We start from the raw sequence: 60,987 nt of genomic DNA, 5'->3' as shown, positions 1-60,987 counted from the left end.
GACACACACACACACACACACACACACACACACACACACACACACACACACACAAAGCCCTCAGGCTGGGTGCGGTATTCACCGCAGCAGCTTGCCAGCATCGCAGCAGTACAAGATTGTACCTAACATAGTTCACAGGTTGCTCATGGCTGTATTACACCTTAAATCAGTAAATGATTGAGCACCGAGTTTAGTTTCATGTCATTTTAAAATCTGATAGCTCTTAAATCTACACAAGATTTGTCTTTTTTTTCCTTTCACACAATACTGCCTTGTCCTGAGCTGATAATCTCACCTGCTTGGTATAATTTAATCTATTAGTGGATCAAACAACATTCCCCCCTCTCTCTTAGATAAAAACTCAGGATATTTACCCACATTGACCTGTGGTGTCATAAATACACACACACACACACACACACACACACACACACACACACACACAAAGATACATTACACACATGACATTTATTACCTTGGCAGTGTTGAGGCGATGGGTGTGGTGGGAAAATGTCACCTGCAGAAGCTTCGCCAAAACAATCCGGTTATGCAGAGAACATGTGCTTGTATTGTCTCCTTTTTCTCCGTCTCTCTATTCTCCCCTGCTCTCCTTCATCTCGTCCATTCCTGTCCTCCTCACTCTCTGATTCTTCCCTCTTTTTGACTCTCTTCTCAAGCTGAGATGCTCACTCATGCTCTGACTGGTCTCACCTCTGTCCTCAATGATTTGTCTAAATGTAAATCAGATAGTAAAATTTACTCTTGCCCAGAGGCTGTTCTGAAAAAAAACAACAAACAAACAACAAAAAAACAGAAAAATGTTGTACTGCACACAGGTTGACCAATTTTAGGTCAGTAATTATGGATTTAAGGGAAGAAAACTAGTTGGTCACACCCAGCTTGTAACACATTATTATAATTTCAAACCAAAAAATTTTCATTACGTCATGGTCAGCGGAGATATCGGATGATTAACTTAGTTACACTTCTTCCTGAAGCCATCATAATATTGAAAAAGGTCTCATTAATATGCTGGTGCTGTCTGAATTTCTAATTTGTTTTAAGGCGACAAATAAATGTCAGTGTTTAGTAATACTTTTTTAATCTTGGCAACAAACAAAAATCAAAATATTTTGCAATATAAGAATTTAAGCAAAATGTCAAGGGGTAAATACCTATGTTTATTTGGCATGCTGTAACATGTGATGTTTCTTGTAATATGCCATTTTCACAGACCACATTTTGACATGTTGCAGCAGGAAAACCACATGTGTAAACAATCTTAATAATGAAGGCTGACGTCCATTTAGCCTCGATTTCAGTAGCATTCTCAAACCGTCACGGTGTCCTGGGAGAGTAAATGCTTTGAAAGAGGATATCTGATCTTACCAAATTAAATGACTAATTGAATAATGATAATGAACCAAAAGAAACTGCATGTGTGTGAGGCAGTGGAACAAAAAAAATTAGATTCTACATATGAAATAATCACATACTTTGTAGCCTATATACTGAATTTCAAATATAAATAAAAAATTACCATTGTCAACTTTTTTATTGTCAACACTCTAATAAAATTACTTTCAAAATTACACTTACAGGTCCAGAGGGGTTTAGGGGATGTATTGACAGAAATGGAATACAGCATAATAAGTGTGTTTTCTTTAGTTTATGATCAACTAAAAATAAGAATCATTGTGTGTTACCTTAGATTGACATGTATATGCAGGACTTTCACATTTCACTTTTTTATTTTGCAAATTTGTTTCATTTCTTCCAAAAAACATGGGGAGAAGGCAATAAGTAACTTAAGACATTACCAAAAAATGAGCAAAAAAAAAAAAGGTTTAAAAAATCCCCTGAAAGCAACAACAACAACAACAACAACAACAACAACAACAAAAACAAAAAACCCCCCCCCCCCCTCCTTAAAAAGTTCAGAAAAGTTTCTGTCACATTATATATATAATTGATTATTTTCTAATAATCATTATCTTTAAATATTCTACCCTCGTTTTTTAAATAACCTATTAAAAAAGAAAAAATACAAAATTGTATTTTGAAGGACATTTCTTGTCGTTGCCTTTTTCCCATGTTTTTTTTTTTTTTTTTTTTTGAGAAATCAAACCAGGTTTCAATGGTCAAATAGCTTATCAAAGGCGTCTAAACGCAGCACATGAAAACTGATAATAATCCAGGTTTCAATGAGTTAAGGATGTAAATACTTCCTCCGCCACTGAATATTAGCTCTTTAAAAAAAACGTACTTGTGCTATGCTTCTCTCGCGCCTCGGTTGTGCAGATTTGTACTGCATGCGTGTGCGTCTCGGCCTCTCCCTTCACTCCGCACCTGCGTGTGAACTTTCTCTGGTCCCACCTCGCCGGGGCGCGGTCATGAGGGTGGAGCTCACCGCCGCTTCTCTGGGTACATTTAGCCTGCCTACACAGTTGGCTCTGTCCGCCGCTCTGCTCGAGACAAATCGCACTCCTCCTCCGGGTACGCACTTTATTTGAAAACTGGTTTGATAACCGCACCATTCACGCGAAGGGCGCCGTGTTGGGAAGATGATGGCTCCGCTGCGTACAGCGATGACAGTCGGCAGCGTGGATGACACGTCGCTCGCGGTGCCCTCCGACGACAATCTGCGCTCGGGACAGCAGCGCGTGCTGACTCAAGTGCACACCATTAAGAGGTGCAAGTCCAAACAGGGGAAGAGCGGCCAACTGTCGCCCTCACCAACAAGTATGGGAAATATGTTTTACACATTGTTAAGTGTGATATTATATCTTTTATTTGGATAGTGCTGTTGTCGTTTCGGGCGTTTTCCACCTGTTAGTCAATATTAGACTTTTTTTTTTTTTAACTGGAAATGATTCGTCACAGTTTCTCCAGACGTTGCATCCTGCAGCCGCAGCTACTCGTCCAAACAGGCTGAATGTGGGGTTTACTGTGTTGCGGTTTGGCCAACTACTTGATTTTTTTTTTTTTAATAGGAAAAGGTGGGGATAAACTGTTTGAGGTACTTCTCTGTAAGAAAAAAGATTTTTTCTGTAAGGCGATACTTGGCTGCTGTTTAACTCGAAAGTGAATTTTGTTATGTGAGCTCTGAGAAACTGTCAGAGACACATCCTACTTATCCTGAGCGTGCCACAGCGCTTTCTCTCCGTTTGTGAGGAATGCTGCCCACACACACACACACACACGCACAGAAAATTACATTTTAGTCTTTCAAAACAACCCTGGAATTTGGCTTTTGCTGCAAGAGACATTATAAAGATCCACCAGAAATTGAGACACAACATATTTTTTATATTGTGAAATGTGTGCGGTCTGCTGAGTTGAGATGAAGTGCATTGGAATATCTCTGAAGAATTTGTTATCTGTTAGATGGGCCATGCTGTTGATTTGCTATTTTACTATTGAACCCACACATTCAATGTTTACAGTGATTTTGAAATGTGTGGTGCGCATGATAAGGATACATTTAGCCTGTTTAAAACAGGCCTTCATTAAATGATTGTAATTCCCAGTACACATTGAAAAATACAGCCCGTATGAGAGACATACAGCACAACTAGGGTTGAAGCGACATACCGGTTTTAAGGGTTACTGTGATGTATATATTTGCTTATCTACAGTCTTTAAAAAAATACAACTTGACATAGAATCTCACCTTTATTTTAGTTATTTTCAAAATGGAAACTTTTTACATATACTTCCATTAAAAAAAATGGTTTCAAGTCTTTATTGTAGTGATACATTTGTTCTAAGCCTTCTGTTTTCATTCATTTAAAGGTCATTCTGACTAATAAAAATAATAATTCTGTAATGTTGTGAAACCGCAACATTTTAAGACTGTTATCATACTGTAAAAATATACCATTGCGACCGTTAGCACAGCACATACAAAATAAATGTTTTATCATCTGTGGTCAACATATTTAAGTGCTTCCCTGTCTTTATTTGTTTCAGAGAACCTCAGTGACCTAAAAATGAAGCTAAGCCTAAAGAAACTAAGAGATCTGACACGGAATATTTGCTCGGGGCAAATGTCAACCTTACACATATCAGCAGTCAAACACTGAATATTAAGGAAAATAACCACACAGTCAGAGCTGCATATACGCCTGAGGCTGACATTTTTATAGAAAGTTAAGCAGAGTTCATGAGTCACATACGGGAGAAAGGCTGTTTAACTTTTAGTGCTGGAGTGGCAAAGATCGCGATGTCTGATTTTTGTTAAACTGTTATCAGCCAGACCAATTCTGTTCTGTTGTTTTTAAAGGTGCTGTGTCAGAGCATTGATATGAAGTCTTGTTCCTTCTGCGTGTGTTGAAATCCAAACTTGTGCTCAGTGGTGTGTGCATGTTAGTGCATGTGAGTCCCTGTGTATGTGTATCCCACTGGCTAGCTAATTGTACGCAGATGCCGGAGACTTGTATGGTAGCCTCGGCCACCAGTGTATGAATTTAGTGTGAATGAGTGACTGTGGCATGTAGTGTAAAACAGACTCAAGAGGTGCTATACAAATTCAGGTCCATCCTTTTACCCTGTTTAGTTTTTTCGTGCCCTAACACCTCTGCTGCTGCACCAACGCAATTTTGTTTGTGGTGCTCACAGAATTAAAAGTTTAGGGAAAAAAAATGTTGCCAACATGTAACCAGTGGTCATCCAAAGAAGTGTTAGTTCATCCAAATTGAACTGCTCTTATTGATGTATTATGTTTCAGTGTTCAGCAAAACATATACAATCAGGCTATGCCTCCTTCAGTTTGCACAACAGTTGTATTGTTGTTGCATGGCAGCAGAAGTTTTAGAGGCAGATATCATAAAACCTCAGCACATTAAATTAAAACAATATGCTTGGCTAGATAAAACCAGGATCATCTGCTGATAGGTGCTGAAGTCATTTTAGGAGAATTTTTCCTTTCCCGTACAGACATCATGTATGATATGATATGTTATGACAACCATAATCCTTTAATAGTGAAGTCACATCCTTCCATTTGGCACAATATGGCAGCGAAACTCACGTTCCCAGACAGACAAAGGTACTAAGACACGTTGGCTGTGTTTAACGGCTGGATTTCCCTAAGCTTACATTCAAATTGTTATGTGAAGTCTGATGTTATGTCATGTCTGTCTCGCTTGCTGTCTGACTGAGTGACTGACAGTTATGCACGTTGAGTTTTAAACACGTAATGTGTGTGTGTGAAAGCTTTTCTCAGCTGTTTTTGATAACACAAAACTGAAAAAACAAAAGGACTACTTGCCATTAACCACTGATAATGGACAAGTAATGAAATACTCTTCAAAATATTAATCAATCCAAATTGATTATTATTATTGAGTATAAATGAAAATCCAAAAAGAAACGTCATGAAAAGAAAAGTCATGCATATGATTAGATTAAGGGACACATTTGAGTATATTTAGTAATATTTTGCAAAAACAAATTAAAAACATATATTATAAATGAATATAGAGAACTAAATGCTTTATTGAGTGTTGTAGCTGTTTTCCCAAATATTTTAATTTTGGAAATAAATATTTTAAATGATTGTAATATTGCAACTTATCCCTATAGAACAGTTCATATGATACCCTGTGAAGAAGCGGCCCACATTAAGTTACGTTCTTAATGTACAGTTACATGGTTGACATCGTTACTTTGGTTAGGTTCAGGAAAAGAAACATAGAGAGAATGTATCTTAAAATGGCTCACAGTTCGCTCGAAGTTCACATGGTTCTCAAAATGCGTCTCCATGTGAAAGTCTGTGGTTTTGTGACGTAATTACCACCATAATTTGGGATTGCTTCCTTGTTTACTCCAGTCAGTGCATTGGTCGCATGATCACAGCCCTCCAAAATACATGGTTTATGCATTAATTACTGGCTCATGATAATGTGGGATATATACAAATTTGAGTGCATTATTTTTTGTAGGAAAATGTACAAACAGTTTATTAGAATGACCTGAATATTGCTTAAAACATTGTTTGTATATCCTTGTAAAAAAATTTGATTTATGTATTTGTGCACTACTTGTTTGTGAAGTCTATAAATCCTTCTTTTAATTGTCCACTTGACTGTCAATAAATTAATTGCTTTTATTCATTTATTTTTTAAATGGAAGGCTGTCTTTGTCCACCAGAAAACTGTGGATGTATATTTTGCATGATTCTAAAACACAACAAGTAAAAGTAAGTGCAAGTGAAACACAGATTGCAATACTAGAGCCCATATAAAGAGAAATCGTCCCCTATCATGAATATAGTGCAGTATGTAGTTCAAATTCTCAGTAGTTAATTTCATCCACTATATAGTACACTATAAAACACATTACACACTACATAGTGAAGAGTTAGTGAGTGAATGAGGAAATGGTTTCGAACATAGCTAAGGTTTTTATCAACACCCTCATGCAGTTGTGCTGGTGTTTTTGATGCTCAGTGGAGGTCTTATCACCATGACAACATTAACCTGTTTAGGTGTGTTTCAGATTTCTTTCTTTCTATTTGTCATAATGTCCAGAGTAACATCTTGAGGGAAAAAAAAGTCTGACTGCCTGTCACTGCCTCTTCTTTTGAGTCTCCGTGTCTCCCTGTTGCTCATTTCCATTCTCGTCTCCTCTTTTAACAGCCACGAGTCCCCAGACAGTGCTATCACCTGAGTTTGGATCGTTCAAGTTTTCTCCATCCAATGGCACCTTCAGCCGCACCAACTCCTCCATGTCAACAGGCTTCAGCAAAATGGTAATTATTTCTCTCATGTAACAGACTCAACATTAAAGGGTCAAATCAGTATTTTTTTATTGAAGAGATTATATTAAAAAGTGGAATATAAACTTGAAAATAAAAGTGTAATTCCAAAATAGCGTTACAATTTTCCACAGATGTATGAAAATGTAATAATTACATTTTTCATTTTCACATAAGTCTTTGAAAATGAAATTTCAGTTGCTGTTTGCATTTTCAAATGGTTAGATAACTGCATTTCAGTTTTAATTGTGGCTTAAATAATGCCTGCACAAAGTTAAAATCCGGCTACATTCTTTCTAGTTTGATTTAACAACAATTTAATGTTTCAGATGTTGCCACTGTACAGCAGACTAAATCTTTGACATATCAATTGCCATTTTCATTTTCATTTTGTTCTGCTTGATTATTGTATTTTTTATTTTAATTTTTACTCAAATAATGCATACATACGTGAAATGAATAGAGTGGAATTACATTTTCATTTTCAAGTTTACATTACAATTTCTTATCAAGTCCGCTATAGGCATCCAAAAAATTACTCCAGTCACAAATATTTGAGAGTACATTACTGCTGATCAGTCTTAGTGTTTTAGGTAGTATGTTCTTCTACCTTCCATTTTTTTCAGTTAATTCTTTAATATCAGATGAACATTTTTTTAAAAAGCTAAACATACACAAATGCTGATGTGGTCCTTTAAAGATGCACCCCCTGCCCTTCAAATTCAGTTTAAGACGAGATGACACAATCCCTTGTTATTGTACAGAGTGGGAGAATTTGGTTAAGATTGGATAAATAGAATCCCTCATAGGGCCTACAACTCATCTCTGAGAGGTTTGATCTTTGACGATAAGCAATAACAGAATCTGGGTGGGTATCTATAAGTCAGTGTTAACACCAAATGGGCGTTACCTCTCAGTCACAATTAATTTATGACGTTATTTGATATATTATGCCATACTTGAGCTGGTTAATCTCGTGGTGCAGCCACACTGTGAGTGTGTGAGGTGCACACTGAATGGTACTGAAATGAAAAGTTAACAGAACATACTTTTTTTTTTTTAATTTAGCAGCCAGGCGTGAGTTATTTCCAGATTCTGGAAATGGACAGATATTGTTTTTTGAATGTCATTTTCAATTTAAGTCTTGTCACTTAGATTTCAAATCATTTGCAATGCTCGACTAATCCAAATTTCACAGAGGAGTAATACTGACTTCATCAGTGTGGTTCTGAGTGTGTGTCTGTGTGTGTGAAGACGTATCAGCTCAGGGCTGGCCTGACCTGACCTACTGACAGTGAGTTGAGGCATGTCTGGGTGTGGTGTGGTGAGTGTGGTCACACTGATGAGGACTCATTATCACTAATCTCGCTCTGTCAAGTTGTGGTTGTATTTGTGCGTTTGAGTCACTTGTCACCTTAGGTCAAATTACTACCTAAGTCTACTTTCTACTTTCTGGTCTTGACCATATCACGTTAAATTATCCCGTCATACAGTAGAGCATGTATTAATACTGCAGTATTCAATGGAAGCATTAACTGTGGAGCAATTTTATTTCAAAGTGAAGGAACAAATAGAGATTTATGGTAACAAACCGAGCATGAACAGCAACCCAACCCAACATAATTGACATATTAAAATGTGACAGAGAAATATAATGTGAAAGTAAAGGTATGTCTCATATTTCTTGACTTTTGCTATTGACAGTGACATCTTTCCCCACTTTTATATTTCGAAATTGATACACTGTTCACAGTTGAATTTACCATATTACTGTAAATTTAGAAGAAATCCAGTTGTGAAACTAGAGAAGATAACAAAATGGGAATGTGTGTCAGTTTGATACATGAAAAAAATCTAACTTGGTATAAACAATATAGGAAAATCTTTGATGGTTCACTAAGTACTGTCATCTGTCAGCTTGTGGTATTTTGCCGCCTATTTTCATAATGCTAAACATCTCCATGAGAGGCGGAAACTCTCTGTTTGCTTGGGTTGACTTAAAGTAGTTCATCATCAATAAAATAACCATTTGTACATCAGCTCATACAGTAATACTTCAGCATTACACATGATCCCCAATCAATTCATAAATCAATATATTCACCCTTTTCCACAGAGGCATGCAAGAAAAAGGTTTTCCTTATCAATTCAAGGTAACACAGCATGTCCATTTAATATACAAATGGTCATTTTTTTGTATCAAGTATTTCTTTTATTTCCCAGTTCAGTTTATCCAACCAATGCAGCAGGCAAATCAAACCGCTCAAAATAGAAACTGTCAGGAAAAAAAGTCAGAAGCACAATGGAAACCCAGTGATCCAGCAGTTTTGGTTTACTGACATTGCTTAAAACTTGATCATACATTAATTTGTTCCTTTATCTAGACTAAAACATGTTCCAGGATGGATGCCTTGACAATATTTTTTTAAACCATATTCATGGCTGCCATGTGCCGTCAGAGTGCTTCCTTTTTTTTGCAACACCATCACCTCAATAATTATTAATCATTAGCTCAATTATGATTTCTACATCAGTGATGGTTGAACTGCTTTTGGTTATTTTACATGTTAACACAGTTACATAGTAAGCAGAGTTTTGAAAAATCTGCATCTCAGAATACATTTCAAAAAATGTGTGGACGAGAAGCCAAAACATAGAGGAAAATATCAACTTTCAAATATATTTGTTTATGTGTAGGTGGGGCCTTAATGAGGTATGTTCTCAAATAAGACCTCCTGCTGGTGTTGTATGCTGCTTCTGTTTGCTCTGCTGCATTTCTATCCATCTCTGCTATCCAGCTTCTGATGTTTGGAAAGCCCCGGTGGTTCAGTCAGGCTGTAACCAAATAAAGGGAGAAGGCAGCTCTCTGAGAGTAAACACACTGTCAGTTCTTATCAAGCACATTGTTGACAGATGTGTCCTCCATTATGCTTTCGCTGCTAGGTAGCAAAGCTGACCAGTAACTGAGCAACCAGTCCAGTTTGAAAAAGGAAAGAGTGTTTGTACATAACCTACAGTGCTTGTGTGTGTGTGTGTGTGTGTGTGTGTGTGTGTGTGTGTGTGTGTGTGTGTGTGTGTGTGTGTGTGTCTGTGTGTGTGTGTGTGCGTGTGTGTGTGTGTGTTTGCGTGTCACCTGCTTCCCCATTAGACAACATCCATTTCTAATAAATTTCACAAGTTGAAACATCAACATGTCAGCTGCAGCGATAAATTGTGAGAAATCTGTTGTGAGTTCTGAAGCTGTGATGTTTATGATATTTGAGTGATCATCAGTGCAGACTTTCTTCCTTAACAATGTTCAGTGTGTTCCAAGACTGGTGAGATTTTTTTTTCCTTTGTCAGACTTGTGATGTGACTGTATTTTTTTTTTTAAATAAGCCAATAGGAGACCAAGGTTTGGTTGCGAGAATGACTAATCGTTAAAGCATTAGCTAGACATGTTCTGTCATTTTGCTCAAGCTATGCCAAGCTTCTCTCTTGGCATAGCTGCTTTGTGGAAAAACATGAAAAGTGTTCTTTGTACACACACAAACACAAGCACACACGCAGACAAAGCCAAAAAAGCAAAGTCAGAATAAGTTGATACACAGATGAGGTGTAATTATGTGAGATTAAGCTCATTAAATGACTTTGGGATTGTGAAGACTGGTTTAACGAATGCTGTGTCTGACACACAAAGATCCTCTGTGAGAAACTGCTCGACTGTATCAGCGGCCCTCTAACTGCTTGTGTTGGTCTCCAATGACAGTCATTATGTTACTTTGGTTTGTGTGATTGTTGGGTTCATTCTGTTGCTTTCAGCATAAACTAAGGAGCAGAAAAAGGTATGCAGGCTTTGTGTCAAGTCAGATTCCTCTGTCTCGGTTTACAGTGAACGTCTTTAAAAACTGTTCCAGTGGAGAGTGGGTTACCTACTGTGTGACCTGGATTGTTGCTACAGAAAAACATTAAAGAGAAACGAAGGTCTTTTTCAACCTGGGCCCTGTGTTTCCACACTTTTGTGTCTAAGTGACAAAATGGGATCACAGTTTTTGAAATTGGTCCAGTATTGACAGAGGCAATTGTGCACTGTCAATTTAAGTCCATTAATAGTGCTTTTTTTGGCACTGACAGGCTCAGATTGTTATTAGAAGTATTTGATGACATCACGGGAAATACCGTACAGAGAAATTAGTTTGTTGTAGAGACCAAGTCTGCGAGAGTTGGAAAGAGGAGTACTGGAAAGAGTTTGTTGTTTTGTACTACAGAAAACATAGCTTAGTGTTATATAGTTTGTTTTGAATGTCATGGCTGAATATTTAGCTGATTTTGACAGGTAGTGCATTATTCATATTCCCCAAATACATCCAGGTTTCTTTCCAAGCACTCCAGCTAGCATGTTCGGGTTTCTCATAAGTTGAGCTGATGTGAACATGCTCAAACACATAAACAAGATACTCCAAAAACCTGATGATAAACTTGTCATTCATGTCCTTGTAAATGCACTGTGTGGAAAAGTGGAAAAGAGACTTCTCCTTGAGCGAGACTTGGTTACACACCAAACAAACAGACTGGATCATGGAAAAGTGAAGAAAAATGTTTCATTTATTGGTGGTAAAATAAGTTCTTTTATTGGACAAAATTAATAGTGTGCAATTAGTTGTTGCATTGCAACCTGTTTCACTGCTGTGTCTGCAGTGAATTTGCTCAGTACTGGACCAGTGTTGTCTCCATTTGTCACTGAGAAACAAAAATATGGAAAACTGGATCCAGGCTTAAAACCACAAAAGTTAGGAGTTATGTTTAATCTAATCCGAATAAAATTTTGTGTATGCCCAAAATTTTAAAATGGAGTGTTTTATCTGAAAACCTCCTGACATTTCTTCTTTTTAGATTAACTCTCAGAAGAGTCGCACTCTGTCCGCTAAAACCATAACAGGAGGAAATTTCAGCAGCTCTGGCAATTGGGAACAGCAGATCGGCTCCAACAATTGGTCCCAGCGTCAAAATGGGCTGAAAACCGCTCGCAGTGACCCTGCTTTGGCTCATACTTTCTATGGTGTTCATCCAAACCCATCTTTTATGGTAATGAGTTTCAGTTTTTTGTTGCAACTACAGTCACTTAAGTATCTTCATCTATCTTAAGTGTTTTCATGTTAATAGGCAACTAATTCTTCAACAATATTTCACAAAAACTTTGATTACTCCACAGCACTGTACTGTATCAGCATTGTAAACTGCTCTTTTTGTAGAGAGTCAAAGGGCAGAGCCAGCAGACCCTCCGAACTCGACAAAACAGACACAGCACCTATTCCATGAACAACGGCACTCAGATCACCAGCAGCCAGTCACGCATCACCCAGCTGCCATTTGCACTGTCTCGCACCGAGGGCAAGATGGGTACCATGAAAATTTCCAAGAAAGTGCAGGAATCAGTGTGAGTTCTCTTGGTTATCTGAATTTCATGGAGAATTGAGGTCCCTCCTCTTCTTTTGTACACCAGGGGACCTTATTTTGGAAGAAATGTGTATGGTAGAGACAAATATGTTTTCTGTGCAATGGATTACTCGTGAAGTTTATCAAGGTTTGTCATAGGTTTGTCACAGTACCATTTACTTTTGTGTGAAACTTCTCAGTGAGCTACATCTGTCGTCTTGCTCGATATACGTCACAGACACCTGTTAGATCACGAGCTTGGTAACTTAGCTTTTCCGCATCCAATTCTTATGTTACCTGATGTGTTTTATGCAACAACTTCCGCTTCTTTTTTTTTATTTCTGAGAAAGCAAAAGAGTGAACAATAGTCACTTGTGTGAATACACCCCGAATGTCACATACGTGACTTTTGACTGTGCAGTTTCTGTAATTAGGTATTTCCACAGTCTTATTCTTCAACAGTTTTACAACAAACTATGACTTTCTGGAAATGCAACATCAACTTTTATTTCACAAACATTATGTTTTAATTACGGCACAATTCAATTCAACTAAAACACAAGACTTTGTACTCCAGTAAAGGATAAGCACTCAATTAGGATCCTAGGGTCACTGATCAGCAATTATGATTTAAATATGAATGCCAGAGAGGAGTAATAGAAAAAAAAAAAGGGGAAAGAGGAAGAAGAAGCAGAGCCAAGGTGGCAGGTCTGAACAGACTCAAAACCACCCCTGGCAGGTCGGGCCAAAAGCTCCCCCTCCTCCCCGTCACACGGACGGGAATTTCAACTGATCACAAGAAACTTGTGCTCCAGGAATATACACACTAAAGAAACTAGGGTCACCAATCAGCTATTATGGCTTAAATATAAAGGACAGAGAGCAGTGAAGACTAACACATATTTGGGGTCATCAGGTGGGAATCTCCTTTCATCAGTGTTTCACCTAGTTGGTCCCACAACACCTCCAGGAGGCTAGGCAGTGAACTCTGGCGTCCCATAGCCACTCCCCTAGTGCCAGCCCTACTGCTCCTATGCAGCCCAAACAGCCCTGCCACCTTCAACAGACCCAGGCTCCATTTATGCGAGCTCCAGGTAGTGGCAGTACCATCTGGCTATCACAGATACAAGGCTAAGCTAAACTGCTCTCACAGATGCAAGCTAAACTGCTACAAAGCTACCACAGTTACAAGGCTAAGCTACACTATAACATGGCTATCACAGATACAAGGCTAAGGCTAAGCTATGCTAGCCACGCTAGCTAGGCTAGTTATCACATGGCTATCACAGCCTACAGACAGATACCAAAGGCTACCACAGATACAAAGCTAAGCTAAGCTAACACATGGCTATCCCCCAGGAGGCTAAACTGAGCTAGCTAGGCTGGCTATCACATGGCAATTACAGGCCAAACAGCAATACCACCTTCAACAGACCCAGGCTCTATTTATGCAGACTCCAGGTAGTGACTGTGCTGATGCTACCTTCCCTAGCACACACATCACCAATATACTACAACTGACATTATACTCACATATTTCCAAAAACGAAGTCCTGTGGTGGTCCACTGGAAGTCAAGGGACTTCGCCTTTCTGTTGATAATTTTAGGCAACAAGAGGGGGTTGACATTGGTAACATTATACTTGTACAGGATAAGAGTCTGTCAGTGATGCATGAAATGGGTTACATTTTATTATTAGAATTAATATTTGCTAGTATTCACATATTTATCATATCTCAGTCTTAAGGTAAAGGTCAGTTTCTCCTTATTTTTTAAAACAGTTGCAGCCCAGTCATCCTTTGTTGGAGGGAATGGCTGTCGCTATTTTCATGCTCCATATTTCTTGCAATTAAAATTAAAAATCATCCTGAGCCATAATTTGTCTAAGATTTGACCATGGTATTATGTGACAAAAGTGCAGTAAGCTCATTTTCTTTTGAATGCATCAAAAACTATTTTCTACTGTTGAATTTCGAACTCTCTCATCTATTGCTTTGCCTGTTACTGCAGGGTGGACAGCGGAATTAAAGTGTCAGACATGACCCTGAAGAAGGCCGTAGAGTTCCTGTCTCACCCTGACGAGAACTACCAGCAGTATGGAGCCACCTTCATCCACCACACCACCTACAATGAGGAGAGCGCCAAACTGCAGGTTTGAGCACTTGGACACAAATATACTGTACTTACACACCCTCCAAACCTGCAAATACGGTCTATTTTCACATCACGTTTGAGTGAGGGTTGTCTGGTTGTGTTGATATGATCATTGCAAATACTCTGCAAAGACCTTTGTGTAACCTGCCTTGAGGGAAAGGGAGGAGAAAGCGTTCATCAGCATACTTGGCTGCTGGTTCTGTTTGTAACACATAGTTTTGGGAATTTGTGCCACGCCTTTAAATCGCACATTTTCAACACACATTCCCTCCACATTTTTGTTTTACAGGTGCGCGAACTAGGAGGTATCCCCGGTCTGGTGAGCCTGCTGCGGAGCCCCAACACTGAGGTGAGCCAGGGTGCTGCTGGGGCTCTGAGGAACCTGGTTTTCATGGACCGGGAGAACAAGCTGGAGGTTCAGAACTGTGGTGGCATAGGGAAGGCCCTGCAACTGCTCAAGGAGACTGATTCTACTGATACTCAGAAACAGATCGCTGGTAGGACATTTTTATTGGGGCAGGACCTTAACTTATTGGGTAGTAGGGTGGCTTAGTGGGCATTTACTAAAAAAGCATATGCCTTATGCCTAAATATTACACAGACTGAGCTAGAAAATGTGCTTTACAATATAATGCTTTGTTTTTCTGCATGTACGTCAACAGTAACTGGGGCCATAGGCATTAAATTTTCTTGCTGTCCGTCCCATTCTCATGAGCGCAATATCTCAAGAATGCCTGAAGGAATTTCTCCAAATTTGGCACAAACTTGCCCTAAACGATGACAATTTGGTGGTCATAGGTCAAAGATCACTGTGACCTTGTCTGTCTCATTCTGGTGAATGTGATATCTCAAGAAAGCATTAAGGGAGGTTCCTCAAATTTAGTACAAACACTCAAACTGTCTGCCTTAATTCAAGAAGTCATATGCTAATTATGACAATTTCCCCCAATATGTCTAATGGGATAAAATGATGAAGTGATGATATTTAATATTTTATATTTTGGCACTAATCTTGAAAAATAATTAAATAAAGAATATAAATAAATGAAATGAAAGAAATGAACAATAGAAAACATAGATCATTGTAATAATGATACATGTGTGCATTGAAATTAACAACAATGATATTCTAATTCTCCTTTTTATTATTATTATTATTATTATAATTATTATTATTATTATTATTATTATTGACTCACTCATTAGTTACGTCCAGTAATAAAAATAATAATAATAATAATAATTGTAATAAGGAGTACTTTTCTCCATATTATACATTTCTTTCACAGTCCCCCCACAGTCCACTCAACTTTTCTTAGAACATCCATTTCTTAGTCCAACATTATTTTAAGAATAAACACAACCTCAAAGAGCAGCAACATGCATGGATGAAATACTTACATCAGGAATCCTCAGATTTTTAACTCTATGTTTCTTATCACACAAAGGCCTGCTATGGAACCTGTCCTCTGATGATAAACTGAAGGAAGAGCTCATAGCCACAGCTCTGCCCGCCCTGACTGAGAACGTGGTGGTGCCATATACCTGCTGGTCAGACAACAGCGCCAATAACAACATACATCCTGATGTCTTCCACAGCGCCACAGGGTGCCTGCGGTAAGAACATTTAAATAATCAATACCCCTGATGAATGATATTTAAGTTTTTTAGGGCAGATAGTTCCCAAACTTTTTCTTTTAATACAATAGTTTTAACATCACAAACACCTTTGGCAAGGCTTTGCGTTATCAACAATTAGATGATTAATCCAATAATAGCTACCCATAAAGTTATTAAATGATGTAAGTAATTTTTAAGCTAAAATGTCTTCCTCAGTATGAGGAATTGCTGCTTTTCTTTGATTTATAGTACTGGAAACCGAATATTTTGGGGTTATTGACTGTTGTTTAAATAAAACAGGGAATTAGGAGATAACACAAAGGGCTGTGGAAAATATGAAAAATATTTTCCAATATTTTCTGACATTTTATGGATAAAACAGTTAATTGATTAATCGAAAACTTATTGGCAGATTCCTTGACAATGAAAATAGTTGTTAGTTGCAGCCATAGTCCAAACAGTGCTTTGCCTTTCTGCAGCACCAGCAGCAGCAGCAGCACCTGTTAAAGTGTGTCACATGATGCATAATGTATGCAAAACGCACCCATACATCTACCTGAACTGAAGAAGAATTTGAATTCTAATCGAGATCAGACCCCTGTTTGACAGTCATATAGTGTAAATGTCTATTAAACAATAGTTTTTATTGTAACTTAATACTGGCACTGCTTTGGAAACCTCATCTCTATGATCATGTTTGGGCTGTGATGGTGCAACTTACACGTTGAGACACTCACAGTTTTGTGTCTTATTGTATTCCTGACATGTTAGTGTTTCCTTTTTGATTTAAATGAATGGTGGTTGAAATGTGTCTAGGAATCTGAGCTGCGCATCGAAGAAGGAGAGGCAGGCAATGAGAGATTGCCGCGGCCTCATTGACTCACTCTTGAGTTACGTCCAGTCCTGTGTGGCCGAGGAAAACCCTGATGACCAGGTAAGCTCTCTCATCTCTATCAACAGGAATTTTCTCTATTGTATTCACAGTACTTAAAATTTAAAGGCTCTGTACACAGACTGAATCAGAGTTGGTCGGTAGACTAATTTTTTTGCTATGCACATTTTGCCGTCCTCTTATTGTTGGCCAGTGCAAACAAACATTTTAAATTAGTTTTGTGAGAATACTAATACATCAGGAATTATTTTATGCTCTAGTATTTTTAAACTCATCTACTCCCCTCTACACCACCACCATCATTACTTTGGGAAAAACTGATGGTGTCAAAAACAGCTGAAACAATGAATCGATTAATCAATTAGCTCATCTTCAGTAATTTAATAAGCAACTATTTTGATCATTGTGTAAATCTCTCTTTTTTGTTTGTTTGTTTTTGTTGTTGTTTTTCTGTTTTCTGGTAAACTGACTTTCTGTGGGGTTTGGACAAACAAAAATAATTAAATGACATTGTCTTGGGCTTAAGGGGTTTTAGCAGAGAGCAGTTAACTAAATTACAGTGTTTTTTTGTCGCTATAGTGCTAATAGAGAGACTTGAAGATTAAAACATTTGTGCCCACAACGGAAATTTAGAATTTCATTTGGTGGTGCTATATTTTCGTAAAAAAAAACAGTGGTCCCATCTGGAAAAAGATTAAATATAATGTAATAAGAAAATGGCTGTATCTTTTTTTTTTAATCAGTGAACTCTCAACAAGTATCCAAGATATGTCCACATATGCAGTGTAAAATAATATTTATATGTATAACATTCAACAAACATGATATAAGCATTTTTCCTCATTCTGAAAATCCTGAATAATGATAAAAGGATAGATTTTCATGTAGTCATGTAATAAAGTCAATTGTACTGTGAGATTGATCAAAGTGCATGGGTTCCACTTTAAACCACAACAAATGTTAATGTTAATGTTAATGTCATTTTTTGCTTATCATTCCAAATATCTACTCTATATCTGTGTTTAGGCACAGTTTGAAAGCTGAAACTTTGATATTTAAACAGTTTGCTTCACTGGCCTTATAATCTAGGATTATTTGTCTGTTTATCAGGCCACATGTTTTTTTTTCCACTTTGTGTTGCTAACAATAAGCTTTGGATCAGTGAGCAGGCAAGTGCTTGGATTCATGTCTGGTGACGTATGTTTAATTCAGTTCCTGTGGCACAGGTCTTGTGTCTCTCACAGAAAGTGTTCAGTGCAGAAACTTTTGATATTTCCTGAAGCACATGTACAAACACATGCCGTACAACTACATTACACACTTACATGTATAAGCAGGTAAATAGCACGTGGAGTCAGCATGTGTCGTACATTTAGCATTTCTGGAGGTTTTGGGTGTGGATCTGTGCCTAATTCTATGCGTTTTAGCACTCTGTTTACGCAGGCTTCTTATAATGAAGTAGTGGAGTGTGAGTGGTGCTGTCTGTGTGAGAGGCAGAGAAAGAATATGTTTCGTGTCAGCTCAGTAAAGTTTTCTTCTTGTAGTAAACTAACTGTGGTTGTTGCTGCGCTTTATGCATGTTGATTCCTAAATTTCCTAAATTTGTATAAAGACTGTATAGATGTAGCTTAAACTCTATGTCTTCATCATTTGATTGTGTTTCAGTAACCTTTTTATTAATATAATTTTACTGATCTTAGTATTATTATTATGTACCCTCATAAAGAAATCCCACTGACTTCACTAATTCTCATTTAGTATGAATGAATGGACAGGTTTCAGACTGATTTTGCATTTCCGAATTGGTCTGACAATGGCAGACTTGAAGAATTCATCCTTTTCTAGTTAAATAAACCTACAAACTGAAACTTTCTTAAGAGCTTGATGGGTGTTTGCTTAATAAATAGGGAATGTGAAATTAAATGTAAAAGAAAGTATGAGTTACCTTAGTGGGCTGGACAAATAGACATAATGGAAATTCCAGTTTTTGTCAATTTTGGTGTTACTCTTGTAGTACTCTTGTTATTTATGTCCACTGATTGCATTTCACTCGCTGCTTCAATTGTAAAGATTTAGGATACCACTACACTGTTGAGATTTTAAAATAATTTTGAGCCCTAGGTTTGAGTTCGACTGAAATTAATCTCAGAGAATAGTTCCAATGGGATCCAGATGTAGAGCAGGTAATCATAAATGGGGTCTTCCTGTATTGTTTAGTGGCTGTGAATGATGTGAAGTGCATGGTGTCACATTGTTTTTGCAAATGGGAAACTTGCAAATAAGAATCATACCATCCTGTCATGTAACTTGATACAATTTCTTTGGAAACACACTAGCAAATGTGTATAATATGACAGACAGTTCAGAAAAGAGACTGCTGTGCTATTTTATGACATGTAGTAAGAAATCTCTTCTCTCCTCTAGTCTGTGGAGAACTGTGCATGCATCCTCCACAACTTGACCTACCAACTGGAGGAGGAGTCCCCTCAGTGTTTCAGCAAGTTCCAGTCTCTGGTGGACAGTGAATTTGATAGAAGGAGAAGCCCCACGATTGGATGCTTCAGCCCCAAGAGTGGCAAGGCTCAAAGGGAGGTAGGCATCAACCACAACACTTCCACCTCATGTTTGTTGGATAAACATGACGACCCCTCAGTCCAAGCCCCTTCTCATTCTCCTTTCCTTCTTGTCTTTTCTCCTCAGTTTTCATTTGACAAAATGCCAGACGATATCATCCCATCAGGTGCGAAGCGGTTGTGCCATCCCAGTACCATGCAGACCTACCTGTCTCTGATGGGCTCATCCAAGAAAGACTCCACCCTGGAGGCCTGCTGCGGCGCCCTGCAGAACCTCACTGCCAGCAGTGGACTGGTGAGTATGAAGAAGATAATTATCAGGTTTGCTGTCTGTGTGAGGTGTTGATGGAAACTCTGGATTATCTCAGATTTATTTAACAACCAAGAGAAGCAACAGAAAGACAGAGATGTGGGGAAATAGTGACACAACTGCACAACTGGCTGGTTTTATGAGAAAAGGTGAAGTTTTGTCTCCAGTGATTCAGAGATTATAAAAAGAAAGTTAGAACAAAAGAAAGTAAGATGCAAATATCAAATGCAGTGGAAACCACTCACCATTGGTATAATGCAATTAAGTAATAATACCTTGTTACAGTTCTTAAGTATTTTTTGGGTGTATCTGTACTTTTCTTGAGGTTTTATGTTTCTGTCTGCCGCTTTCCCTCTACTACATTTCATAAATGAAATGTATATTTTCACTCTATTACATTTCCCTTAAACGTTTTAGTTACTTAGGACAAAAAAGGGAAGGAAGGGAGTGGAGGGAATGAAAGAATTTCATTTTTTTCATTCATTTTTTTTTTTTTATTATTCCATTAAGTTGTTAAACAGCCAAGTTTTTCTTCAGCTATAATGTGAGCTCCATTTTTAGGGTGGTTTATGTTATGAGGAAATAAATTTGATAATTCTCAAAATTCTGACACTTTATTTCTTTTACCAGCATTTACTTGTACTTTAACAATTACATTTAATATATTACAGTTGTTTTTCATACTAAAGTACAGTAAATATCAGGTACTTTTACTCAAGAAATATTCTAATAGGTGACTATAACTTAAACCAAAGTCATTTCCTGGTAAGATATCTGTACTTTTACTGAAGTTTGGCTTTCAGGGACTTCATCCACCACTGCCACTTATATTGATCACAGTTAGAGTGATGAACTGCTTCTATGCATGAAAAAGCTTGGGACAGAATCATTCCCATGCAAATTCTGTTTAAATACCGGCAATTTGCTTATAGTCATCAAGTGGCTTACAGTGCTCATGTTGGATCTTTTAATACATGACAAAATATGGAAAAACACTTTAAGACTGCAGTATTTTTTTTCTTTTACTTTACTCCCACGACACTTTGCCTCACATTTATTGTCTGCTTTAGGTTTCCTACCTAAGGCTGGTTCTGCATGCACATTGAAATCATGATGGGAAAGGGAAAGTGAATATCTCTCAGTAAATCACTCCTCAAAGCTCATGATAAACCACCAAAAACAGCTAAAAAGATACAGCAGCCAAACTTAGTGTTCTCCAGGCTACTTTGTGTTTGTTGACTCATATGTTTAGAAACAGTCATGGTTGCTAATGATGAAGACAGAAAACAAATTTGCACAGGGAAACTACCTGTGGTTGGAGTATCCCTCATCAGGTGGATTGATCAGTCACATAATGCCCTCTTTAGCAGGTCCTCAGTGAGGGAAATTTTAAGCTTTACATACAGTACTGTTGTATTGTAGTGTATATGAATTCTGTAGCGTACAGTAACCGAATTTAATTTGTACACTACTTTAAAAAAGTGTTTCAAATAGCTGTGGGCCTCCTTTAACTTTGAGAGAGTCAGTACAATTCAGTCAGTTTTCAGTCAGTTTGATGGTAATCTGCGTGAGGATAAAAAAAAAACCAGTTTTAGTCATCTTCAGTTTATAGCAATCATAAGTTTGATCTGGACTTACATGGTCACTGTAAGAGGATTTCACTGTATTAACAAAGTCAGCTTGATTTTATCACAAGGCAAATATGAGCAGCTGCATTGGAGCTAATGTGTTTTCCTCCTTCTGTCTTGTGTTTACTTCTCGTCAGGGCTCCAGTGCCATGAGCCAGATTCTGGTTCAAAAGCTGGGGGCTCTGCTGCACATGTCCCCTCTGTTAAAGTCTAGTAACCGGAGCCTGCAGAAGACTGCCCTGTCCCTGCTGGGTAACATGTATCGGACCAGTGGTTCGCAGACTTCCGTGAGCAAGGAAATGGGTAAGTGCTGATGTTTGTTTTGAAGGCAGCAGATACATGAACGTGAAATTTGTCAACATAAAAACGGATTCACTGTGTGTTTCCTTTGCCTTCTGTATAGCAAAACAGATTCTGCCTGAGCTCACCAGCATCCTCTCCTCGGGCCCCCGAGAGATGGGAAACTCAGATGATTCGATAGCAACAGCTTGTAGCACAGTACTAAGTCTTATGATGACAGACACAGAGGTCACCAAGAAGGTCATCAGTAGTGAACTGGTGTCATCAGTGGCCGACCTCAGTGAGAACACGTGAGTTTTTGTTTATTCATCTCTGTGGGGGGAGAGTCAGCTTTCATAGCTGTGGCTCAGAGGTAGAGCGGGTCGTCCTCTAATCAGAAGATTAGCGGTTCAATTACCGGCTCCCCCAGGCAACATGTCGAGGTATCCTGATACTGAACCCCAAATTGCTCCTGATGCGACTTCATCGGAGTGTAGACCTTGTTGTGAGCAGTTTTATGTAGGAACTATTTTCTGACTACCTAACAACACCTGCCAACAGTATCACCATGTAGAAGGAAGTGTGCATCTACTCATGGAAAAGAGGCTCAGGTTCGTGATAGTGCGAGATGTAAATACGATGATACAGTTGGGGGGTGTAGTTTGGTAGAAATAAAATAGTTCCTTCACAAAACTGCTCACAGTTCCATTATATTTCAGAGAAGGCAGTTATCTCTACAGCCAATATCTCCAACACTTAGCTACTCACACAGAAACAGTTTAGACTGATAAATAGCATTACATGTAAGAGTGGTTTGTAGCCATGCAGATTATGTTGAGTTTTACCTGCCAACGTTTGAGATCTGTTTGATATTTCTGCCTCCACCCTAACATCGACAGCAACACCTCTTTCCAGAGAAAATTGTTCTGCATCTATTAACAATTAACAGGGAATGCTGCCAGTTGGAACAACTGTCTGCCAAAGAAACCCTGAATAAAACCAGTGGCAGTGGATTATCCACTCTGTAAACAATGACAGGCATTCTTTCTCAAAAGACAAGTTTTTAATCCATCATCATGCAGTTGATTTTGCAGCTGATCATCAAATGTTTATTTTAACACAAAAACTGCCACAGTCAGCTTTTGTTTTCCATTGTCAAATTATCTAAAATGCCAGTTGTGAAGGTGATATCTTAAGAGCCTAAATTGCTTATTTTTATCACAGTCCTTTGTTGTTTGTGTGTGCTTTGCCGGATGTTTTCAGCTCTTTCTATGACCTCTGCCTTGCTTTCTTAGGTCATTTCCCAAAGCCAGAAACGTAGCTTCGGCACTGCTCTACAACATGTGGAATGACAAGAATTTGCAATGTGTTGTCAAAAAGGTAAAATGCTAAAACATGTGGCTGACTTGCTTTATTCTCTAATGCCTGGTACACACTACACAAGAATCCCATTGATTTTTGGCCCATTTCCCCATCCTGACAATGCTTATCAAAGCCCTATTTTTTTATGGTTCTAAAGATCAACTTGCCTGAACTTCGTATAGCGTGATGTATGTTAAGAGTGTTTTTTACGTATTCCATCCTGGCAACACTGATTTCCAGTCGCAAGCAGATCAATCTTTATGATGCAATCTGTTCAGTCAGGGGAAACCTGAGGATCGCAGGCAGTCCTGCAGGCCTCAGAGGCTTTAAATTTGTGAATTTTCTGAAGTAGTGCTAAAACTAGCCACTAGCTCTTCCTTCCCCTTGTGCACCATGTATCTTTACTTTAAAGTCACATTTGATTGGGAAAGATTTGCATGAGTTCCGGTTTTAAAGGTTTGGGACTCTTGTTGATCGTGATTGGAATCTTTTGGTGTCTGGTTGCTCTCCACACACTATAGAAAAAAAGTGTTAAATTTAGCATTACATTTTGTTACGTGTGGGATCATTAAAATTTTTGACATTTGTTAACATCTAAAAAAATATTCTAGTGTAAGCCAGTCTTATGGCAGACACAACACAAATGTATCCGTGTATAAGGCTTAGCACATGTTCGCACTGCCTTACACAAGCACCCGCTGAAATGGGTGGGTGTTTATTAATACTCCTTCGGTGCACACAATCACTTTCCCTTCCCTACTGCCACACCCAGGAGTTCAATGAATACATAAACAATCACACTGGAATCCTGGCAGACTGGTTTCGGGTGCACAGTGTCTATTATGGGAGGAGTAGCTCATGGAAAATGGAGGAGAGATGAAGAAGAGGTCAAGACAGTAAAGAGTCAGAGGTGGACGAGATGGGGAATAGAAAGTGCATATGAAAGATTAAGTGTATGTCGTATGAGAAAATGTGCACACATGTATGACAGAGGCAACATTTATACCATGCCATGAGTCAAGAAGTAAAAGCGATACCTGGCAAGACTGAGAAAACAGTTGTCACACTGCCATGATTTGCCGGAGGCCTCTCCAAGTTGCTGACACAGTACATTTCCTCTTAATTAAACCAAGGGTGTGTTTTTTTGTGTGTGGTTGTGTCTGTGACACCCTTAACTGATATTCTTTCAACAATTTGATCCACAGCTGGGAATGGGCAAATCACTTTTTGTCAATGACAACACCACAGCAGCGTTCAGGTCACTGCAAGTTATCGAGTGAGTGTGACGGGCGAGGGAAAAAGGTATGATTTGTGTCTCAACGCTTGTATCTACTTATGATTGATGAAGTGACAATTCAGTGAGCAGAATTTTGTATCATGAGGATTAAAACGTTTTCTCTGTGTCTCCTGTGCTCCTGTGTGTGTGTTTGCAGATGGAAACCAGCATGTTTAGACACTGCTTTGGCCACACCTGTGGAACAAGGAGAGTAAAATGACATTCTTCACATAATATCCTTGTTGAAAGAGCCTATCAATTAAGAGTCAATCATACATTGTACATGTTTTAGAGAAAGCAGAGCCTTTAATTTTATGAGCAATGCTGTGGTGTTTTTGTTTCTGTCTGTATATATAAAAGGGTGAATGTGTTTTTGGTAGGTGAAGTGTGAATGTGCTGAAACCCAGTTCCTCCAGCCACCAGACAATGTTATCTGCAATGAAAGTTAAAGGTATGCAGTTATAGCTGCAGTGGTTATTTAGATTCAGGATTGGAATTGTTGCCAAATATGTCTGTCTGTAGTGGCTAAAAGATAAGCTCGCTGTTGTGGCCTTTGTTTTGTTATCTGTATTATTCTGTGATTCAGAATTTTGTTTTATAAAAAAAAAAATTAACAGAAAAAGCTTTCAACAAGAGTGCCTAAATAGAGGAATAGTTTCACATTTTGGGAAAATGCTTTTCACTTTCTTGCCCATAGTTGATGTGGATTGGAAACAGAGGGAAACAGCTAGCCTGGCTACCTTGGGTCTCACGTAGTCAGAACTAACTCCTCAGTGCTGAATGTGTCAATGTTAGAGAAAGGTCTGGAAGCACTTAGCCCAGCAATCATGCTCTTCCAAAATAGTGTCGGGGAGGGGGGAAACACAGGGACAGAGATAACTGTTAGCATCATACAACTAATGTTAACCAAGGATTATTATCAGATTGAATGAGCCATTTCAGTATAACAGCTAAGAGTTGTGTGATAGTGCTGCTGCTGTGAGAGCAGGGCCAGCAGCAACAGAGTTTGCCAATATTGTGTTGAGTCAGACTGTTCCAGGATCAAACCTAGGTGTTGTTTGACTGGAGATGTTTTGAGTGAAGAAGCAAATCAACTCCAACTAGCCATGTCAGAAAACGGATCAACATCGGGCCTGAGAGTCCTGCAGGATGTCAGCTTTTCTAAAGTTTGCTCACAAGTTGTTTTGTATGTTGTGTATGTATGCAATTCACCTAAAGACCAAAGCAGGTGTGCCTTATTGCATGATCCAGATCTTCATCAAAACTCGCCATTTTCAGCTAGTAGGTCATTAGCTTGGAGGGAGAATGACGGCCCAAATAGCCAGCTAGTTGCAAGTTTATTATTTTTGTGCAAATTATACAAACAAGATATAAGCTGTCAAGAGGAAGAAATTCAGTGCCTTTGGATTGAGCCAGACTAGCTGTTTTTTCAGTGTTTCTAGTCTTTGTGCTTAGCTAAGTGGCTGTTGGCAGTATACTGGACTGATGTGAGAGCAGTATCGATGTTGTCATCTAACTCTCGATAAGAAAGTGAAGCATATTTCCCAAAATATTAAACCATTTCTGTAAGTGCAGTAGTAAAAGCCTGTTTTTTTTATGTTGCTTTGTTAGCAGATTGCTTTGTTATATATATATGGCTTGGGGTTTTTTTGTGTTTCTTTTTTATTATTGTTTGTTTTCTTGCATAAACTGAGGAATTGGCGATGTTTAAGTATTGATATATATTACACAACACATAACACCAGCTGTGCCTTTTCGCTTTGATTAACAATGCATAGAAAGTTGAAGCAGTACAGTTAGTCAACCCCTTTAAAGTCCAATTTGAAATATATCAATAATTGACGTATCCTGTGACAGTTGAGGTTAGCTGCAGGCTGCACACTGAGAGTCTTTTAAGAATTCTTTGATTCAGTTCAAACAGAAATCACAAAGGAGATAACGATATGAGATCATATATATAAATGATAAATGTTTGTACTTAAAAACACACGGTTATTCGTCTAAAACTTTTATATGTGATCTTTACTACTTTAACATTTTAAGGGCTCTTTACAGGGTATCTGCTCTCATAACTAAAGCACAGTAATAAATCAGTTTCACATCTTCTTATAACTGATGCTCTTTGAAGACCTATCAACACAAATCATTAAAACGAAGACTGACTGTGTGCATCATAGGGGACTCGCCATGGCTTCAGCAATACACTGTAGTGGACTATTTTTCTTTTAAGCTTGAGACATTGTAGTCTTGCCGACGTTCATTTGCCTCGGGGAAGATTGATGTCAGTATTGCCTAGAATGTATTATTTGGAGAAATCTATGTGTGTCATATAATTAGGAGCTTTCTCTGTCACTCACTCTGTCCATATAATAAATAACACATATGAAGACAACGTTGCAAGTGGGTCTTTTTTCTTCAGCGACTAGCTTAAATTTAAGTCAGTGTGTGAACACACTATGTGCACATACAAGCCATGTTGGAAGATCCTGTTTATCATTTCTTGCACATCTCTTGAACTAATTAAGCTCATTCCAGCAGCAGGGTTTTTGTGGTGTGTGTGTGTGTGCATGCCGTTCTCTGACTAAGAGAAAAACTATGAAAACAAAATTTGAAGTGTTTCAGCTCTATTTTCTAAATTGGGCAATAGGGTTTGAAGCAGGTTCAGTGAGATTTTTTTTTAAAAAAGGACCTGTTTTGCTCATTTTCAGGTTCATACTTGTATTTTAGGTTTCTGCTGGAACTTGTTTGCATGCCTGTTACTCATTATTTTCCTCATTTTTTGGTGCTGAAATACCTGTATTAATTCACTGTCTCTTTAGGCCCCTTCACGAAAAAGCCCAGTCTGCTATGATTGGTCTGCGTTTGCAGGTCTTCTGTATCTCATGATTTCTGCACAGTCATTGCAGCTTGAAAATGACTGATCACACAGAATAGCAGCACTTTCTATTGTGAAAGATTACCAGTAAAAACGTATAAACACACAACACGCCAGACATGTTCCAGCAGGAATATGATCCGAAATTGGGGGCAACTAATTGGACATGTTTCCCTGACATTATTATCTAGCAACATGTAGCCTATGTTTACGTACATTGCACTTGCAGCAAGGGAATGTATCTAGCAGAGAAGAACGGCACTCTCTACCATCACAAAAATTGCAAATTAAAGTTTAACGAAAACCAGACGTGTTCCAGCAGGAGTAGATCCAAAATCAGGGAGAAATTTACAACATAAGCACCCATGTTTACATGTTTTCAACAATATCATAGAGCTACATGTATGTTAGCAGTTTAGACCAATTGCTGCAGATGAATGACTGTAAGACAATACAAGACTACAGTGACACTTTCTATCATTAAAAAAAACAAAATCTTCACAACTGGGAATCTTCCAGCAAGAATTGGATCCAAAAAATAAATTTACAATGCTGGCAAGTTTGTACATGTGTTTGAAATATTGGCCATGTATAATATGAAAATCTGACACTGTCAAGTTCCATTTATGTCAAAAAAATAAGAAAAAGCATAATAGATTCAATTTAAATTTTGTGTTTTTGTGCATTGCACCATTTCACAAAAAGTAGCCTACAATTGTTGTTCATGTCTAATATTCAGAATTTATTGAAAATTATTTATTATGTTCCACATGATTTACATTTGGATATCATTTTCCCTGTAGTCCTTTTCTCTATATGCATTTTTGCTAAGGTTGACTTGACCAGCAAATTTATTCATGAGTGATAGAATAAATCACACGTTTCATTTATTTGCATTTTCATTCTTGCAGTCCCTCAGACATCTGAATGAAAAACTGAGTAATAGTGCCTTTTTTTTTTTTTTTTTATCTATCTGTTCACCATCAATAACTGAACACAAGAATCACAGTCAACTGTTCTGCTTAACTTCCGCCACCAGGGCTGTCCTGACAAGTAAAGAAAAGGAGATTTTATCTGGCAAATATGGTCACAAATTCATCATACCAACCCTGTATGGTACGCTTGTTACATTCCAAGTCGTAACGTTTCCTACATATTTGGTGCCACATCAGATACACATTAATGACTTAATTAGTATTTGGTTATGCCACTCAAACAAAGAATGTTGTGGCGTGAATTCACCTTGAAAGGAGTTTTATGATACTCTTTGAGGAGAGGCTAGAAAGCAGTTGAAGGAGAAATGTCTTTTTTCACATGAAGTATTATCCCACCTGGATTACTGTTACATGGAAATGATTCATTCTGTTCTTGATTTGCTTGTGAGTGAGTGTGTGTGTGTGTGTGTGTGGTGGGTGGAGGTCTGGGCGTTGGCCCGATGAGCATCATGATAGTCTTAGTCATGTTGGAGCCTGTCTCTGAGTAGGAAGATGTCTCTCCCTTTCTTTGCTTAAGGCTTTTTGCATTCATGTTCTGAACAACGTTTTATTCTCTGTGAAGTTACAGTAAACTCGTGCAACCACGCTTAAAAGTCTAAAAGAGCAAGACGTCATCAATTGAACGAGCATGATTTTATTTACACCCTGAAACACAGAGGATATAATTTAGAGGACAGGAATAAAAGGAAAACAACAGAGTGAGATGGAGCTGGAAAACTGGATAAAACTGGTGCTGTAGCTGATGGTACTAAGGAAACAGGTGGGACTGGGGTGTGGCAGGAAAGGGCCACAGGGCGGGCAGATGATTACGCTTGTCACTCAGCACGTCTGCAGTTATTTCCTCAGGCCCCTTTTTGTCCTCTTGGATCTATTTACAACAAACAAGTGTCACGTGAGGCAAAGATACTTTGCAGTGAGAATGCACATTGTGAAGTTGCAGAATTCTCTACAATCCATTTCAAAATATACAAGGCTGTCAGCACACTGTGAAACATCCAAGTGCTCTTTCAGTGTGTCTGTGACAGGTGTGACAGTTGCCACACCCAGTTATACAGCCAGCTCTCCCAGTCTGTCTGTGACTCTGCCTGAGTCACACTCTTTTAACATGCAGGTCAATCAGGAGGTTAAATTATAGTTTAGCTTTTATTAAAATAGTCTGTGCATGTTTAAACAATGTCATAGCCCCTCCCTTTTCATGATCATTGGCTTTTCACTCAAGTGTGGAACAACGGTAAACACTTTTTAAATTTGTTAGAATTACCAACTACTTCATTTTCAGTATAGCGCGGCCAAAACTGTAATCATATCGGGGCACCAATTTTACTTTAATTATCATGGGGAATACTAACATGTTAAGACTAAACCTGTGAGAATAGGACGTTATGCATATAACCACCGCTCCCCGAGATAGGGAAACAAATTATTTTCTCTTTCTCTGAGGCCATCTCACCATCAGGTAAAAATAGCAATTTGTCAACCCCTAAACACCTTTGACATTTGGACTTGTCAAAGCAGAAAAAAACAAAAATAAATAAACATCAAAGGTGGCTCAGCGTCAGAGTAATTTGTATCAGTGAGTCAGCATTACCGATACTAGAGCACTGGAACTAGTTAACCTGGTGCTTTTTCTGATCTGACAAGGCAAAATATCTGCTGTGAAAATGGTCCAGTGGCCTTGACAGGCAATTTTCGAGTTGTTTGTCAGGTTGGTCAGGTGATGACCCACAGAGAGTGTTAAGTTGCACAATGTCTTCCGTCTGCTGTGTTATCAGAAGGAGCTTTAGGGAGTGTCCCGTGGCTTGACTCATACTAAAAGATATCTCAGCTTCTGGGTTTTCATCTGTCTCTTTTCTTTTTCTTAATCTTTTAATCCTAATCCCTTCACATGATTTCGTCTATTAAGCAGAATATGATGTTTGTGCTGGAACAAAGTCTGTGAGCAGATGTTTGCCAGCGTGATGCATCTGTGTGAAAAGTGTGTGTGGCATCAGAAAGAAGAAAGTTCCTTCTTACGTTTTCTGATGGTCGCTGACGCGGTTCCTCAGCACATTAATCTGGAACAAAGAAAACATGCAAATGTTACTCTGATGAGGACTTTTATATTCTATGCATTACTTCAACAATATATGTTGTGTAGTGTTGCACACACATCATATTTCTGTCTGGTGATCTGGTACTGCAGTTCAAACTTTTCAGCCTCCAACTCGTGCAACCACTCCCATAGCTCTTTAGCTTTCTCCCTGTGAGACACAGATACAGAAAAATTGGACACTGTCTTTGTTATTTTTGTTATGTGGAGAGATACTTTTCATCATATCATGACGGAGAATATCTGCACCTACTTGATTTTGTCCTGGCTCATGTTCTCGATGTCCAGAGATTTGCGTCTTTCGCTCAGGATCTTCTTCTTCTTCTCTCTCTCAGTCTGCCGCTTTCCACTCCGTTTTTCTGTCTGTGGTGAGGTGAAATAAAACATGGCTCTGGTCCACATTATTTTAATATTTTAACTGCTTCAGTATAATATTTTAACTTTGAACCCTCCACCTGCTCACCAATTTCTGCATGTAACCTCCAAAGTGGAGGCTGGTGAGGGTTTTCTTCTTCTTTGCGTCATCCTCTGCTCTCCTCTTGGCCTCCTCCTCCTCCTTTCGAGCTCTCTCCTCCTAAACAAACACAAAACCACAAAGAAAGAGGACCAGGAGTGAAATGTTGGAGGGTGGCTCACTCAGCAGATGCGGGAAGTGTACAGTATATTACAGCAACATGACAATACCTCAAGTCGCTTCTGGCGCTCTTTTTCCCTCTCACTGCGGATTCTTTGCTGCTCTGCTCGCTCGGAACGGCGCTTCTCCTGCACAACAGATCATTATCATAGCTGATCTTAAAGCCAGCTTTGATGGTACAATTGTGTGAATATGCTTAGATTTTTTTTGGCGGTAGAGTGGGTCTTACAATCCTCTCTGTGAGATTAATGAGCTCCTCTTCTTCTTTCTTTCTACTCTCAAAGTGAACCTCAATCAAAGTCTGAAGCTCCATCAGGTCCTTCTCCATCCTTTTGCGATGTATATCCTACAGAAACAAGGGTGCAGTGCTTTTTTTGCAGAATTTTATAGGTTTATATTTGATTGGTTTTACACCATTGGGCAGAAAGAGATGCACACTATGTCCTGCAAGTTTGTGACTCACATCAAAATCCACCTTCTCTCCATCTGGGATCTTAGGAGGTATAAGGTTGGGCATGATAAATGGCCTGAACATTAAAAAGGAAAAAAAATATTTAAAGTGACAGTTATACAGTAAAGTAAGAAAGAAATGCAAAGACATAGAAACACTTACACTGTGGATTTCAAATGATGATATAATGTAGTGAGCAGGTTCAACATGCCAAATTAATGTCCCTTTGTAATAATATTATATATTATTATTATATTATAATAATTAATGTATTCAAGCATGTCTGTGTATGTCACTGATGCTTAGAAGCAGCTTTTTTTGTATCTATATTTATTAACTGTCAAGTCCACAATATTACTTAATGTACTTTAACAAGTTATGAATGCAAATGAGATATCCTACATTTTAGATTTAAGTCTTTATCATTTCATATTCTGCCTGCTTCATTCAGTTGCATTACTAACCACTGGTGATTAATGATAGCATATGTACACAAATAAAATTAAAATTAAAATTTTCACATATATCTTATTATCAATTTTATATTCAAGATTTTTAACTTGCAGTGGACGTATTTGTTTGTTTTTCTCTTCCCTTATGTTTATGGTGACCATTATGCACCAAAGCAAATTTCTTGCAGCCTGTGTGAAAACCTACATGCCAATAAACCTCATCATAATTCTACCAAAGCTAGAATTAGGGTTATTTTTAGGTTTAAAACCAAATAGGTGCTATTTAATCTGAAGTTTAACTGATGTCAATGAATATTTATAAGCGCAACAGGTCTTACTTGTATGTGATAGATATCGGCGATTTAGTTTTTTTTTTAACCTACTTACATATATAGCTACCCATAATGCTTTGGGGGATGTAAACAGGAAGCATAATGTTGAGATTTAAACTGAGATCCAGCTAAAACTTGAGTCCCGTTTATTTTGCCTATATATTTGTTTACATTTTGGCAAATTGGCACCATAAAAAGTGTGCCGAATTAGCCATTAGTGCTTCCGGTTTGCATGGATACACCGATAAGTATCCCCGAAGTACTCTGACGTTAAATAAACGTTAAAAACGTGAAGATTTTAAAGGACGCTCTGCTGTCACGAGGAGCGCGTGTTTTTGGGGGAGTACCAGGCAGTTTTAAATGGATGGATGGACAATGGACATACTGATATCCTCGGGACATGTAAGTCACACTGAATCCTAAAAAACGTTTTTAATGTTTGTATGTTCATATTTGACTGAGTTATGACTCCGAAAAGGAGTCACGTTATGATTTTGGGCGCAAATTGCGTCACGTTTTTAAGAGTTGTGTGATTGTGACAACTTAATGTTTCCCCTCGTTAGTTTAATTTACACAAAAACAAAAGTGCAAACACAACTATACAGACTATTTCTTGTTCGGAGGCAGTATCTTTGCGCAGATTAAACAAACACGTTATTAAGCGAGCTTTTAAAGAGGCTGCTCGGTGAATTTTGGACAGAGTCAGGCTAACTGTCATCACCTGTCCCCAGTCTTTGTGCTAAGCTAATGTAACTGCTCAGCTGCTACTTCTATTATTGCTGCTGGCAGTATGATGGATGACCTCACCATACACACCACTGGTATCAATCTTCTCATTTAACTCTCTACAAGAAACTCAATGAGTGTATTTTTCAAAAAGTCATTCAATTCTTTTAATTCAGAGTCTATGTGTGTAAAAAGTAGAATTAGCCCCGCAATATGAAGTTTCCATACCAGTACTGTACAACAGTGGATCCCAACATTTTCTCCCTCTTTTCAATCATGAAGTAAACTGATAACCCCTGACTAAGCGACATATTATAGCAGTACAAAACAACTGATAAACTGTACAATTTAGCCAAATAATGAACATAATAACTGCAGCAACCCTTTGTGAAACAAGTGGTGGAAGTTTACTTCTGTTAATATTATATCAGAGATGAGTTTTCCTGTTATTTTTAGTAACTTTTGATATGGTTCTTGTCTGCTTTACATTTCTAAACATTTGTAGCATACTTAATAGACTTCTTTATTGGCAAATTCTGTGTTTTCTTATCCCTGGTGCTTGGCCATTCTTTTAGATCATCGGTCATTTTAATTGTTTGTTTTTCTAATGCTGGATGAGCTGTTTAAAGGAGATTGAAGGTTCTGTGAATATAGCCTGTTTTTAGGTCCTCACTGTGCCCATCTCCTGAGTTTATATCTAAAGTAATAATCAAAACTTAATATATGGCAATTTTATGTTTTCTTCACAGAAATTGAAAACACACCAGATAATATATAGGTGTTCTCTATGATCTTTGTTGTCTTAGACCCCTTACATTTAAGAATGCCTGGAGACCCCTTGTAAAGCTTAGGTGACCTGTAGTGGGGGTCAGGATCCCTAGATTTGGAACCACTGCTGTAGAAAAATAGACTTGTGTGTGTGTGTGTTTGTACATTATTGAGTATTGTTACTCACTTGAATTTTGGTTTGGCCTCCTCCTCTGTTCAGAAAGAAAATTAGAAAGAAAGTCACCAATGAGTGAGTCCAGACCACACACACACACACACACACACACCAACAGCACACCAAAACATTACATAATCCTACCAGGAAGTGCCAGTTGGGTATAACAATGGAGGCTGTGTGTGTGCTTGTAGAAGTTGGGGAATTTTGTGCGGCTAAGAGTTTATCTGAGTATAATCCTGGTTGCAATTGAGGTTAACGTTGAGCACATCCAAGAAAAACAGACTGACAAAATGCAAAGTGTGCCAAATGATGCAATTTAGATAAACAGTGTTACCTTCTCCCTCCTCTGCTTCCTCTTCTCCATCTGAAACCAAAATAAAATACTTGAGAGGCTTGTGTGAGTTTGTGAGTATGTGTGTCAAATTAGTGTGGTGTTTGGGGACAGTCGTGTCAGTTGTGTTTTAGGAGTGCTGGCAGACATAATTACAGAGTCAGAGTACATAAAAACAAGAGAAAGACCAAAATAGAACACTGAGACAGTTAAGTACTGTGCGCTTATCTGCGTTGGTATGTGTGTGTGTCTCAAAAGTAAAGTGCTGTGTGTGTCACATGTCATAAATAACACTCTGTCATAGAGTTGTATAGATAATAAGCAGTCAGTTACCAAAGAAGGTACGGCATCTGTAACCTCTGAGTGACACTCAGTTAAAAATTTGGAACAAAGGCCGCAAGGGTTCAGCTGAAAGGATAGTTTTCCAGGTATTTGATCTTAAACCAAAGTACTAGACAAATTGAAATTTTGCCCTGATAGTGGTGCTTAATGAAAAGGCAAAGGATGACCAAAGTCACAATAATTCATCCTCTGGGAAGCATTAATATCTGTTCAAGATTTTGATTTGGTTTCTTGGTTCATCCGGTCCGAATGTTGGAGTATCCTTTGGCAAGATACTGAATCGCAAATTTGCTTCCGATGGGTGTTTTGTTGTTGTGTGAGTGTGTAGTAGTTGGCATCTTGTATGGTTGTATTGTAGACTTGGCCACAAGTGTGTGAATGGGTGAATGTGACATGTAGTGTTAAAGTGCTTTGAGTGGTCGGAAGACTAGAAGACTGGAAAGTCAGGTCCATGTACCATTTATGTTGACCTCAATATATAAAACATGTGTAATTGTTGACCCAATAAACCAATGAAAGATACTTTTATTTTGACAAACTGCTAGAACCTGACTCACTGATGCAACAATGCCTCCAATAAAAAAGGTGATGGGCTAATGCAAGCTTAAAAAGTAATGCTTGCCATCTGCCATAAACCATAGAGAGGATTAAGCTTTGTGTGCAGTTGAAGCAGGAAAGAGCAAGACATTTTCACCAATGTTGCCAACTCTGTTCCAATGAAAGTAACTAGCTCCAGGTCCAAAAGTGGCAAAAAGGCATCAAAAGACTTAAGATTCTACAGAACAATCCTCAACAAAACGTTTTAATGGCACAAGAGCTATGGTGCTTATATTATAGTGTGACACTTTCTTGCACTTTCAATCTAGAGAGCAAGAGCATCAACCATAGAAACTCACTACAGCTGAACTCCCAGTGTGAGCAGCATCTTCTCTCTTCTTGCCTGTCACACACCCAATGCACAGCGCTAAGGGGGAGGGAGGGAGAGACCCTACACTGATGATGCAAGAGCCGCGGACTGTGATTACTCTGAGAAACATGCAGTGGAATGAATTGCTGAATAATATAATTCTCTTTTTCTGATGGTCTGAATAAGTCGCTAAATTTGTTGCTAGGTTTGAGAGAGAGAGAGTAATTCAATATAGCGAGAAAGTCTGATTTCCTGCACATTCCACCATAAATAGATGCACAAAAAGGCACAAATTGTTTGCAAAAAATCACTAGAATGCAGGGATTTAAGTGTTTAATTCTTTAAAGTTATTGGGGGAGGACTTCCAGACCCTTCGCTTAATATGTGTCCCCCCAAATATTGAAAAAAAAAAACAACCATACCCTTGGACATGAGATTGACTATTCTATTCATAGGTTTTGCTTCCAATTTTAATTAACAGCTATAGAATTAAAGTCCTAAACAATCAAAATATTTCTAAGATGGAGGTTCCAGAAGTAAAATCTTATCAAATTGGGGTCCGTGCCCTATTATGTATCAATCCAGTGGCCCTTAGCAAGAAAAAGGTTGACAAACACTGGGCTAGAGGAGAAGTCAGGGATCACCAAAGTCAGTGGCATTTATATCATGAATGTGTGCACAGAATTTCACGGCACTCTAGTACTTGTGAAGGTGTTTCAGTTCAGACTAAACTAATAATGTCATCCCTAGAATGGCCAATAACAAACTACTCAGACGATAAATTAAAATGGCAGGAGAAATGCTGCATTCACAAATTACTGTGGCAGGTTGTAAAGTTCTCCAGCACAACGTGTGACACATTATGTGACAGCTTACAAGTACTTTATAGGGGTTTGCTGATTTGACCCACAGATAAGATGGAAAGATGACTTTGAGAGAGAGAGAAACGCCTGAGTGTTGCTGATTAAGAAAATGTCTCATTCTGACTAATAAGCAGGAGCCTCGGGGGATGGGAGGGCTGGGAGACCAGGGGTTTACTTCCAGCCAGTGGCTATGTCTGATGTGACTAAGAGAGTGAGACAAGGAAAACATGAGGGTACAACCTCATCAAGTCACTGCAGACTGTCACATACCAAAGTGAAGCGTGACTGAGACAGCAGATCCTTTTCCCATCTGTCTCTGACTAATGATTACGAACAGAATACATTTACCATCATTACTTTGTTGTCAACACCCAACGACAATACACTTAGATGTTTTGCTCGGGAACCAAAGTTGACACACAAACAACAACACTGACTACATGTCTTCAGTCTAAACAGGGCAGGGGTCGTCACCTTTTTCAGGCCAAGGATCCCTATGGTGGAAGGGAGAGGGAGCAGGTACCCACTGCTACAGACACTGTATAAAAGTGCATATTAAACTGGGCCTACAGTCTACAGTAACATGTATGCTGGTGTAAAGTGTATTTACATAACCTTTTATGGTACATAAAGTACTAAGCCATTATACAAGTAATTATTGGCAACGTCATGTTTGTTTCTGAGGTCAATGGTATGCCAGTCTCTTTCTCAAAAAGTTATTATTATAAATTATTATTTGCTATTTTTTTTTTTTTATTTTCAGAAAGTAAATTTGTCTGAAAATGCACATTAAGATGAATACAGCATATTTTTAGTGAATATAAAACCCATTTAATTTACAGTACACAACATTAATGACGGACTAACTCTTACCCATGAATCTTTGTGCTGTCATCTGAGCTAGCTAACGCTTAATGTCTCTGAGGCAGCTTTTTTCCCCTCATATTGCCCATTTAGCTGTATTATTACAGGTATATCAAGTGTACAGACATTTTTGTGAGCCACAGTAAATCATTTTGTAACTTTTTGAGCAAGAGACTCCGACACACTGTCCATCTCAGAAACCACTGCGGAAAGTGCACAAGGTAAGGTTACTGCAAATGGGAGAATATCATCCAGCTCCTCACCTTGTTCTTCGTTGGTCTCCTCCTCTGCAGCAGGTGTGTCCTCTTCTTGCACACCCTCTGTCACAAAAGAAAATAAAACAGAAAAAAGTGACATATCAGTTGGAAATTTTGACACTCACTGGGTGTGATATTGACTCATTGCATTACTGGAACCATCACTCTCTTGTGTCAATAACCTGACAATTTTCATGACGTCATAGTGACAAAACTGAATTAAGTGTTTTGTTAATAACTTTCCCCTAAATCCTGCCTGCAGGAGCTTGTTTGCACTTTTGGGAGACATGAAGTTAGTTTGGTTGTTGGACTGATATTTTGACAGTTTGTTCCATGGTAAATCGTGCAGAGAGATAATAAGCGTTACGCATGAGCTACCCACCTCTGGTATTTAAAGTAGACAGATGAGCTGGTGTGTGTGTGTGTGTGTGTGTGTGTGTGTGTGTGTGTGTGTGTGTGTGTGTGTGTGTGTGTGTGTGTGTGTGAGAGAGAGAGAGAGAGAGTGAGGGAGAGTGTGTATATTTATATATTTTGGGTGAGATAGATGTGATGACACAATACCTTCTCAGCTCTGACAAGGGATCTTTCAAATGGTATGATAAAGCCGGCATTCAAAAACAAATTGCATGCACAAGTTCATAAGCAGTTCAGTCAGTATTTGGGAACTTTAGATAAGAGAGAGCAAAGTGGCAAGGTCTCATCAGGTGACACTTGCAGCATCAGTATTTAAAATACCTCCATTATTGATGGCAAAAAGAGACTGACTTTGTGCACTCAGACAAAGTTTATTTGGGCTTTAGATAGTTTACACTGCTAATCTGGAGAAGTCGGATCAGTCATTCATCCACAGAGCACAGATCATGACAATAATTTATCATGAATAAATTAATGTATGCCTTGATCAATGTTGATTAAATACATAAATATGCAACTAATAGACAAAAGAATAGTTTTAGCCAATATGCAAGTTCAAGTGTCAGAATTGGCATTGGGAAAAGGATAATAGTGTTGAAACATCTGTACTTTAAATTACGTTTTGTATCACAATGTTTAAGCCCAGATACTGTGCATGTGCATGATGGACTTTATCACTCTACATGTAGTGTGTTTCTGATTAAAAAGGTATTCCAGTACTGGCACTGTGTCCACAAAAATAGCCATCATTTTCCATCTATGGAGAATCTTAAAAGAGATGCTTTCAGCTCAAAGCACAAGCAGTACCTTCCTCTGCCTCCTCCTGCTCCTCCACCTCCTCCTCCACCTCCTCCTCCTCCTCCTCTACCTCCTGCTCCCCTGCTGAGCAAAAGCACAAAGCCATTTAGTAAAGCCAGTCAGCCAGAAACGCAGCCAGTAGCAATCAGGCAGTCAGTCGGAAAGGAAGAGAGAAGTATTTAAAAGAAGGACGAATGACTTTAATGCAGTCATTCATGAATGTCAGTCACACAGTTGGTGTTGAAATATAACTAGGTACATTTACTCAAATACTGTAGTTGAGTAGCCTACACATTTGAGGTACTTGTATTTGAGTATATAGTTTTCATGTCACTTAATACTTCGACTTCACTACGGTTCAGATGTACATATTGTTAGAAAAAATATATATTTTTGCGTGAAAAACATGAAGTGCTTTTAAAATACAATGGTTTGTTGTAAGTAAGGGAACCCAAGAGTTTAAAAGTATACCAGCTTAAATGATTATTCTATTAATCAGTAAATCATCTGACAGAAAATTAATTGGCAACTATTTTAACAATAATTTTTCCTGCAAAAAGGCCAAACACATTAAGTTTCCCCAAATGTTAGGATTTGCTGCTTACTTTTCTTCTTCTTTTTTTATAAAAAAAAAAAAAATTATTTACTTTTAAATAATTTTAAGTTAGGACTATTGTTTGCACAAAGCAAGATGCCACTTTTGGTTAATTGTGATGCCATTTTTCACTATTTTCAGTACTAATTTGTCTGCCTAAGTAGTTTTACTTTGAATGCTACTAAAAGATTTTTCCTTATTATACTGACATACTATTACTGCAGTGACATTTTAAATGCAGGACTTAAAGTTGTAATGAGGTACTTTTTACAGGGTGATATTAGTACTTTTACATAGCTAAAGCATCCTCCACCACTGAGTCACAGATCTGTTATTTTAACCACAGGCACCCTGACAGTCAGTGTTCATCATCCCACCTGTTGTTCTGGTAAGAGTCGTACTAAAACATGACCACAAATCATTCATCGATAACCCAGAGCTTCATTCACAAATGTCTCATACCTTCAGCAGCCTCTTCTTCTAAATCACGTAGACAGAAAAAATACAAAGAGAAAGAATTTACAATCACACTACTATAAAGTTCTACATGATTTACACACATAAATACTTTTACTGTAATGCTGCAACTAGTTACAAAGAAAAAAAAAGAATCAGGAAGAGGAAATCATTATCAAAACCCTGAACAAATAACTTTTACATCCTGTGGACTTGTCAAAATAATCTCAAGGAAATATTTTGGTACAAACACACTTTGTGCTGCATTATGATGAGCATCGAACGTTAGGACAAAAAAGGCCCATATAATACTGTGCCTTGCTTATTTATGTTGTATATTCCACATAACCTGCAGCTATGAAAGCTAAACAAACAGACTGAAAATTCAGATTTCATACATCAATTTGACATTTTCATTGAAAAGAAACTTATCCATCCACTTCATAGTGTATATAGTAAACACGAGTGTCAGGTTATTATATTAAGCTCAGTGGATTAGTTAAAGAAATCATCTGTCAGAACAACATGACTTTAGCTTTTACAGTAGCTCAAATCTGTCAGTGCTGTCGGGATCATGCGCAGTATATGATGAGTCATGATTCTTACCTCCCTGCTCCCTGTGAAATTAAAACATATATACATATTAATAGTATTCTAATGCAGAGGCAAACATACACAACAATCTGTCATCAGATTATAAGAACACACACCTGTCATTAAAATATGCACAAATGTAATATGTAAATTCCATGCACAATTGTGTAACAGGGCATATTTTCACAGCTGCACAAGACATGTACAGAGCGTTCAAGCAGAAACGTGTATAACAGTTTTTGTATGGTGCACAATAATGAAAGTTTTAACGTACTCCTCGTATTCCTCCGCCACCTCCTCGTTGTCAGACATGGCAGGGAGCGTTCAGGTGTGCAGCCCCAAATCTGAGCATTAAACATAAAGCTGTGAATTCACCTAGAAATCATGTTACCCTTTGTATTTTTTACAGCTTACTAACCACAGTAGGGCTGGGCAATGTGGAGAAAATCAAATATCAAGATATTTTTATCCAAATACCTCAATATTGATATATGATGCGCATATTGTATATATTTCTTATTCTTATTTCTAAGTATGTATATGTTGTGTTGTATATATTAGCATGATGCATATATTTTTAATATTTATAAACACTGACATACTAATTTGTACATTTTTAATATAGCATAAGGGATATAATACTGTTTTCTTTTTTATGATTTTATATTTTTGCACACTTTATATACTCAGCGTATTAGACATATTTTATATTTTTTTAAATATCTTATATGTTATATGGTGTGAAATTGAAGCACAATACACACATTTTTGCGTATTCTTAATATACTTATTTCTACTTTTTATAACTCTTCATGCTTTACATCAAAGCTTTAGTAATGAATTACAATTTCTTGTCTGAGATTGATAAAGTATTTTGGATTCTGATTGTATATGCCTTCACAAAATATTCCCACAATGAGGTTTTTGATAAATAATCATCAGTAATGTGAATATAATAACCAAATGTGTAAGGCCAGATGGAAGATAAGCTAAAAAAAAGTCTAGTTAGTTGTGAAAATGACATAATTTTACTGTAATTCATCCTTTAAAACCAGGAAAAGACAACACTTATGATATAATATCCAAAATCTAAGACAAAATCCTCTCATATATCCTCTTAGTCTCATATCACATTACTGATATATATTACCCAGCCCTATTGACAGCAATATTTTATACCGTATATAGTGTGTTCTGGTCGGGCTCACATGCAGCGTTATAATCAGTAAAACTTACCTGAGTGAGAGTGATGAAGAAAGAGAGCTGATGGAGAGACTGTGCAGCAGCAGAGAGGGTCTCTGCTCTCACTAAGAGGACCGTGAGGTGAGGGACAGACTGCGCAGTTGGAGAAAAAGCTTTCGAACCCCTCATTGTGTTATTAATAACCTTTTAGATAGCATGTTCTCTCCATTATCACCATTCCCAAAAAAGGCAGCTGTGTGCAAGAGTGCGGGTCGCAGTGCCAAAAAGATCAGATAAAGCCACAGTTGCTCACAGACAATGATTCACTCACACACACATTTTCACCCCCTTGTATGGCAACGTGCCACTGACAAAACACAGGCATCCAGCTCTTATCTCCTCTCTCAGCTGAGATTAGTGATGTTACAGAGTAAATGTGCATTTAAAACTAGAAAGTGATCCCCTGTTTTGAGAAATGTGAGAAGTGAGAAATTAAAAGAAATTTATGGCAGACATTTTGGTAATAAAACATTTTATTTCTTAGACAGGCAGCATCTTGCCCACATTGACACAGAACAAAAAATATATTTTGGCAGATTAGACAAAAACATACAATCACAACTCCTACTACTGTAATTCAGTGAAAAAAGGCACCATTAAGACCATCACCTTTTAAAGTGCATAACAAAATTAAACAAAGTGAAGGCAAATAGCTGGAGAGTTTTTAAACAAATATATCACTGTTCTCCCTGTTTTCTGTCACTTTTCCTTTTCACTCATGTCTACTTTGCCTTTCACTCTTCTCCTCACACATTGAACAGTTTCAGTGTTTAAAATAAGACTTATTTGTACTTAAAGAAGCAATGCAGTGTTTGATTGACGCCTTCTAACTTTAAAAACAATCCTCCTATTCCTTTAAAGCTAAAGCTCAACTCATTTTTTTCTATATTTGACATATCTGTTTTCTTGTGTGCTTTGGCAGCGAGGAAAAAAAAACAAAACATGAAAGGCTTGAAGAAACAATCAGTCAGTCATGGCATCCCACAATCCCCCAATTCTCTTCATCTCTTCTCGATGTTGACTAAATCCTTTAAATAAAGGCACAGAGAGGTGAGAAAATGTTGCTGAAGAAACACATTTTTATATTTCACTAAAAAAAGTTATGTTAAAGTGCAGTGTGGGACAGTAATCTTACCCGCTGGGCATTATGAATGGACGTCCTTCACTTGTAGATTTTTCCAGGGCTGGTTTTTGGGACACTGTCCTCCTCTCTGTTCTCAAACAGGCTTCTCTTACTGGTGATGTCCACGTGTCTCATGTCCTATAAATATTAATAATAACATATTTCTACGAGACAATGAACCCTCAATACAATAGAGAGAAGAAAGAGCAGAACATATATGTTCTCTGTATATATTCACTGAATAAAAACATTTCTCAGCACTTTTGTTTTGCTCACATTTCTCATGAGTTAAGAGAAATAAATCTTTAACTTGCATAAAAAGTCTTAGATCTTTTGTTTTAACTCATGAAAAATGGAACCAAAAAACAAACGTGTTGCATTTATATTTTTGTTCAGCATTTATACTGATATGTGTCTGATACATTTCTTTATAAAGACAGACAATCATAAACATCTTGCATTTGCTTGGATACAACATAGACTGCAGTGTCCCCATAAACATGGAAACCTTACTGTTAAAACTAACATCTGTGTGTCATAAAAACTTTTTTGAATGTGGAATTTAAATTCAGAAACTAATCTTCTAAAGTTAAGTCAACCAACTCTCAATCTGGGTACCCATCAGCTAACGTCTGATGACGACAGCGCCACTGGGGGCAACGGCCAATATTTTGGGAAATCCTGCTCCGCCAGTGGATATCCGGACCAAGACTTCCTCCTTTGTGTACCACTCAGTATTTACAGTTCAAGTAGCAGCGGGTCCAGACAGCATTGCAGCTCATCTCTATAAACAGATATTTTACGTATGAATGCAGTTTAATAATTAAAAAAGCTAATTGAAATCTAACTTAAATCATTGTCACTCAATAGCCATGGGTTGTGAGATTGCATTTCGGTCAATGAGTTCCGCCTCTTTTGCTCTCCACATGAACTGTTCACCCGCAGGCGACCAACGCCCATTTAAATACTAAATACAACTTGGACTACAAACGGAAACCAAAACGATTCTGATACCAAAATCGTGTCCTGTTGCCCGCACATTCTGCACACATATGCAGGTATCTGTTTATAGAGATTAACCAACTTAAATCTAAACAACTGAATCATAAATATTCATAGTTGAAGTGGGATTAGTAGAGAAACCCCATTTTTTAAAACCCCATTTTTTAAAATCCAAGCAGAAAGAAGGAAAATATATATCCTGCTCAGGACACTCCATGCACAAATAGCATAGCTGAAGGAGTACTACTGCCCTCTAGCTGCTTGTGACACTGTTTTAACAGACATGAAAGAATGCAAATAGCCTCACAGTTGGACAGTGTGAAGACCCAGTTTGGTTGGTCTTGTTGAGCCAGCGATTGATCCGGTCTGACATTCCTGATGCGAAGCTCCTAAATTCCTGACCAATTTCCAACACAGATGTGAAATAATTACAACCCATTCAAGTAAATATATCAGTTAATTCACTGATGTACATGCAGATCTGATAAATGAGTAATGAATGTACCTGTCTGGAAACTCCCGGGCTGGTGGGGGCTGCTGCCTGCTGCTCCCTCTCAAAGAGGCCTCTCTTCCTGGACACCTCGTCCAGCAGGCACAGGGTCCTCTGGGCCATGTCTGGTGATCGTGTCATTTCTGACTTCTACGCACATGTAGCAAAGTCAGGGAAGAAAAAAAACATTGATATAGAGGAAGAAAATTATTGTTTCTTTAACAGTTACTGAAGTTTAGTTGCTTTGATTTGTTGCAGACTGTCTGACCTGTGCAGCCTGAGCCAGTCTCTCCATCTTCTCCTGGATGGATCTGGAGGAAATCCTCTGTCTAGAACTGGATAACAGACGACACACATGCACGGATCCAGGTATGCACACTCACTTTGACTAAAATAACAATATTATGTACAAAAAAAACCCCACGGCTTTACAAACTCACTTTCTCTGGAAAGATGATGCTTTGTCTTCATCTTCATTTTGGTCCTGGATGTGGATAAGTAACATGTTATCATCCATGTACAATTTTAACACAAATAACATACATTTTATCATAATATTTTGATGCACTATGATCCAAGTCGACATCTGTGATCATTTACTCAGCTTGTATCAAAAGAATACGTTTCTAAGGTGCAAACTGATGACTGTAAATCTTACTAAAAATGAGATCAAATAACCAAGAAGCTTACTGTGTTGCATTCAAATTTCTTGGAGGCCATCCTCACACTGGCACTAAAAGATAATAAAGTCAGTCAGCTATCAAACTGAGGCGCAGGCACAGAAAAGAGACTAAAATCAAAGACAAGGATGTTTTCTTACCTCCTCTGCAGTGGCGCACTCTCCTCTTCTTTCTTCCTCATCAACTGTTAAAAAACAAGTGTATGTGAATGCGTACTAGACCTTACAGCCGTCTAAACATCAAAAGCTAATGACCAGCACAGTCAATATGTCTCTTGTGATGAGTCAGGGTGTTAACAAAGCAACCAGTCAGAAGTTAAAGCTGGTAAATATTGCTTCAGCTATAATACTGAAGCTTGAGTGGCGCAAGCAAATTACCCTGAACTGATAGGCTGATGCAAGATTAAATGGAGTTTTAACAGTCAAATAGGCAAAACTTCATGATGGCATATAGCAGGGAGAATGTGTGCATGCATGTGTGCGTGTCTGAGCATTACCCTGAAAGATATAGTCCTGGAGCTCTGTCTGACAAATGCAGGTTTGGTTGTCTGTTCAAAGTTGCTGTTGGAGGAAGAGCTGTTCACCCTGGACTGGGGTTAAGTGAAAAAATGTAGAATTTACTGCAACATAGGTTCTGATTCATATTCCCAGGCAGATGAAGATGGAGAGCCAGTACGCGGCTCTTGTATTCACCAAGACTGTTTTTTTTTTTAATGTAAACTGCAGGTACAACCAGAGAGCCAATAATGTTTTTATATTGACATTAAGGCTGCAACTTTTACTTTTTTAACACTAGAGTGTGCTGTTGCTGTACTGGATTGATGAGTGGTGGTGTCAGCACTTTGTAGAATAAATAAAACATGAATCATAGATAGTTGTGTTGTAAATTATGCCATCTGACGGTGTTTGTGTTAAAATACCTCCCATGTGTGTCCGTTTTGAACGGGGCTTTTAGCTCCCTGAGGAGATGGGCTCTGGCAAGGTGAAGGCCAGTGTTCTTGAGTTGAGAACACTGGGGACCGAGGGCTCAGGGGACTTGTACAGCTGCTGGTGGAGGGGCTTTTGTCAAGTGAGATGGAGACAGAACTGCAAAATACCAGAAACACAAGTGAAGTGAAAGGTCAGTTGAAGATGTGCATGAGAGAGAGCAATCAGTGATCCAGCTCACAGTAAAGCTGCAGAGTACTGAAGTCTTTACTGCTGTACCTTATTCACCAGACTCACTTTGAAATATTGTTGTCTACGCTCTGTGTACACCCCTGGCATAAGAAAGGCTGTCATAATGCTTCAAACCAATAAAATTATACTATGGGGAACTTGTTATCCAAACTTCTTGGACAATAATCTCCCCAACTATTTTACCAGCTGATCTATGTGAGATTATATTAAAGAGCAAGTTCAGATTTCTTAAAACAGGGTTGTATGAGGTACTTATCCATAGACAGTATATTATACACAATAGATATTAGTCAGCACGCCCGGCATTTGCAGAAGTAGGCTGGAGTCAGACATGGAACCTTAGCAAAACACTGCTGTGAAGTGATTTCCAAAGGGAAAATAAAGCTATTATATTGCTCTCTTCAAAGCCAGACTCCATTTAGACAAACAGTGATTTAACAAGGCTGAACACATGTTTGTGCTATCGTGTGACTTTGGGGTTTAAATAGGATACTTCAGATTCATCAAAGTCACACAATAAAATCTACTAACTAACTGATTACAGCAGTGGTAGACAAGCAGCTCCTGTTTTAAGCGTGCTAAAATTACTGTTTTTTCAAGGGAGTGTGGTGAAAATGCTTTTAATATAGCATATACCTATAAGGTGATATTGTTTTTTTTAGGTGGGACTGTTTTTTTTCGATGGCTAAAATACCTTTTGTTGCTGACCCCTCCACAGTAGTACATTGCATAGCCTCCGTGTCAGACTCCACTGAGCCTTTTATTTGCAAACTGGGTTGTGCCAACTGACATCCACTGTATGTAATATACTGTCTATGGATAAGTACCTAGTATAACACCACTTCCAAAAAAAAAGCTGAACTATCCATTTAAACAGACTACTATTCTCAGATATATGTGAAATTTCCAAATGCTATACTTACTGTATACCTACATAAATGTAGGTAGACATGTCTTGTTTTTAGTTTCTGTTTTACAGCGCCGCTACACTGTCACTTCAGTTTCCTTGTGTGGAATCAATACATTTTTATCTTATCTTAAAGTAATGTTTGATCTGTATTTGATCCTTCCGTGTTACTTACTTAGGAAAAGAAATTAAATTGTGTTCATTAACCTGACAAACTTGCGAGCGGGGTTGGATGATGGCTTGGGATCGGGGTCTTTGCTTGATGTCTCTCCATTTTCGTGCTAACAAAGAAACAAACAAGAGAGACAATCAACATGAGGGCACAGCATTCAAGCTTTTGATAACCTGAGACACGCCTTGCATTACATAACACTGTGTGGTTATGGCCTAATTTGCAGATGAACTGAATTAGAGCCGCCCGCTAGTGTCATAAAAGATAAAGTTCATATTATGACCTTAAGCACACCTTATCAAAGTTTTATAGATGTTTTGCATGATCATTTGATTCACGGGAAAAGTGCAAGTCCAGTAATAAGACCAAATGTGAGCCATACAGTATTCTCCTTGTATTAAGTCATCGATCTCTATATTCTAATGCTTGAATGAAAATATACCACAGTTTATAAATATCAAATATGTACGACGTGTGTGTGTGTGTGTGTGCGTGCGCATGCGTGCACGTGCGTGCGTGTGTGTGTGTGAACATCATATACGCGCTCTCTCTGTCTAACTTTGTTCACCTGAATATCGTCAGATGTTTCCATCTTTACAGACTATGCAGCATAAATATTTTCCCATGAGCAGAAAAAGTTGTTGTTGTACAATCTGGATAATGATTAACATGTCTCTCCCTCTGTGTGGGGTAACAGTTGACTGTGATTAACCACACTGCAGGGTGGCACTATGGGTAGCACCGTGTTATGACTGAGTGACGCATTAATGGCTTGTCTGCCTGTCTTGACACTTTGACATGTTAACAGAATGGCTTTAGGGATGGCAGTGTTGGTCGGTCAGTCCACCACTTTGCGCCAGACTGAAATATCTTAATAACTTTTTTCAGTCCTGATACTGATACCTTGGCTTTTTGTGTATCGGACAATGCCGAGTACTGATCCGATGCCATTATTTAATAAATAAGCTCTCTGCCTCACTGTGTGGAAGTGACTTGGATCATTCTTCTATATGTGAGACTTGACTTAAACATTGCTTAACTTTGTAAAACAGAATGTAACAAATAAATACGTAGATTTTCATTTATACGTAATAAAAATAGTAGATTTTTGATTACTTCTTAAAATAAATTTTAAGAATTACTGATTACTTCTTATTACTAAAATTATAAATTGTACCCCAGCAATTTGGAAAAAAAAGAAGGGGAAAAAAGAGATTTGAATTTAAGTGTAAACCTTTTAAATGCAGTGACACATTGGTCAAAACATCAACAGGAATTAAAAATCTAGTATAAAACAAGACAACTACATAAATTGTGCACATCATGCCGTCTACTGGTGTGCTGCTTATACATGACGTAATAATAAGATGTAAACATAGAACTGAATTGAACAGATTGGGCCTATTGCCACTGATACCCAATCCAGCTATTTGAGTCAAAATTGGCCCAATATCTGATATCAGTATCAGCATTAGTACATCCCTAATTGGTAGTCCCCAGAAAAGGATTCTGAATGACTTTGGTGATTCCCTGACTTTTCCAGACACACCAAACTGACATCAAAGAACTAATGGCAACAAAAGCCGACTGTTGCGTCGCCTCATGTTGCCTGTGTCTCGGCCAAAAGATTGAACATGAACACAAAGACTAGAACCAAAGACTTCAGCCAACTAGCACCAATGTTCTGCACCTGTGTGAGAGGAAATAACTCTCTATACCAGCAGTATAGTCTGTAGTCTGTATTCACCCTTCAAAAGGGGAAAACATAAACAATTATGGACAGTTTCTGCTAAAGAGCTCAATAGATAAAAACAATCTTACTAAGTCTGTTTCGATCTTATGCTCTCTTGACTTTTCTCTTGAGCGTTTGTTTGCTTTCCTCACTTGTGTGTCTCTTCTTGTGCAATGAGCTGTACTACCACTCAGACTGATTTCATTCACCAATGGGCTCCGTGAGCTTCAATGCCAGACCAGCATACTCAATCGGCCAAAATACAGGCAACAAGAGTCAATTAAGTCTAACAGTAGGGGACACAATGCAAAAACTAGGGCAACAGATGCTCAGTGATGGCCTAACATCGACCAACAGCCGACTGTCAGCTTGGTGTGTCAGAACCCTTAGCATCACCAGCAGGTCCAAGTTTTCACTTATCCTGTGAAATATTGCAGTATTTTTTCCCTAGATCGGCTTTGGTTTACCTTTCATGATTCCCACAGGATACATTCTCATCACTTTGGTGATCCAGCACCTTTTCATCTATATCTGATAAACTAATGACATTATCATCGGCCTCAGCTGCACTTTGTATTTAAAACTGATGCGCATCTTAGCTTTTTGCACAAAGTACACTGTGCCTATGTGCACCCTCACAGAGCCGCTATAGTTGTAGAATCCGAATTGTGTTGTCATATAATAACTATGATAACAAAATATTTCTTTCACTCTGTTGAAAGGTTAAAAGTAACTCCGGTCTTACTTGTCTGTTTGTGATGGAGGTGCTGCTGCTGCTGTTGGTGGTGGGAGTGTAAGTGGCTGTTTTTGGGGGTGGTTGTGGTTTGGACTTGGTCTCCACAGAGGGCAACACACCACCCTGCTCCTCATCCAAGTCCCCTAGTAGCTCCACCCTGGCTCCTCCTCCTTCTCCTCCTGTGCAGGCCTCCGTTTCACCGTCCCCTACCTCCTTCTGTCTCCTCAGCGTCTCCACATGCCTCATCCTCCGCTTTTCATCACGGACACGTAGCATCTCCACAAAATCCAGCTGCATCTGCTCCACGCTGAAGAGAAATGGCACACACACAAAAGTGAGTGACCAACATATATTTTATGGATGGTCTCAAGTGAAGGAAAGGACCCGTCTGTCCCGTATCTGATCAGGTTTCTCTAATGAATGGCTCCACAGTTCCTCTCTCTTTGAAGTGCGACCCTGCTCCAGGAGCTCAGCTGGTGGTGTTTTTGACAGCTTTTCATACTTTGCCTGCATAGTATCATGTTTCTTCATGTGTTTGGAAAGTATACAGATGACACACTCCCATGGGACAAAAGTGTAAGAATCCGCTCTCTCTCTATGCCCTTGAAATCGATCCACTGAAAAGGTGTTTTATCAAAGATGATGGATTCTTACATCCCTGTGGCCCTTTAACATTCAAGAAAGATGGAGAGAATAAATAAGAAAGAGAAGGAGAGGGAGATAGTAGCAGTGCATAAGCAAGCAGAAAGAAGAGGAGCAGAGCACCTACAGCAACAGAAACTTGTTCAGACAATCTTTGAATCAAGCTTTAACAGGTACACATGAATAAAGGGCTTTACTAAATTGTAAGAATAACCTGCTTAGGCCCTGGGACATCTCACTTGTGGAGTCTGTCCCAAAGGTGCTATCACTGGTGGGCGTGTCTCCGGCTGTTTGGCTGAAGTCAGCATCGGGGTCAGCGGTGCTGCTTGAGCTCTTTACCCTCCTCCTCCTCTCCCTTTCCACCTCCTCCTCGTCCTCCATTGTCCACTGGCGCGCTAAGCTGAGGACAGAGCCATAATATGCACAGGAGATGGACATGATCAGAGAACGTGAACGTGAAACAGAAAATGAAACAGAGGTGGAATTTCACAAAACAGTGTCTAAAACGCTACATTAAAAAACTATGAAATCTAAACAAATAAATCAAAGTGCTTGCTTTGGTTGTTGGAAAGGAGAGATTGGGGTTATAATAACGGTTACATAGAACCTGCTTTACTTGTTTGTCGACTATTTATGAGTTACAGTCGGTTGCTTGTCGAAACAAACTCAAATAAACCATTCAGTCTATTATTATACAGGATGTGTGTAGAAAACACAGGATGCACTACTCTACTGGTGCAGCCAGTTACAGTAGGCTGATGTTTCCTCCTAAGGAACACATTTATTTATTTCATTTAGATTTTTTTCCAGTTATGTCTGGACTTCAGAAAAGCTAACTCTGACTTTATAACATATTATTCAAATATCATCGCAAAGGCTGGAGACCTGTAATAACAGGCTGAAGTAGACACCAAAAAGAGACAGAAAATAGCATTTCATAGGCTACTGTAGGCTCAATATGCTACTGACTGCAGATATTTTAGGCTTATATTATAAATTACTTTTTGTTTACTTGGCTGCAAGAGTAAGACACTTATATCAGTCCAGTGACTAAAGTTAAAATCTACTGTCAAAAAGCAGCAGCTCTCAAACACAGGCGACCAATTATCTTAAAGGAAAGAGAGATGCAATCTTACCTGGACAAAGCCGACCAATTCTTCCGACTGATGGACATACTGACCGAATAAAAATGTAAAAGTTTCGAGGTGCACTTCACTGACAGACAGGAAAGAGTCGACCGACGGGCTCTCTGTGGGCGGCAGTCAAATTACAGTCAGTGCGGCACAAAGCAGTCCACCTTTACCCCGGTGCAGCGCACTGAGGCGTCACGTGACAGTAAAGGTAAGCGACCCACCTGAGAGAGAGAGAGAGAGAGACAGAGAGAGAGAGAGAGAGAGAGAGAGCGAGCGCTTCTCCTTGTATGGTAGAAATGTGGCAGCTATGATGGGGTGACAGTTATACTTGCCAACCCTCCTGATTTTCCCGGTGTTCTCCCGGCGTCACATTTTCCCGTATTTCTCCCGATTTAGAGCCCCTCAACCATGCGCGTAATCTCCACGTTGGACCGGGAGAATTAATATTGGAAATGCACAGTTATTGTTTTGTATTTATGAAACATGCCTGAACACAGACTGTGCGTCAGGGGTGTGCGCATTTGGACACTAGAGTGCACATTCCTGTCTGAATCAAAGTAACTAAGCCCAAGAGATTAATTTTAGTATTTTCAACCATTAAAAAAAACAAGTAGTACTGAAATCAAATAATATACCTGGTTTATCATACAGCTGATCGATAATGAGCAGCAGACTGACAGCGCAGCGCAGTGACAGACAAACAGCAGAGATCTCAGCGTCAAAGTGCCTGAATAGTAAATTCATTCAGATATTTGTACCCTACAGAATGACCTACTCAGTATTGAGATCATATTGTGATGGGATCACTTTTTATATATTGTATAGCTGTACAGCTTTCCAAATGTCGGCCAGGGGCGTGATGTCGGGGGGTACAGGGGTGGCCCTTCCCTGCTTCATAGAACCCTATTTCTGGACCAGAGACTGTAATAATGATGGACATAGCTACTGTGAAGTCACCTTTTGGATTCCTGTCTTGAAGCCTTGAATTCGGCATTTCGGCTGTGTCATCTTGTTAGTTTTGAGCCACAAGTGACAATACTTGGGAAGAGGCTGTAACTGTGGAGCAAGGGGTGGATCTGACTGAGAAGCAGAGGACACGATCGGCAGACAGCCTGTCACTCAGAGTGGACTGCCCTTAATTCATTATGTGTAATTTTAAGCCTTAATAAAATGTACAGGTGAATTTACATTTTTTTACCCTCCTTAAAAAAGGAAGTTGCTATAGAGACCAAAAACGTTTTTTTCACTAGGCTGTAAACATGTTCATTTCTACTGTGAAGTTGGGCATTTTAACCTGGGGGTTTATGATGATTGGCTGGCTTGCAGAATCAACCTCAAGTGGCCATTGGAGGAACTGTAGTTTCGACACTTCATTTTAGCTTAATTTTTTATCCCTGGAGGTTGGCACTCCCAGCCCCCTTACTGGTTTGTAGATATATCTATCCAACTTTAAAGTTTTGTGGGCCACAGCCGTAAAATAAACAATAAGCCATCAAAGCGTTGACACGGCTGGTAATAAAATAGCAATACAATTTCAGTTAAATTATGTTTTTTAATTTAATGTTATATGAATTGGATAGTCCAATTCTAAAACTCGGCCTATGTAACTATGTTTTATGCCACAACGGGTTTTGATGCTTTGATGCAGCGGGCAGTGAGTCTCTTTACAATATGAGTCAGACTGTTTGCTCCACTGTGTGAGGCCACACCTCAGAGCCCAGTGTGGTGGACTCTGACCCAGGCTCAGGCTCAGTCCAACACACACACACACACACACACACACACACACACACACACACACACACACACACCACACACACACCCCACACTTACCTGGCTTTATTACCAAACCTGCACCTGCTATATTCAGTTCAGAGGCCACAATAAACACAATGATCTACTATCATAATTACAGTGAAGCTTTTGATGCTCATCCAGATCCTTTCATTTCTGTGTCTGAGCTAATGTGAGCCTGCTTCACTCATATTTGGAGAATGCTGGCTAATAGCTTGAACCATTAAGATGCTATCTGATGGGACTAGTTTGCATGTCACTCCTTGGCCAAAGAGGCACGCCTGCATCAGTGCAGTCATTGTAAACACTGAAGACTGAGTTTTGTGTGTCTCTGTTTCTGTGTTGCTGCAGTGTTCATATGGAGGGGAAATGTATTTAGTGACACAGGACTACTGCAAGTTTTTTGCATCCTCTGGGATAAGGCGATAATGATTACAGCACCATTAAGGAAGCACTTTTTAGGGTGTGCTTTATGAGCATGCAAAACAGACAGCAGCTAAAGACGAGTGCTTTACAGCTGTGGGCAGGATGCCGATGTGGACTGCTGGCACATGACACATGAGCATATCAGCAGAAATATGCTCTCTCTAAAGTGCCTCTGTGTGAGAGGAACTTTTCTTGAGTTTGAGTTCATCCTTGTCTATAGGAATGTAAGACAAGACTCAACATACTCACCTGCTTTGCCGTGGGGCCACTTTTATAAAATGACAGGAGGCCAGGGGCCATTTATTAAAGAAATATTAATTATCTTTATGAGTATATAAAATAAATTAATTGCCAATTTTCAACTTTTCAATATTTGCTGTCCTCACTGATCTTTGCCAAGGATTTGAGGACATTCGAGGTTTTATCTTTCTATCTATCTATCTATCTATCTATCTATCTATCTATCTATCTATTTATCTTATCTATCTATCTTATATTTTTATAATATTTATAAATCTGTCTATACATTTATACATCTATCTATACATTTATACATCTGTCTATACATCTCTACACATTTATACATCTACACACACACACACACACACACACACACACACACACACACACACACACACACATATATACATCTATCGCTCCATCTGTACATCTATCTAAACATCTATACATAGATGTATAGATAGAAAATCCCTGTTTGAATCCATTTATTTGAATTGTGAATTAGAAAATGGTTGCGGGCCATAATTTGAGTATCATTGGTCTACAGCTGCACTAGCAGACTTTGGGGCTTTGGCACAGCACTGCTTTGAGCTAAATAATCATGTCAGCATGGTTACATGCTCACAGTGACATTACTTCCATGCCAATGTTTAGCACGTATTATGCTTACCATGTTCGCCATCTCAGTTTACTATGTGAAAATGCTAACATGTTCTGATTAGTGATAAATACAGAGTACACCTGAGGCTGATGGGATTGACATTACTTTTGTTTGTATTTGGTCAAAAACCAAAATATTGGTCAAATTAAAATTTTGACCTGATGATGGTGCGAGGTGAAAAGTCAGTGGATCCCCAAAGTGATTATGGGATATTGAAATCTTTCTGCATCTCAAAAAGGGATGTCACGATATACTGGTATTGATAATAACCGTGATAATAAAAAATTGTATATTGGTATCATGATAAGAGTACACATGATCAGTATTGTGCAAATAGTCCAGTGCCTCCCTTTCTTGAAGTTCTGGCTTGTCTCCCTTACCCAAAGCCATCTTGTTGCCTTTTCGCTATCCTTTAAGTGTAATTGCTCTTTTTGTACGTTTCTGCACAGTAATGGCTACTCTCTCTTCACTTCCTTACACTTATGTTTTGATTGTAATTATTTTGCCAAAAAAGAGAAAATGCACAGTAAACAAAGTTAAAGATTAATTTGGCTGAAAGCATTATTATTACTATTGTTATTTCTATAGATTTCACAATAATGTATTAATTGTGAACTTTTTCGGCCATGATATGTGGAGTGAACATCTGATATCGTGCTAGCTCTCCCAAACATATGAAGCTGGCACTACTACAAAGACTGTCATCCTAGAGAGGTAAAGGTTACCTAATTATTTCTTTAATATGAAGAAAGACATTTTCTACTCAACATACACTTACACAGAAAAAAACAAAAACAAATGAAGATACATTATTTGTGTTTTATTATTGTTGTAAATCCAGCAGAAGAAGTGCAAATCATTTTGTTACAGTTCACAAAACCATAGGCCATGCTTACAGTTTATCAGAGCAAGAATATCAAGGATGCGGTTTAATTTGGCCAAGTGACATACTTATTGGCTATAATATCATTAGCCATGCTTATTAGGTTACAAGACTATCCACAACGGTCTTAAAGAAATTCAAGCTGCCTTTTGTAACTTTGCTGTACAAACCTAAGCATACATTTTTGGGGTTCAGGTGCAATATTAGTAATGAGAAGTTATTTTTAAAAAACACATTAATGGCCAGCAAAACGTCTGTTCTTGAGGAAAGTGGAGAAAACCTTTCAGGACTAAGGAGACCTCCATGGCAGGAGCATAAAAAGAATGACTGCATAAAACAGAGATGCAGAAGCTGTTGATAGACCATTGGAAAACAAAATTGATTTAGATGCAGGAGCAGTGATGTCGCTCACATGACATCAGCCCGCCATCTTCTGGGTTCACTGGGCGGGACCCTTAGCAGCATCAAACATCTTCTTCCTGCCCTCCATCCCTGACATGGCCTCCACGTTCTTCCTCCAGTCACTGTCCTCTACTGGCCTCTTCTGCAGACAGAGGGTTAGGTGGTGTAAGAAAAAAAATGGCAACAGCATTTTATTAAGAGACTGTAAAGTAGAGCAGGTTGTGTAATCATCATTGTTGTGACTAAGCCTTTGAGGCCCATGTTGTCACCTGGAAATCCCCTATGAGAATACTGTAAAACTGTGCTAGTATAACTGGTTTACAGCACCTAATACACTCAAAGACACACATCCATTTAAGCACACGCACAGAAACACACCAGCAATGGCTAATCTGAACATGTACGCACACAAACTGAGCAGAGCAGAGCCATTCACAAAAGCTACTCTTCTGTGTACAATGGTATCATTGTCTTGTGTACCGTACCTCCTCTCTCTTCCTTACACACACACACACACACACACACACACACACACACACACAGACAAGGTTGCCGCCCTGCACTGGCCTACTGCTCAGTATCTCAAACACGCCCTTCACACACACAAACACACTTTTCAGGTGTTCAATGGCACTTTAAGCACTGACGTCACCTGTAACTTCACAGTAGCTATACCTTGCAAGCTGGCCCTAAGGTTTTTACATCTTGTTAGGGCCGTTTTTTTGTCCTCTGTGGTGTGTATGTATGAGTTTTCCCTCTGCACACACCTTCTCAGTGTCCTCTTTCTTGACAGACTTGAGGTTGGCCCGGAGGTCCATGGAAACTTTGTGCTTGGACCCCAGAAGCGAGCGGAGGATGGCGTCAGCAGACACACGAACACGACGAAGATTAGGCCTCTTGAATTTCCCCCTGAGGTCCAACACCTTGATGTTCAGGTCTTTAATCTGGAGCAGCGACAGAGAATTTAAAGGCAATTACTAATAACACTTTTCTCACACTTCTGCTGCATCTGCTTACATGATCTATACAAATCCAGTTTTGGAAATAAGCTGACCAAGTGATGTTCACCTCACGTGTGTTGAGCATGACTTTGGCTTCAATGTCGTATCGCTCCTCATCCACCACATCTATCTTGGCATGGAGCTCTCTGCAGAGGTCCTGCACATATTCACAATAAAACACAAAAGTTAAAAATGTTAATTTGAAGAAACTGATCACCTATTTCATTTAATTCCTAGAGCAACCTCAAATTTGTACATCTGGAAAAGTTTCAGTTATACATCATCATGATTTCTGTCTTCCATATGAGGGATCTGCAACACCGCCATGTTTCTGCAGTAGCCTAGAACTGAGAAATCAATCACTGGCCTAGATAGGGCCAATCGTGTTTTTGTGTTGGCCACCATAGTTAGCAGCCTCCCTGCAATGAGTGGCGCTGGAAAAATTCAGATTTTTAACATGAAACTGCTCTATTTAGTGTTTTTAATGCTTTAAATCACCTGGTCTGTTTGTTTTGGAGAAGAAGCAACCTCTGTGGATAATTTGGCCCCCGGTAAATCCTGAAAAGTGAACACTGAAGGAATCTTAGCTGGGAGAAGTTTCAGCTGGTTGCAATCTGCAATCCTCACCACTAGATGGCACTAAATCCCCCTAAACCGTACACAACGCTCCTGCTTGGTAGAGAATTTACTGGCGTTGAAATCTACATTTAAAAGTGTGTTGGTTGTTGATCAGAAGGTGGAGGAGGCAGCAGCGCATGAGTCATATGGCACAGTTCTTGAAAAGATCCAGGAAGGAAAAATCTTGATCCAGGCTGCAAATGTTCAACAACTGCCTGTAGTATAACAGAACATGCAGCTTTTTTTTCCCTTTTTTTTGCAGCTTTTAGTATGATTTAGAATGAGAGGGATATGGGAGTATTTGAGAAATCTGAGGGCAGGTTACCTGTAGCTGAGCAAGGCTCATGCCGCTGGTGTTTAGAGGAGGAGCTCTCTCTGACAGATAGTTCTGTTTCTCCTCCTCTTTAACCACGATCTCCTGTTCCAGTTCCTCCTTGGCCTTTGCCACCATCAGACTCTGCACAAATAGGACATATCTTAAAATGTATCACAGGATGCTCTTACATCGCTCTAAGCACACCAGCACATCATGTTTACATGTTTTTCTTTGTCACTGTACAGACTCCGGATGTTCAGATGTATATTTACTGTATATCAATAGGTTACAACGTAGTAGGGCTACTGAGAACATGACCTCTGCTGCTCTCCTGTGGTTGAACACACATATTTCATGTCAGTTTGGCAGAAAAATGAATATCGATGATTTATCTAACCTTGAGCATCAGCTTCCTTGAGGCTGAGATCTTTGGTTTCCTCTGGAAAGAGAACATAATTCAGGACAACACAATAAAAATGTATTACTTCACTTGCAGTGTAAAATATAATCATACTTGTTTCTATGAAATACCCTTATCATTAAAGGTTCAGTTTGTTGGATTTAGAGGATAGCCTATAATGGCAGAAATTAGTATAAAAATAATAACCCTGTTTTCTTTGGTTTATAACCACCTGAATAATAACTGTTGTGTCTTTGTAACCTTAGATGGAGCTATTTACATCTACATTTGTAGTAGGTCGTCGTCTGCAACTTTCAATATGTTGCACTGACATGTTTCTACAGTAACCGAGAATGGACCAGCCAAACACTGGTGTGCGTTTTCTAAATGCTGTGAAAGAAATTTTGAAATTCCGCTACAGATATTAATGGTTTAATAATAGTCAGTTACTTTTTAAAAAAAATAGATCTTACCTCTTGCCTATAAAGGAAAAGTGGACAAGATTTAGAGGAAAGGAAAGAGCAAAGATTTTAAACAAAGCTCAGAAATATTTGTTTTGTGTTTGTGTCTATTTGTGTGAATGAGTAAAAGGTCTATAATAAGACCTGATAACTTACATGTGCTCAGGCATCCTGCTGATGAGATCTCACTGGAGGAGAGACAGAGGAAATTAGAGACAGACAGACAGACAGACAGAGACACACACACACACACACACACACACACACACACACACACACACACACACACACACACACACACACACACACGTATACACTGAACAGTTGGCTATGTTTGTTCATTAGCTTTTGGAGGGCCGGATCATCTTTCTGCACTTCTCTGTTATGAGCGTGCTCTCTGAATGTGGAGTCTGTTTCAGTATTTGTAAGCTGTCAGCAGGCCAATCATACCGCACACTGACTTCTGTCCTCATGCGTCTTAATACTCTCTTGACACTTGACTGGCGTACTTCATACACAACACCTCTAAACTACAACTAATTGATTAAAGCATAGCAGATTTGAGAGAGAGAAACCCTGTGACTTGAGATTTAAACACACATTTTAGCTACTGAAGTCTAAGCCAGTGATTCTCAACTAGGGGTATTTGCACCCCAGCGGTTACTCCTAGATTTGCTTGGGGGAACAGTGAAGTATTGTGGAGTAGCTTATCTAATTTGGAAAAAAAAAATTACAGTCAAAATAAAAGGATATATTCACATTTGAGTCAGCTGTAACACCTGAGCAGCACATGTTGAGATGACCTTAATGCTGGTTAGGATAAGGAAGCTAGCTGAAACAGTTATCTAATGATAAATTCTTAAATAAAAAAGATTGAGTAATTGATATACATCTGAAATAGTGTACTTAGAGAAATGTTTACAAAAGTGTTACTTTAACATAATGGATAAATGATTAAAATCATTAGCTCAAATTAATGGATAAACAGGTGAAATTGTCAGGTAAAATTTAGGCAAGGCAGCTTTATTCATATAGCACATAGGGGAATTCAAAGTGCTTTACAGAATAATAAAATCTAAAAAAACAAAATTTAGGTTATATAGTCGAACAAAAATAGCGGTGGTACATCTGTCAAAAAGGTTGTGTGGTCTAGGCAACCATAAATCCAGCTTTTAGTCTAATATTAAAGGAACAGTTCACCACCAAATCAAAAATACATGTTTTTTTCTTTTACCTGTATTGCTATTTAACAATCTAGTTTGTTGTGGTGTGAGTTGCAGAGTGCTGGAGATATTGGCCGTAGAGAAAACTGCCTTCTCTTAAATATAATGGAACTAGATGTTACTTGATTTGTGGTGCTCAAAGCGGTAAAACAAAAAACACGTTTGAAAAACTCAACAATGATGGCCCTTTCCAGAACATATGACCCAGTTACTCAGGACAATCCACACATGTTGTGGTGTGCAGTTTCATGTAGGAACTATTTTGTTTCTGCCGAACTACATCTGCAAACCAAATAACTGCTCAGAAGGAAGCGTTCATCTGCACATGGACAAAAGGCTTCTGACAGCTTGAGATGTAAACATTAATAGCGTCCTTCTTGGTTTAGCTGTAACATTAGCTAGCTCATTGGTGCTAGGTAGCAGTAGATGCACGCTTCCCTCTGCGCGATGATATCGTTGGTGGGTGTAGTCTTGCAGAAAGAATGGTTCCTCCATGAAGCTGCTCACAACAAGGTTTGTCATTGCCTTTGAGTTTTCAGATTGTATTTTTTGCTGCTTTGAGCACCACAAGCCAAGTGCCATCTAGTTCCATTAAACTCGAGAGAGGGCAGACATCTCTACAGCCCATATCTCCAACACTCTGAAACTCACACCAAAACAAAATAGATTGATAAATAGCACTGCTGGTAAGAGGAAAAATATGTATGTATGTAATATGATCTCTACTGGTTATACTTGTATCCACCTCAGTACAATGGAGGACATTTTCTTTGTTGTGCATCAAAAATTTATTTTAGGTAAAACTCGACAGAAATTATGAATCATTTGGCCTCATGCAGCAACATTCTCTTAAATTTCTCTTAGATTTTCTCTTAATTTATTGGTAAGAAAATATAAGAGAAGTTAACTTCAGGTGCACCAGATGCTCGTAATCGTCCAAATTTGCTCTTACCAAGGTATGCTCAATGATGAATCTGACTTGACCTTAATTCACCTATTAGCATAGGTAATGCCCCTTAACACTGTAAAAGGGCAGGTTTTGTGCAGTGTGCAAAGACTCTGACACATGGCCAAGACTGGAGAGATAGCACCAAAAAAGGTTGCAAGAAGAACTTCTGCAGCAGTGAAACTGTACTGTACTTGAGTAAATATACTTAATTACAGTTCAGCTCTGGTCAGCAGAGGGATGGGATCAATAGACCGAATATAGTAGTATCGCTTTACCCCTGAAATTTAAAAATCCTGTCATTACAATTTCTCTAAAACCTCATCTAAATTTGATTAATTGACATTATTACATTTTAAAAATGTTCCTCAAAGATAAAACTTATTTTT

The 60,987-nt window shown here is 38.6% G+C and overlaps 4 protein-coding genes across 6 annotated transcripts in view; 1 reads left to right on the top strand and 3 right to left on the bottom strand.

Moving 5' to 3' along the window:
* The first annotated feature begins 2,452 nt into the window (after nucleotides 1–2,452).
* LOC121947361 (plakophilin-1) lies at nucleotides 2,453–26,658 on the top strand. Of its 2 annotated transcripts, XM_042492378.1 has the most exons (15): nucleotides 2,453–2,742; nucleotides 6,642–6,754; nucleotides 11,633–11,824; nucleotides 11,992–12,176; nucleotides 14,186–14,327; nucleotides 14,619–14,826; nucleotides 15,778–15,946; nucleotides 16,766–16,883; nucleotides 19,266–19,433; nucleotides 19,542–19,709; nucleotides 21,490–21,655; nucleotides 21,756–21,942; nucleotides 22,927–23,011; nucleotides 24,199–24,295; nucleotides 24,427–26,658. In XM_042492378.1, exons 1-14 carry the CDS (start codon nucleotides 2,565–2,567, stop codon nucleotides 24,271–24,273), a joined length of 2,154 nt encoding a protein of 717 aa, XP_042348312.1. In that variant the 5' UTR covers nucleotides 2,453–2,564; the 3' UTR covers nucleotides 24,274–24,295; nucleotides 24,427–26,658. The 2 variants fall into 2 exon arrangements, with proteins under 2 accessions (XP_042348312.1, XP_042348313.1); XM_042492379.1 differs by lacking the exon at nucleotides 11,633–11,824.
* A 2,095-nt stretch (nucleotides 26,659–28,753) lies between these two features.
* On the bottom strand, nucleotides 28,754–41,535 carry tnnt2a (troponin T type 2a (cardiac)). 2 transcript variants are annotated; one of them, XM_042492410.1, is made up of 15 exons: nucleotides 41,427–41,535; nucleotides 40,465–40,534; nucleotides 40,203–40,213; nucleotides 39,603–39,620; nucleotides 37,340–37,396; nucleotides 34,104–34,133; nucleotides 33,779–33,803; nucleotides 31,326–31,389; nucleotides 31,092–31,208; nucleotides 30,913–30,990; nucleotides 30,692–30,802; nucleotides 30,482–30,591; nucleotides 30,289–30,379; nucleotides 30,153–30,193; nucleotides 28,754–29,007 (listed from the first exon to the last, which is right to left on the bottom strand). In XM_042492410.1, exons 2-15 carry the CDS (start codon nucleotides 40,500–40,502, stop codon nucleotides 28,974–28,976), a joined length of 825 nt encoding a protein of 274 aa, XP_042348344.1. In that variant the 5' UTR covers nucleotides 40,503–40,534; nucleotides 41,427–41,535; the 3' UTR covers nucleotides 28,754–28,973. The 2 variants fall into 2 exon arrangements, with proteins under 2 accessions (XP_042348344.1, XP_042348345.1); XM_042492411.1 differs by having other exon boundaries at nucleotides 39,603–39,617.
* A 392-nt stretch (nucleotides 41,536–41,927) lies between these two features.
* On the bottom strand, nucleotides 41,928–51,342 carry lad1 (ladinin). Its single transcript, XM_042492395.1, has 14 exons — nucleotides 51,231–51,342; nucleotides 50,309–50,494; nucleotides 49,462–49,759; nucleotides 47,020–47,093; nucleotides 45,647–45,812; nucleotides 45,224–45,316; nucleotides 44,868–44,911; nucleotides 44,738–44,780; nucleotides 44,488–44,531; nucleotides 44,316–44,382; nucleotides 44,063–44,197; nucleotides 43,865–43,954; nucleotides 42,568–42,693; nucleotides 41,928–42,460 (listed from the first exon to the last, which is right to left on the bottom strand). Exons 1-13 carry the CDS (start codon nucleotides 51,266–51,268, stop codon nucleotides 42,595–42,597), a joined length of 1,377 nt encoding a protein of 458 aa, XP_042348329.1. The 5' UTR covers nucleotides 51,269–51,342; the 3' UTR covers nucleotides 41,928–42,460; nucleotides 42,568–42,594.
* Nucleotides 51,343–55,147: 3,805 nt separating this feature from the next.
* The window catches only part of LOC121947391 (troponin I, slow skeletal muscle-like), a 7,232-nt gene continuing 1,392 nt past the window's right edge, over nucleotides 55,148–60,987 (bottom strand). Inside the window, exons 2-8 of the mRNA XM_042492425.1 lie at nucleotides 58,586–58,617; nucleotides 58,442–58,448; nucleotides 57,966–58,007; nucleotides 57,578–57,709; nucleotides 56,702–56,791; nucleotides 56,401–56,577; nucleotides 55,148–55,775 (exon numbers count right to left, since the gene is read on the bottom strand). Coding sequence (XP_042348359.1) covers nucleotides 55,671–55,775; nucleotides 56,401–56,577; nucleotides 56,702–56,791; nucleotides 57,578–57,709; nucleotides 57,966–58,007; nucleotides 58,442–58,448; nucleotides 58,586–58,599 — 567 coding nt within the window. The 5' untranslated portion in view covers nucleotides 58,600–58,617 and the 3' untranslated portion in view covers nucleotides 55,148–55,670. The remainder of the gene's footprint in view (nucleotides 55,776–56,400; nucleotides 56,578–56,701; nucleotides 56,792–57,577; nucleotides 57,710–57,965; nucleotides 58,008–58,441; nucleotides 58,449–58,585; nucleotides 58,618–60,987) is intronic.

Source organism: Plectropomus leopardus, chromosome 8 (assembly GCF_008729295.1).
Source record: "Plectropomus leopardus isolate mb chromosome 8, YSFRI_Pleo_2.0, whole genome shotgun sequence".
NCBI lineage: Eukaryota > Metazoa > Chordata > Actinopteri > Perciformes > Serranidae > Plectropomus > Plectropomus leopardus.
This window is presented reverse-complemented; position numbering and strand designations above follow the sequence as displayed.

Bases quoted from the DNA above. Each gene is read 5' to 3' on its own strand.
- tnnt2a (XM_042492410.1), bottom strand. From the start codon at position 40,502: ATGTCTGACAACGAGGAGGTGGCGGAGGAATACGAGGA. The intron at 31,390-33,778 runs GTGAGTAACAAT...TTTAATGTTCAG, and splicing joins GAGGCCAAACCAAAATTCAA to GCCATTTATCATGCCCAACC. The intron at 29,008-30,152 runs GTAAGAAGGAAC...TGTTGTAAATAG, and splicing joins GTCAGCGACCATCAGAAAAC to ATCCAAGAGGACAAAAAGGG.
- lad1 (XM_042492395.1), bottom strand. From the start codon at position 51,268: ATGTCCATCAGTCGGAAGAATTGGTCGGCTTTGTCCAG. The intron at 44,781-44,867 runs GTAAGAAAACAT...ATTATCTTTTAG, and splicing joins AGTGCGCCACTGCAGAGGAG to TGCCAGTGTGAGGATGGCCT. The intron at 44,532-44,737 runs GTAAGCTTCTTG...ATCCACATCCAG, and splicing joins AGAAATTTGAATGCAACACA to GACCAAAATGAAGATGAAGA.
- LOC121947361 (XM_042492378.1), top strand. From the start codon at position 2,565: ATGATGGCTCCGCTGCGTACAGCGATGACAGTCGGCAGCGTGGATGAC. The intron at 14,328-14,618 runs GTTTGAGCACTT...TTTGTTTTACAG, and splicing joins AGGAGAGCGCCAAACTGCAG to GTGCGCGAACTAGGAGGTAT. The intron at 19,434-19,541 runs GTAGGCATCAAC...TTTTCTCCTCAG, and splicing joins GTGGCAAGGCTCAAAGGGAG to TTTTCATTTGACAAAATGCC.